This window comes from Musca autumnalis, unplaced genomic scaffold, assembly GCF_047663935.1.
Source record: "Musca autumnalis isolate F117 unplaced genomic scaffold, ASM4766393v1 scaffold_1, whole genome shotgun sequence".
Lineage (NCBI taxonomy): Eukaryota > Metazoa > Arthropoda > Insecta > Diptera > Muscidae > Musca > Musca autumnalis.
Genome location: NW_027411644.1, coordinates 318,904,230 through 318,967,513, shown reverse-complemented (window position 1 = coordinate 318,967,513; position 63,284 = coordinate 318,904,230). Strand labels below are relative to the sequence as shown.

At 37.9% G+C, this 63,284-nt stretch overlaps 3 protein-coding genes and 1 long non-coding RNA gene across 5 annotated transcripts in view; all 4 read left to right on the top strand.

Moving 5' to 3' along the window:
• The first annotated feature begins 22,175 nt into the window (after positions 1 to 22,175).
• Positions 22,176 to 23,001, top strand: LOC141390014 (uncharacterized). The gene is made up of 2 exons (XR_012409244.1): positions 22,176 to 22,248; positions 22,329 to 23,001. It is a non-coding gene; the product is annotated as an uncharacterized lncRNA (long non-coding RNA).
• A 2,716-nt stretch (positions 23,002 to 25,717) lies between these two features.
• Positions 25,718 to 28,039, top strand: LOC141393485 (choline transporter-like 2). Its single transcript, XM_073966499.1, has one exon. The coding sequence runs from the start codon at positions 25,718 to 25,720 to the stop codon at positions 28,037 to 28,039; it is 2,322 nt and encodes a 773-aa protein (XP_073822600.1).
• Positions 28,040 to 40,795: 12,756 nt separating this feature from the next.
• On the top strand, positions 40,796 to 43,451 carry LOC141390013 (choline transporter-like 2). Its single transcript, XM_073962409.1, has one exon. The coding sequence runs from the start codon at positions 40,902 to 40,904 to the stop codon at positions 43,362 to 43,364; it is 2,463 nt and encodes an 820-aa protein (XP_073818510.1). The 5' UTR covers positions 40,796 to 40,901; the 3' UTR covers positions 43,365 to 43,451.
• Positions 43,452 to 62,206: 18,755 nt separating this feature from the next.
• Positions 62,207 to 63,284, top strand: part of LOC141391506 (uncharacterized) — a 1,173-nt gene continuing 95 nt past the window's right edge. The window contains exons 1-3 of one of the 2 annotated variants that reach the window (XM_073964387.1): positions 62,207 to 62,721; positions 62,777 to 62,965; positions 63,026 to 63,284. The exon at positions 63,026 to 63,284 is cut by the window's right edge and continues 89 nt beyond it. In XM_073964387.1, the coding sequence (XP_073820488.1) occupies positions 62,307 to 62,721; positions 62,777 to 62,965; positions 63,026 to 63,284 (863 nt within the window). In that variant the 5' untranslated portion in view covers positions 62,207 to 62,306. Of the gene's footprint in view, positions 62,722 to 62,776 lie in introns of both variants that reach the window. The other variant, XM_073964386.1, reaches the window with a different exon arrangement.

The following is a 63,284-nucleotide window of genomic DNA, read 5'->3' as shown; positions in this document are numbered from 1 at the left end:
ATCATTAACCAAAAATTACTTTTGCAGTCGTTAAAAAATAAGTTGAAAAATAAGCATTTCTGGAAAAAAGAAAATATTTAATATTAATAGCCTTTATTGTATAAGGGAAGTACATTTTAAACATTTCATCCCCCGTTGTTTACCAAAGGAAATATTCTCTCAGAGAGGCTAATGCAAAACATCCACCAAACTCTCTCTCATTTATTATGAGAGAGGATTATTAAGGTAGATGTATCAGCAATCCGTTACAACAATGTCAAAAAGATTTTGCAAGAATTAATAATTTTCTTATTTTCATAGCACAACTTCATTCCGAAATTATTATTGAATGTATTGTTCAACAAATTCCACAAATATTTACATTTTTCATTCATAATTTTGGTTTGTTTTTTGTTCTTGCTTTCAAAAAACACCTTTTTTACATCTACCTTCATAATATTCCCTATAGTACACGTAGGTTTTCATAGTTCGATTACCGGTTACTCTCGAAACATACGATCAACGATTTCGATCGAATCTCGTCATGCCGCTTTTTTATCGTGTCGAAATCTTTTTCACGAGCAAATGCTCGATCGAATCGAATCACGTAATTACAGTGGCCTAATTACGTGATTCGATTCGATAACTTCGCAAGTAAAAAGTATTTGCAAGTTCTTGTAACTACTTCTCACTTCACTTTTATTGAACGATAACAATAGGCTTGTTCGATAACTTCGCAAGTAAAAAGTATTTGCAAGTTCTTGCACTTCTCATTTCTCTTTTACTGAGCAAGTTTGTTATCGAACAGCATTTTGTAAAAGTTTGTACAAATTTTTACAAACTTTTGAGTTATCGTACAGACCTAATATCGAGCAGCATTTTGTAAAAGTTTGTACAAACTTTTGGGTTATCGTACAGACCTAATCTAAGGCCATGTTTATATTATAGCCTTATGAGGATTTATTTGAAATATAAGTAAAGGAATTGACATTTGAAACCCAGTGGGTTTGTTAAATCCGGTTATATATAAACGTACTATAACCACATATACGGGTATGTTCTGAGACACACTTCACCTGTCAATTCATATTTTATGCAAATTTCTTGGGGCCAAGATTCATTAGGATATTTAAAAATAAGAATACACCCTACTCCGTCCATAAAATACTCGAAAAATAAGCGTAAATGGGGGGTGAACAAAATGTTTGTGGAGTGAAGTGAGAGGTGAAGTGTGCGACAGAACATACCCGATAATTCTTATTATAGAAAGAATAATCACGGAGTACGGCTGACTTCCGTATGGTCATTTGCTTTGTGTTGTTTAAACTTTGTCCGAATATTTCAATTGCAAACTCATACATTGTTCTTCGAAAATGCAACTAAATGTATCAGAAATAAAATAGGTCTGTTCGATAACTCAAAAGTTTGTACAAACTTTTACAAAATTCTGTTTGATAACATACTTGTGTAGTAAAAGAGGGATGAGTATTAGTTGCAAGTACTTGCGAAGTTATCGAAAACCCCTAAAGATATATATTTGTTTTTTACCAACGTTGAAAATGCGCATTTTTGAAACACGTAGCTTCGTAGTTGAAAATTGCAACGGCGCTAAGAAACATAATAGGTCTGTTCCTTTACGTGCAAGAATCTTCAAGTTCTGCCACTTTTTACTCGAAAAGCGTTCCTTTACTTCTGACACCATACTATTCAAATGTGAGCAGCTTACAACTTTTACTACTTTTTCCGGTTTTACCATTTTCAAAAGTAGAGGGGAACAGACCAAATATGTACATCGCACATTTTCATTCATTTGTAAAGCAACTGACGATAAGGAAGTCAGCCTACCTCAAGGTGGTTTATTATCTCCCTTTTTAAATATTCAGGGTGATAATGAATGTAAACTTCCCGTGAGTTTTGTCTTTATGCGGTCTCAACTTAAAGGAAAAAGGGAGAAAACTCACGGGGAGTTGATATTCATAATTCGGCTGATTATGTACCAAAGTCTGCAACCCTAATTACCTACTCCCCCAGTTACTATCCTAATATCGAGGACGAAAGAGTTAAACATGGAATTAGATATCCGAGGTCAGAGTAAAAATGCATCAGTTTTCTACCTGTAGTTTTTTTTTTGTGTGTATTCTGCATTGCAAATGCGCATCAGTGACGTTTTGGATTGCAATACTTCGCATTAATTTTGTGTCACAGCGAATGGAATAGGATTCCTAAGACATTTACAGATATTTACAAAGCAACTGAAGTCAGTCACTTTTACAATTCAACTAAATGCATCAGAAAATAAATAATAATACATATGTACCTATTTGCGTTTTACCTGCGTTAAAATGCGCAATTGTGCAGTTTTGAAATACATAGCTTAGCATTTGTTATGCCGTTATGTAACACAATGGCTGACTTCCGTATTGTCAATTGCTTCACAAATGACAAATAATCAGGTATGTGATGGAAAACGATTCGACTCGTTTTGCCATAAATCGAAATCATATACATATCTCTAATTTTGGTGAATATTTTAATGGAACAAGTCAAAAAGTATCAGTCGGCTTTGCCGACAGAAATATACCCTCAGTCTGTGCAAAGTGAAACACTTTTTTCATAAAAAACTTATGTATTTAGGGGGTTTCAAAATTTTGGTCGTATGAACCGACAAAAATGTTAATTACGATTAAAGTTCAAAAATGTTGCGGAAAAGGTACTTAAAGGAATGGACCGACATAGACCATGGGGTTGCCATAGGTGGTTTTTACACCCTTCGGGCTGTTTTCTCAAGAGGTATGGACCTGCCCCTGAAACAACTTTTACCATCGTAATTGAGGCAACTTCAACAAAAAATCAAAGTGATTCAATAGCAGGTCTTAAAGTGAACTTATCCAAAATTTTGTGTGTGAGGTACCGGATGGAGTGGACTGTATCTGGTAGATATTATGAGAATGTGTAAAGTATGGACCAAATCGGTCACTCCCATCAAGAGTTATCGTGTGCACGATCTTTCCGAACATTTGTGGGGTAGGTACCTGTGGGGTAGTCGACCGATATGGTTTATCTACGGACTTAAACTAAGTTTGGAAACAATATTACGAAGGCCAAATTTTGGCCGGAATCGGCATATCCGTTCGAGTTATTTTACGCTTCCAGCCATAAACATGGTGTCATAGGGTTTGTTTTTAAACTTTCAGGCTATTTTCTCAGGAAGTATAAACTTGCCCTGAGGAAACTTGTACTTTCGTATAGGGGACAGTGAATACAAGATGTTACAACAAAAATTCGAGAGCAGGTCCTAAACTGAACTTTTCCTAAATTTTGTGTGGGAGGTACTCGAATGAGTTTACCGATTGAGTCCATATTGGAACCTTATTTATTTCTGGTAGAAATTTCATAACGTGCAAAGTATGGACCAAATCGGTTACTTCCTTCAAGAATTATCGTACGCACAAATTTTCCCAACATTTTCGAACTTTTGTGGGGGAGGTATCGGAAGGAGTGGACCGATATAATCCATCTTTGAACTTGAACTAAGTTTGGACAAAATATTACGAAAGCCAAATTTTAGACCGAATCGGCAGATCCGTTCGAAAGTTGTCTTGAGCTCCAACCACTACACACGGTGTCATAGGGGTTTTTGTAAATTTCAGGCTATTTTCTCAGGAAGTATGGAGTTGCCCCTATTGAAACTTACAGCGTCGTATAGAGGACAGTGAATACAACTTGCGTAAACAAAAATCATGAATGAAATTTCCCCGTGAGTTTTGTTTTTCCGTCGTTGCAACTTAAGGGAGAAAGTGAAAAAATTCACGGGGAATTGCCGTTCATGATAACCTCCATAAATTTTGTGTACGGGAACGTGGGTAAAAATTGTAAAAATTTTTAGTTCTGGAACAGAGCTATTCTAATGTTAACTTCCCGGCAAGCATCGATGAATGCGATTGTCGAAATCTTATCCTAAATGATCAAGCACACGGGAAGAATTGTGCCACAATCATATGACTGGCACAGTGGGCTTGATCATTTTGGATAAAATTGCGACAACCGCATTCATTGATGCTTGACGGGTTCTTAGTTAAGTAACAATGAGTCGTAGGTCGTCTCTAATGGGTACTTTACACGATATGTTTTTTACATATGAGTTGTCACTTCTCCCGTACTAAATGTATATGAAAAGTGACAACTCATATGTAAAAAACATATCGTGTAAAGTTCCCATAATTGTGTGTTGTTGTATGTATGTGCGTTCGACTATTGGAATTTTTGCATTAAACGGCTTTAAAGGCCTGCGTACATAAGCCGCTCGGCTTTCTTGCTTAATTCATTTCTGGTGAAAATCCCAATTTACATTAGGCGAGTTTACTTGCGGCAATTGTCAGTTTGTAGGTGAGAGAGGGGGCTGAGAGGCAAAGGGTTACCATATGCCTCACCTCTCTCTCCATCAAACTGACAATTGCCGCAAGTAAACTCGCCTAATGTAAATTGGGACAAAGACCAAAGATCAAGTTCGACCTAATTGAAATGTGGTTCTGACATTTCTTTCTCTTATGTTACACGCTAAAACTTTCATACGAAACTTTCCCATTATTTTGGCGTTCATAGATCGAGTTTCATACAAAAGTAATTTTATAAAATTACCGTAATGGGAAACTCGACCTGAGAACGCCAAAATAATGGGAAAGTTTCGTATGAAAGTTTTAGCGTGTAACATAAGAGAAAGAAATGTCAGAACCACATTTTAATTAGGTCGAACTTGATCTTTGGTCTTTGTCCCAATTTACATTAGGCGAGTTTACTTGCGGCAATTGTCAGTTTGATGGAGAGAGAGGTGAGGCATATGGTAACCCTTTGCCTCTCAGCCCCCTCTCTCACCTACAAACTGACAATTGCCGCAAGTAAACTCGCCTAATGTAAATTGGGATTTTCACCAGAAATGAATTAAGCAAGAAAGCCGAGCGGCTTATGTACGCAGGCCTTTAGACTTACACTTATACGACGATACATTATCCAGATTTTTTTTACATATATTATATATTAAATCGTTTGGATTTGCTAAATCCAGCATAGTCTTAATGTACTATTACCATCATTAATGTGATCAAATTTTATCAAGAATTAATTTAATCAAAATTATCAGAAAGGAAGTCAAATATGTAAAATTACAAAATAAGATATGAGTCTTGGAAGGGACAAATTTACAGTGTTTTGTACATAGCATAGAAATTATATTTAGAAAGCGGTGCCCACTGTAGCTTGAAAACAGATGGTCTGATCGTCATATTATTAACATAAAAATCGAGCGAGGGACTTTTATTAATTTTTTGACGCATTTACGACGAAGAAATTGATCCTACAAAATATATTGTACAGCTACGTGCAACTAATTAGGGACAGCATGGCAGAAAAAAATATTTCACGTTTGTTTAGTTTTTGTTATGGAAAAACGCAAAGTGTTTACACTGTTTTTAATCGCTCTACTCATAAGCTAGCTTTAACATTCCACATTGGTAACACTGATTGTATCGTTACTTTGCAATTGTCACGTACTTCTTCATTTGGTTTAGAAAATTGATCGTGCACCAAATTAAGGACAGTCGATAATTTCGCTATATTATTTAATCAGGTTGGTTAGTTTTTTAAATATCAATATAGTTATTAACGCTTAGTTTACCGAATAAAAATATCATTGTTAATCATGGGTAGAAATAAATCTTGTGACGTCAGTACGAGGAAGATTATAGTGCAAATGCATCGTGATGGAGGGACATGCAGACAGATAGCATCTGCTCTAAAAGTGTCCAAAACCATGCCGCGTAAACAAAGAAGCAGAATAACGACAGCCCGATAAGATATGCAAATAGTCCGCGAATCAAAGAAACATCCCCATAAATCTGCAAACGAGATTCGGGTGGCAGTTTTTTGTGAACATGCAACGCAGCCATCAGTAGTTTTGGGCAATCTCGTTCGTTGAGCGGATCGATCTTTTTCATTCCGTTCACCAAAAAGATCCGGATCTTTCACTTCGTTCTTTGGCTCTTTTTCGTTCGAATATCGTTAGTTATAAGAGTTATAGACAAAAATGTTTCTTTCAATTCAATATAGAAAAACTAAAGGGGTGAATACATAAGCTGCCTTGCCTGGTTGCCTTGCTTTTCTGCTTCATTTCTGACATACTAAAAATAAAAGAATAAAGGAGGCCGAGCAAATTTCGAACTGGGTTGCCCTTTCTTTTTTATTCTTTTATAAGAAGCAAACAAGGTAAGCAGGCGAGGCAACTTATGTACGCAGGCCTTAATTTTTATTTGAATATAATTTCTATAAATAAAAAAACACTACATTCGACACGCAAGATATTTATTTTTTAATTCACCAACGCGTAATGATGTTAACAAGAAAAAAAAAAAAAAACGAAATGCTTTCATTGTAAGGGATAGATAGAGCTTCGACAACTTAAAAACAAGCGCTTTAAGAACGAGAACAGTAAAAAGAACGAGATAAGCAAAAAAGAACGAGCGGAGCCAACTGAACGAGATGATTCAGCTCAAAAATTAAACGTACGATGTAAAAGAACGACACAACTCTGCAACCATATGCATTTGTTTTTCTTCCTTCCTTGTGTGTGTGCAAAGCTAATGGTGGTGGTTTTGTTTTGTAAGCAGCAATGTCTAGAGTTGGGCAATCTCGTTCAATTGAACGACCCGGATCACAATCTCGTTCAATGGACACCGGTAATTTCTTTGACAAAACTGCGTATACTTAATTTCAAACGTTGGTTTTTATGATGTTACTCATTCGTTTTTGAACGAGGACAGTGATCCGGATCGTTCAATTGAACGAGATTGCCCAACTCTAGCAATGTCTTGGCCATTAACGATCTAAATGAACGACATAAACGAATGAGCTGGATACGGATCCGTCGTTCTTTTGACGGAGTCGTTCCTTTGAGCCGGTTCGTTCATGAACGACACATCTCTAGCCATCAGTAGACACTGTAAAACGTCGTTTAAGAGAAGCTGGACTCTTTGGACGAATTTCTCGGTAGAAACCATTACTGTCAGAACGAAACCGAAAGCTGCGTTTGGAATTTGCAAAAATGTACCGCCATTGGACATCTGAAGAATGGAAACGGGTATTATTTTCCGATGAAACGAAGATCAATAGAGTCTCCCTAGATGGAAAAAATATGTACGTCGCTCTAAGTGCACTGAGTACAATTCAAAATATACCCGTGCTACTCTTAAACACGGCGGTGGATCCATTATGCTTTGGGGTGCTATGTCATCACGTGGTGTCGGACCATTACACAATATTGAGGGTACTATGGATCAATTCCAGTATGCAAGAATCCTTAACGATACAATGTTACCATATCGACGCCTCCAAACAATAGTATGCTAAGTCTACTTAGCATGTTTTCAAGTTCTTTACATTTTTATATTTAACGTCCTTAAACTTAAATTCAAATTTTGGTAATGATCGGACAATCCGAACAGAAGTTATAAACAAATATTTACTTAGCATAGTACTGAAGGTCAAAGAAATTTCCAAACTTTTAGAGCTTGTCCTGCAAAACTCGCTTTTCAGAATTAGCAAACTATTTTTTTGTAGGTGTATTGCGAACTTATGTCATATTGTAAAATCGAAAGTGGCCCTACTTAAAATAAAAAAAATTTTATGATCTTTACTCTGAAACCAAAAAAGCTTGGGAAAACATTCCAAATAGTGTGTGTGAACAATTATGGGCCGATTCCGTACAGCGAGGCGAGTCGTGTCGCGTTGCCAAATGCAATTTTTAGATTCCGTACGGCAATATTCGCCTGACGCCGTCAAATTTTGTCGCCGTAATGTTCATTTTCCGGCGACAACAAATTAGCTGTCGCCGTTCCTTTTTATCTTGTTATCGACGATTATTTTCTATCGCTGTATGTAGTGCATTTTTTTAAATTTTGTCACAGAGACGATAGACGACGCGACATGACTCGCCTCGCTGTACGGAATCGGCCCATTAGTCAACTCGATGCCACGCAGATGTCAAGCAGTGATTGATAACAAAGGTTTTGCAACAAAATATTAGCAGTTTTCAATAAAATGTTGAGCTTTCTATAAAAAAATTATGTGTCCTTAATTACCTATGTCGAAATAACAATTTTCATTAAAAAATCCTATAATGCTTGACGTATTGTTTGGCTATAGGCTTTTCACAAATAAAAATCGATGTTATGATTTTTAATAATTTGTTTTATTTCCAATATTTCGATTGGAATCTCCAATCATCATCAGGGAACTACAACATAAATACAAATCAGCAGTTTTTTACAAATAAGAATACAAACTTAGAAACTTACTTAAAGAAAGTTGTCGTTGTCTAATCGTCAGCGAGCTTACTTCAACTAAAATTTGTTCGGTTTGTATTTGTTAACTATGTGTTTGTATATGTGAGCGCAGTTGTCCGTGTCAGTTTTGTAATTAAGTCTTATATTGCATGGAGTGTTAATTATATGTAACATCTCAAGAGTGAACCTTCTTTGGTAATTATTCTCTTGAGTAAGAATTTGAATATTGTTGAAGTCAGGGGTATGGCCCGTCAAAGTACAGTGGGCTGCCAATGCCGTCTTCTGCTCCAGAGGTCTGTTGTGGGCTTTTTGGTCAGATTTATGCGCGGATATCCTTGTCTTTAATTTAGTTTTAGTAGTGCCGACATATACCTTTTGGCATATGTCGGACTTGTCTCCCTTACAATTTATACGATATACTAAGTTAGATTTGTCCTCGTCCTTTAATCTGTTTTTCAGTTTGCTAAACACATTATTCAAAGTGTTGGTAGTTTTGAACGCTAGCTCATATTTTGTGTGGTCATATATATTGGAAGTTTTTAATCTTTCTGAAAAACCCCGTATATATGTCATTGGTTTGTAAATTTTCTCGGAAGTATCTCGTGTTATAGTTGTGTTTTGGTTTATTGCGCGCCTTATAAGGTTCTCTATAGTTAAGGAGGGAAAGTCGTTTTTCTGTAAAATATCTCTAATTCTTTTAAGGTTTTCTTTATGAAAGTCTGTATCACTAATGTCTAATACTCTTTTTATAAAATTAGATGCTGTGTTTATAATAGTTCTTCTTGGGTGTTTAGATGTAAAATTGATTAAACGCCCCGAGGCCGTAGGTTTCTGGTACCAGTCAAGTCTGAGTTGTGTTTCATTTCTAATCACAATTGCATCCAGGTAAGGTAATTTGTTGTCTTTTTCTATCTCCATCGTAAATTGTATGTGTGAGTTGAATGAGTTCAAAATGTCCAAATTTTCCATGATATCATCTCTTTTCATGATCGTAAAGATGTCATCCACATACTTAGTCAATATCTTCGGTTTTGTGTGCATTTTCATCAATGATGAGTCCAGTAGTTGTTCCATGACAATATCTGCGATGACTGGGGAGGCAGGAGAACCCATTGGCATGCCTTTATTTTGTTTGTAAAATTTGTCGTCATATATAAAATATCTTGTATCCTTAATACACAGCGTCAAAATGTCCATAAATAGCTCCTTCGGAATCGTCGTGTGTGTTTTTATTGTGTCCCACTTATCCTCTATCGTGTTTAGAGCTAGATTTACAGGTATGCTGGGAAATAGCGATACCACGTCAAATGAAATGAGCACTTCGTCAGGGTTAATTTTTATGTTCTTAATTTTCGTCTTGAAGTCTTTCGCGTCCTTTACGTTATAGATCGAATCCACTGTCAGATTTTTCAATATGTCGACCACATATTTACAAAGACCATTAGCAGGGGAGTTAATAGTGGAACAGATTGGTCTAAGAGGGTTACCATCCTTGTGAATTTTGGGTAAACCATAAAGTCTAGGAGCAGTGGAAGTTTTGTTGGTTAATTTGTATTTCTCCGCCTCATTTATAATGCCCAATTTGAATAATTTTTCCACTAGCAGATTGTTCTTGTTTTGTAGAATATTTGTTGGATCTCTTTTTAAGCGTCTGTATGTACACATATCTCCTACTATTGTTGCCATTTTCGTTTGGTATTCTTTTTTATACATAGCCACAGTCTTCCCCCCTTTGTCAGCGTTTACAATAATAATATCATCATTTTCTTTTAAAAATGATCTGCACCGGCCCACTGTGCTGAGTATCCTAAAATCCTATAATTGTATATGGGTTTAATCACATATGGTGTAATAAGTAAGAGCTGGTTTAGATTATCCTAATTATAAAAAAAATTTGGACAAAAATGTTTTAATTTCAGGTAATGGTTCAAATATGTTTGACAAGGGGCTGTCCCTAATTAGTTGCACGGAGCTGTATATGTATCTTCTTATCTATATATATATATAACAAGTAAAAAGTATCAGTCGGCTTTGCCGACAGATGTATACCCTCAGCATGTGTATATTGAAACAATTTTTCCCAAATTACGTATGTATTTAGGGTGTTTTAAAAAATTTGGGCGTTTGAACCGACAAAAATGCTGATTAGGATTAAAGATCAAAAGTTTTGTGGAGGAGATACTAAAAGGAATGGATCGACATTGACCGTTATGGAAGTGGATCTCCAGCCACAACATATGGTGTCATAGGGGGTTTTTACACTCTTCGGGCTTCAAGAAGTATGGACTTGCCCCTAAAAAACTTTAATTATCGTAATTGAGGCAGCGAATGCAAGTTGCTTTAACAAAAAAAGTTAGTCGATATTAGGTCTTAAAGTGACCTTATCCGAAATTTTGTGTGGGAGCTACCGGATGGAGCGGACAAGCATAGTCCATATTTGAACCTGATCTATATCTGGAAGATATATTAGGATGTGTAAAGTATAGACCAATTCGGCCACTCCCTTCAAGAGTTACCGTACGCACAATTTTTCCGAACATTTTTGAACTTTTGTGGGGGAGGTACCTGAAGGAGTGGACCGATATTGCTTATCTTCAAACTTAAACTATGTTTGAACAAAATTACCAAGGCCATATTTTGGATCGAATCGGCCGATCCGTCCGAGAGCTATCTTACGCTCCAACCACCTCACAGGGTGTCATAGGGTTTTTTTTTTGCAACTTTCATGCTATTTTCTCAGGAAGTATGGACTTGCCCCTGATGAAACTTGTACCGTCGTATGGAGGGCAGTGAATACAAGTTGCTAAAACAAAAATCAAAGCGATTCGAGAGATGGTCCTAAACTGAACTTTTCCGAAATTTTGTGTGGGAGGTACCCGAATGAGTGGACCTATTGAGACTATATTGGAACCTCATATTACTCTGGTAGAAAGTTTACGCTAGACAAAGTATGGACCAAATCGGTTACTCCCTTCAAGAGTTATCGCGCGCACAAACTTTCCGAACATTTTCGAACTTTTGTGGGGGAGGTACAGGAAGGAGTGGACCGATGTAGCTCATCTTCGAACTTAAACTAAGTTTGGGCAAAATATTACTATAGCCAAAATCTGAACCGAATCGGTTCATCCGTTCGAGAGTTATCGTGCGCTCCAGCCAGCAGGACAGACAGACAGACGGACGGACATTGCTCAATCGACTCCAAATTGTCTGAAACACATTTCGTCCAAACATACTTGGGGTCTAAAACCATTATTTCGATGAGGCACATTTTCATCGTATCAAAGTGTATATACCCTCCTTAGCCTAAAGGCTGAGGGTATAAAAATGGTGTAAAAAATGTATAGTAATTCATAAAATGAGAACGGCTAGGCCGATTTCTGTAAATTTTTTTGTCAGTTATTCGTATTTTCGAGGAGAAGGTCTTTACGGAAGAAAATTTTGGAAAATCTCTCTGGAAAAGTCGGAAAATTGGAAATATCGAAAATTGAGTTTTTGTATGAAATTTTATTCCTTAATCGCGAGACGAAGTTCGCCGGGTCCGCTAGTATTACATATTTGTTTTCGAACTACGGTGGGAATCGCAAACAGCTTAATGCGGCCTATACATTTACTGCCAAACTGCTGTTGCCGATGAACCCTTTGTGTACGTGTGAGATTGAGTTGTGCGTGGCATTCCTTCAATCCACATTCCCGAAATGATACATTTTCCTCCAAAGCACGGGTTTTAGTTGAAGTTTTTAAAAATTGTTAATTTGCCCACAAACAATATTTATTATTTTCAATAATTGTTTTTGACTACTTCGAAAATAAACAAAATTCATTGGATTGAAACCCTTTTATTTCCAAAACCAACATAGTTTTGATTTTTATCCTTCATAAAATATTCATAATAATTGTTTTCGAACCAAGAAAACTAATAGTTTCCTGTATTAATTTATGAAAAATGACTGATAATTGGGTTAAAAATTTCGGGTTTTTTGCAATAAATAGTTGGTAGACTTATTAAAGACAAGATAGGATGTATAAATAAAAAATTGACCCGCGTAGTCCAACAAAAAATAACGAAACCCCATAACTACATATAATTCAAGCTGTCAAATAAGTGTTTTCGAAATATAATGGATGTTGCAAAATAACCCATATTTTTGGTAAATTCTTGAAAATCATGACATTTTATGAATGTTATTCTTAAAAAGGGTTAAGTACTAACAAGTATCAACAACATTAGGCATAGAATATCCCTACTAGGAGTGTTACCATGCGGACCAAGGGAGTACCAAGTCATATTACATGTAAACAGGGTGCTATTACAGAAACAATAGAAAAATTGCAATTTCACTAAAAATTAACTTTCTTTTCGCACAAACAAACTTTCTTTAAACAGAATATTTTCACAATTCACAGTGTTTTCTAACCATATGTTTTTGTTTTGATTCCTCTAATAGCTCTGTTCCTTTACGTGCAAGAATCTTCAAGTTTTACCACTTTTTACTCGAAAAGCGTTCCTTTACTTCATACACCATACAATTCATATGGGAGCAGTTTACAACTTTTGCTACTTTTGCCGGTTTTACCACTTTCAAAAGTAAAGGAACAGGCCAAATGTTGCACAAATTTATACTGAATAATACCAAGGCATATTTATATAAGGTAGAAGTGACAATCAGTTGTATTCTTACTTCCCAAAATGTAATGCTAAGTTTACATTTACGAAATCCACTCGATTTCAACTGTCAATCCCATAGCGCAAACGTCAAATGAAATCTCATCAGAAATCCATTGGATTTCATTTGACTTTGAACCTATGGATTTGACAGTTGAAATCGATTGGATTTCGTAAATGTAAACCAAGCATAATAGGGTCTACTCATGAAATTTGAAACTTCGAAATTTGCTACCATAAAATACTGCTCTTCATCCAAAACGTGTAATAAAAATTACCTGCGAGAGTTCTGAATGTGTTATATTTACATTTTGATTCAAATTTGTTCTATTTTAGAGGATTTTCAAAATGTATTTATATTTTTCCTGAAAAAATTTTGGAACGACCCTATTATTCAATACTTATCTTTGACAATTAATGTTCAATAACAATAATGCTCTTCTTGTAAATTTGTTACTCTTATGTTTCACGCTAAAACATTCATACGAAACTTTCCCATTATTTTGGCGTTCATAGATCGAGTTCAATACAAAAGTAATTTTATGAAATTACTGTAATGGGAAAATCGACCTAAGAATAATGGGAAAGTTTGGATGAAAGTTTTAGCGTGTAACATAAGAGTTAGTTGTTGTAATTCATGCATATATGTATATATGTACCTTATATAAATTTGCCTTAAATAATACGAATTTCGACATTCACCAAATCGATCGAAATCTAAAAAAGCTAAAACAAAAACGTTCGAAATCAAATTACGGAATTGAAACCTTTCCGATCGGGATCTGTGACATGACTGTATGTCCGAATATCGACTACATCGGACTACACTTTCAGGTACCTCCTACACAAAGTTTAGAAAGAGTGCAGTTTAAGGACTCGTCTGGGATAGTTTTTAATTTTTTGACAACATGCTGTTTATGCGGCCATAGTTATGACGGTTTTCGGGGGCAAATCCATACTTCCTTAGAAAATGGTCTAAAAACTCAAAACCCTATATATTATGTACGTCAGAAGTATTGTGTTCCCTTATTTTCTTTAGATCCTAGGCTGAGGGTATATCTCTGTCGGCACAGCTGACTGATACTTTGTCACTTGTTTGCTATTGCAAATATATTGGCGTACATTTTCGTAATAACGGATCTGCACAATTATGCTGAGTGAATCATTAAAATACAGTATAAATACTTTATTATTAAATATTTGGTTTAATGTTATGGGGATAGCTTCTGGCTTTGGCATATTTTATCACTTTGTTGTGCAACACTACAGGTTACGGCGGACAATACAACCGTCAATCAAGGGGGACTATACGCTTCTTAAGATAATCGTTTTTTTTCTAAATGAAATCAGATAATTTGTTACCCCGTTAACGAACATTAAATTCATTTAAGTCTTGTTTAGGGGTTTGGACGTGATATGAATTTTTAAAATGCAGGGCATATCGCATATCTGTAAGCAGAAAGTGAACCATCCATCCATCCATCAACCATCAGCTATCCAGATTGAAAGCAAATATAAACCAAAAAGTATTTTCTTTTGTATTTTATTTTATTCTTCGGCAGAACATTTCTAAATAAAACCATAAAAATAAATTCTCTGTGAATCACAACGTAATGCAGTAGAGAAAAAAAGTAATGGATGGTATCTGCAACAACTGGATAAAGAAAGAACATTTCAAAACACAGTTTTTGGTTTTGTTTTATACAATCATATAATTTCTACCTACATTGTTGATATAAATACCGTTTCGAAAATGAATTGTTCTAAAGTAGTTAATCTGGAGTCAAGAAGTACAGAAGTTCGCAAAAAATCACAGCGATGAAGATTTTAAATGTCGTCTTTTGCTTTGTTATTCTCACATTGTGCCATAGTTTGTGTACAGCTTTTGGTTTTGGCTCTCGTTATGGATTCTATAATAGACCCAGTAATAGCGGTGCGGCAGGTGGACAACGTAAATTTCGTTCATACAATGACATAGCAAAATTTCATACTGGTAATCCGTATGTGAGTCCTCGTAATAGACCATTTCCTGCCCAGCCATTCGCTCCTATTGGTGGAGGATAACATTTGAAGGGCATCCTTATTGAAGACTGTGATATAATGTACATTAATTTTACAATTAATTAAATTATAATAAAAAATGTGATCATTACAAGAAATAAACATAACATCTACCTGCAATATAATGCTTGGTTTACATTTACGAAATCCACTCGATATCAAATGTCAATTCCATTGCTTAAACGTCAAACGAAATCCAATGGATTTCAGATGAGTTTTCATTTGACGTATACACAAAGGAATTGACAGTTGAAATCGAACACACTGAAGAGTCCTAACTTGCGTTTACACATTGCAGGATAGCTGAGTTCATGTATTGATTGTCAAAAACCCACAACTTGACTGTGTGACGTAGGAGTCCAGACAACTGCAAAAAAGGGTCGTAAAATTATGAATGAAAATCGTCGATTTATTTTTGTTTTCCGTTCAACTATTTTTTATTATTCATGTTATTTACATATTTTTAGAAAAATGTCAAACATTTGTTACTGTTAAACAATTAAATCAAGTATGACAACTCTCGGTACCATCAGCTGGGCTGATGCGCGTACCTGTATGATTTTACCATGCTGTCTGTGAAAAAATTATGGACAGCTGGGAGACAAACGATAAATGTATGTATGTGCACTAGAGTTTTTTGCCGGGTTAACCTTGTCCAAATTTACATTAGGCGAGTTTACTTGCGGCAATTGTCAGTTTGTGGGTGAGAGAGGGTGTTGAGAGGCAAAGGGTTACCATATACCTCACCTCTCTCTCCATCAAACTGACAATTGCCGCAAGTAAACTCGCCTAATGTAAATTGGGACCTTCTTTGTGTGGATTCACAGTTTATACAGTTGGCCATTCAGCCCAAACTAGTTAGCCCTGACTATTTAGTTTGCTGTCAAATACATAAAATACAAAGGAAATCAAATCACAATAATGAACAATCTATTATGTTTGTTGTCAAATGTTGTTAACAGAACTCTGAATGGCCAACTGTATAAACTGTGTGTGGATTCATTCAGTGGTAAACGGGCTTAATCCGGTTAAGTGCAAACGGGGTATAATAGATTCGACATAATGGAATATGTTATGTAGTTAAGTTATTGTAGAAATCTTTATTTTCGAACATCTATTTCATGTAGCTTGATCTAAAACATAAACAAAACTCATCACATTACGAAAGCATCACATAAAACAGACGACGGCGTCACTTTATGCATTCGTGAACGACATGTTTAACTATATTGTGAATCGTTCATTCGTTGATCGTACGGTCACTGACTGATTCTAGTTCAGTGAACTATTGAACTATATCGAGGTATACGTAATGAATATGACATTTAAAAACCCCTCGATTTCGCAAATCTGAACGTACTAAAACATACTGACCTACATCTCCATATAAAGGCTCTGCACGATTATGCTGAGAGAATTATTACAATGTATAAATACTTTATTGTAACACATTTAGTCTCATAATATCTGGATAGATTCTGACTTTGGTATATTTAATATCTTTCTTATGCAATACAACAGGTTACGGCGGACAATACGTTTCTTAAGATAATTTATTTTTATAAAATGAGATAAGTTTTTAGCCCGTTAAAGACTATTAAAATTAGTTAAGTCTTGTTAGGGGTATGAACGTGATATGAATTTGCATGAAGCGGAGCATATCTCATATCTGTAAACAAAAAGTAAACGGCCAACGGCCAGACAGTAACCATCAAGATCGAAAACGAAGACAAATCAAGTTGTGCTTTCTTTGGTAATTTTTTTTGCTATCATTGGAAGAATATTTCTAAACAAAGCCATAAAAATAAATTCTGTGTGAATCACAAAGTAATGATTTCTTCAAAAAAAAAAAACTGGGGACAATGAAAAATATTATTCTAAAACACAGCTTTTGTTTGATACAATCATCAAATCATTTATACTTACATTGTCGATACACATAAATACCATTTCGAAAAATGAATTGTTCTAGTAGTAAATCTGAAGTCACTAAGTACAGTAGTTCGTAAAAATTCACAGCGATGAAGATTTTTAATGGCGCCTTTTGCTTTGTTATCCTTACGTTGTGCCAAGAATTGTGTGCAGCATTCGGGTTAGGCGCTCTTTATGGAATCTATAATAGACCCAGTAATGGCGATGCTGGAAATGGACAACGCAAATTCCGTTCATACAATCAAATTGCGAAATATCATTCTGGTAATCCATATGTAAATCCTCGCAAAAGGCCTTTTCCTGCCCAACCATTTGCTCCTATTGGTGGTGGATAACATTTGAATAGTGTCCTTATTGACTGTGATAAAATGTCAATTTTTTTAATATTAAGAATAATAAAAATTATCATAACAAGTACCTCTACTACTGTCGCCTTTTTAAAAAGAAAATATCAATACATACATAGGAAAAAGGGTTGTTCTCAGGTGTTAAAGTTTTTACTCCGTTGGTAATGAGCAGATGGGTGACGTAGGGGATGGATGATAACAAGGAACGGTCCTTACCGGTTTTAACATGGCAAAGCCCAGGATTTATCTTGGTCCCTTTTTCATCTGAAGTGGACACTGACCTCCCCGTGGTGTCACCTGGGGAACTGCCTTTAACACCCGTTAAAGGTAGTGACCTAACATGTGCCGCGTGTTCACCCATAATAACGTTAAAAATTTAGATTTGGGCGTCGGGTTAGTAACCCTCTCCTAGAAAAAACTACTATGAAAAACGAAAGAAAAGAAAAACGAACCCCTCTAAAGTTGACGAACCCCGCAAACGTTTTAAGGACCATGATCTGCGAATCTGCACCTGGAATGTTCGCACTCTTTATAGAGAAGGTGCAGTCTTCGCATTGGCAGACGTACTTGAAAAGTACAAGACCGATATTACTGCCATACAGGAAATACGATGGATTGGAAAAGGCGTCACAACAACACCTAAAGGTGACGCACTGCATTATAGCTGCCATGACGTAAAGCATGAGTTTGGTTGCGGATTCGTAGTTAGTCGGAGGCTAAAACATCTGGTAATCAGCTTCACCTCAGTGAATGAAAGACTTGCTGCAATTCGAATAAAAGCTAAATTCTTCAACATCAGCTTTATTTGCGCTCATGCTCCCACTGAAGAAAAGGACGAACAGACCAAAGATATATTTTACGAGCGCTTAGAAGAAACATATGACCGTTGCCCTGCCCATGACATTAAAATCATTGTAGGCGATTTTAACGCCAAAATTGGAAAGGAGAATATCTTTGGCCCAACAGTCGGGAAATTCAGTCTCCACAGTGAAACATCTGACAATGGTATGAGGCTGATTGACTTTACAGCTGCAAAAAACATGGTAGTTAGCAGTACCATATTTAATCATCTCGATATTCATAAGGGCACCTGGCTGTCTCCAGATCAAAGAACAAGTAATCAAATTGATCATGTTGTGATAGATGGAAGACATTCATCGAGCGTGTTGGATGTACGATCGTTCCAAGGCGCAAACATTGATTCGGACCCGTCTAAACGTTGCAAATAAAGCACGAACAGACACAACGCGGAAGTTGGACATCGATAGGCTGCAAACACAACAGATAGCCAAAGCATATTCCACTCAACTAGCCCAATTGCTTAACGCGAGCACTCTTTGTCCCGATAACATAACAACACAATGGCAAAATATTGCCCACTCCATGCAAACAGTTGCAAAATCCATACTTGGATTCCAGAGACCTCCACAAAGGAATTCATGGTATGACCAGGAGTGTCGTGCTGCTACCGAAGAGAAAAATGCGGCATATAGAGCTACTTTACAATCAGTAGCAACGCGTAGAGCACGAGAGAGATATCGGGAGAAAAGGAGAGAAGTGAAACGTCTTTTCCGCAAGAAAAAGAGAGAAATGGAAAAGCGGGAGTGTGAAAAAATCGAGATGTACAGGAGCCAGAATGAAGTCCGAAAATTCTACCAAAGAGTGAAACATCAAACAGATGGCTTTGGTACAGGCACATCCTACTGTAGAGACCAGCAAGGTAATTTGGTAACTGATACAGATAGTGTACTCAGGATATGGAAAGAACATTTTTCAAATCTGTTGGTATCCAATAGCAGCGAAGACGACGAAGATACCACAGTCCCAATCCCAGAAGATGGTATTGAATGTATACCGCCCAGCCAAGATGAGGTGAAGACAGCAATAAATCGGCTGAAGAATAATAAGGCAGCAGGGGCCGATGGCTTACCAGCCGAGCTGTTCAAAACCGGAGGTGACACCCTGATAAGGTGTATTCATCAGCTAGTTAGCACCATCTGGCAGGAAGAACGAGTACCCGACGATTGGAACCTGAGTATCCTGTGCCCCGTCCACAAGAAGGGAGATAAGACTGTATGCTCTAACTATAGGGGCATAAGTCTACTCCCTATTGCCTACAAGATCGTGTCAGGGATATTGTGCGAACGTCTAAAGCCTATGGTCAACGAGATAATTGGACCATACCAATGCGGCTTTAGACCTGGCAAGTCCACCATTGACCAGATATTTACCCTGCGGCAAATCCTGGAGAAGACCCAAGAGATGCAGATCGACACCTACCACCTTTTTGTCGATTATAAGGCAGCCTTCGACAGCCCGCTGCGTTCAAAGGTATTCCAAGCCGTGTCTGAATTTGGTATTCCCGCAAAGCTCATCCGGCTTTGTAAAATGACTTTAACTGACACGAGGTCCTCAGTTAAAATAGGAAAGAACCTCTCCGAAGAGTTTCGTACCAAAAGAGGTTTCAGACAAGGAGACAGCCTTTCGTGTGACCTATTCAAAATTTTGCTGGAAAAGGTAATACGAGATGCAAATGTCAAAAGAAATGGCACAATTTACACCAATAGCCACATGTTACTTGCCTATGCTGATGGCATAGACATCATGGCACGATCAGTGAAGGAAGTAACTGATACCTTTAGGAAGGTCGAAGCAGAATCTGCGAAAGTGGGTCTGGCGGTAAACGACGAAAATACCAAATTGATGGTGTCGACGCGCAAAGCGTCCAAAGATCACGGACCAACTGTGGAAGTTGGTACCTACAATTTTGAGGTAGTTAAATACTTCGTCTACCTCGGCACTGCCATAAACACAACAAACAACATCAGTTGTGAAATAAGAAGAATTGTATTGGCCAACAGATGCTACTATGGTTTAAGTAAGCAATTTAAAAACAAAGCCACATCTCGTCAATCAAAAATAACACAATGCAAAACGCTGATACTACCCGTGCCAATGTATGGCTCCGAAGCATGGGTACTTGCGCAAGCAGATAAGGCAGTGCTTGGTGTGTTTGAGAGGAAATTTCTTCGAAAGATCTACGGGCCGATGTGCGTTGTCGGGAATATTGACGTCGTATGAACCACGAGCTACACGCAGAGAAAAAATATTTTTCGGTTTTGTTGGAACAAAAATATCTATTTTGGTTCCAAAAATGTGTTTGTTTTGTATAAACATTGTAATCCAAATCCAAAAATACCATCTTTTGTTCCGAACATAGAAAACAAAAACAACTTTCGAATTTCCGCAATATTGTAAAAATCGTTAACAATACCGATTGTAGGAACAATCATAATCTAAATTTTTTACAAAACATATTGTCAACCCTGAAAACCAGATACTAAATTTTTTGATTTGAGTGTATATACTTCTCATATACACTTTCCACACAACTTTGATATAAATATCCCGTATAATATTACGAGCATTGATGAACGCAATACATGGTTTGCTACTTTAGCTGACAACAAAGACAAACAAAAAGCCACAAGCAAGCCACCACAACATAAGGAATAATTAAACACCATAACAAACATGAAAAGGAAAGAAGAATGAAATAAAGAAGAAGAATGAAACAAAACAGAAACAAATAAAAACAAGAGTTGGTATACATACACACAAAAACAAAGATAAAGGCAGCATGTCATACAAACACCACCACAACTCACCAAAATTGTTTTTTCAACACGGCATCGAATAGCGAGAGAAGAGAAAAAACTTTCGAAGAAAAGAGAAAAATATTGTTCAGTTGACACAAACTATTTTTGGATTCACAATACTACATAAGGAATCCAACAATATGTTAACAATACATATTTTGCTCTTGGAATATTGTTGGATCAAACATATTTTTTTCTCTGCGTGTATATAAGCTATACAAAGACATGAATATAGTTAAACGTATCGAGATGCAACGATTGCGTTGGCTAGGCCATATCATAAGAATGGGCAATGATGAACCCGCTAAAAAGGCGTATGTATACATACCTCATGGCGGTGCACGCAGAATCGGCAGGCCTAAGCTTCGATGGAGCATACAAGTGGATGAAGAAAGGAAAAGCGCGGTATTCCAAAAAGTCAAGCGAAAAACGGAGAGGAATGGAGATCTATGGAACAAATGTTCTGTAATAGGCCAATTAAGTAAGTTCAAAAACATCATCATAGTTGCCTGTGAGTGTGTAGCAACCGATGTTCTAAAGTGAACGAAAATTCGCAATGTTTTGTCATTGAGTGGCATTGCCGGTATGCTGGCGTTTTGCGCGGCTATGGCTCGACGGATGAGGGGTGGTTCTTGCCACTTGCAGACAGTTCGGTTGAACAACAAAAAAAAATTAATCATACCGGTCTTGACAAAAAGGTAAATAAAAAGGGAAAGCCTGAAATATGCTTATAAATAGCAAAAAAAAAAAACTAGCCTAAATCAAAACTTAACAGCTGAACTCACCTATCTTATCTTAGCCTATCGAAACAGCTCTCCTGGCGGCTGACCAACCAGGAGATAGCCCACACTCCGAGATCACCTCTCGCCATGACACTTCGTTGCTTCCGTGTCCCAGGTTTGACCCTTTACTTACCGTTTTATTCCATTCCCACCACCTTTTTAATAGGGCTTTAAGCCGAAGACATTGTCACCATTTTCAATTCAAAGTAGTACATGTTTATTGATCTCTATATTTTGATGTACAGGAAATCAATCAAAAGGGATATACGAGTAAATGGCAAAAAAACACGTCAAAGGAAATCATACATATTCATTCTCGTAATTGAAATATAAATTTACTATTCGAATATAATTAATGGAATGGAAAAAAAATGATTTATGATGATTTATGATGCAATTCTAATCTCTTTTCTCTTTCAGGCTGCAATATTATACGCCAGGAATATTGAAGGCAGCAGCGAGTATCATCTGCAGGCTCATCCCAATGTGAAGGTAAGTATGTCAAAGTTCAAAGTTTTAGCCTTATAATTATATTCCGGATTAGATATTAACGATGTTTACCTTTTTTTCAGGAAAGGACAAACAAAAGGACGAAAGGCCGCCATACATTAGAGCGACCAAAACTAGAAAGCAGCAGAAACCTAACCCTGGATTGAGCTCAGTTCAGAGTACCTGCACACCAAAACGAGGTGAGTAATATGAAACCTTTGTTTACCCCTTCTAACACTTATTTCTTCTTTTTTTATGCAAACCACGGAATTTAACTATGTTGCTGTCGTCCGTCGGTCTGTCCGGAGTATGGAAGTAAAAGGTCTATTGGGGATGATACCAGGGCCTGCCGGACGGCAAAGCTTAACTGCGCCTCCCTCGTTGGACTGGATGGGTGATGGTGTGGCTCCAATTCGCTGGATTTCTCGATCCGGATTTGTTTCTTTTTTTACTTTGTTTAGCTTTAAGTTTTAGAATTATTTGGTTTTAAGTCTTTTCTTTAGTTTTAGGTTTAGTTTTAGGCTTAGATTTAAGTCCTCTTATTTTAGCTTTTAAGTGTTTTTACTTTTGTTTGAATTCATTTTTAAGTTTCTTTTATCTTTTAGCCTTAAGCTTGGTTTATTTTGTTTAAATTCATTCTAAGGCTTTTAATGTTATTTAAATGCTGTATTTTGTGTGTTGTTTTTCCTTCAGAAAAAATTACTGCATGTTTTGATATTCAGTTTTAAATAAAGTTCTTCGTCACAAAAAAAAAAACGAAACTGTCTTATTATTTTTCTTGGTAGTTGGTTGGAGCCACACATCCAATCTTCTTCAAAGGTAAATCCAAAAAGGGCAAATCTTCCGGCCTTTTTTTAGCAGGAAAGATCATCCTGTCAAATCATTTTCTCCTTTCCCTCTTTGTTTTTCTTTTATTTCCCCCTTTACGTCAGAATTGTCAACTGTTATACAAACAGCTGTTTTTGTCAAATGATGAATGTTATCATTCATACATTCTTCTTCTTATTTCACAAACATTAACCTTTAAGAGGCGCACCCCACAAGTGATTGTTGTTGGAATTTATTACAAACTACCTTGCGCGTGCCATTCGCTGTTTTTTGTTTGTTTTATTTATTGTTGAAGATTCAATCTCATTTGATTTCTTAAGCTGGAGTATTCCCCCAATGGCTTAACTTCAATTATTACCCTCTATTTTATTTTTTAAAATTTTATTAATTCGCGAATATATACAAATATATTGACAAAAATTGGTCTTGCGCTTTGTACAGATTTCCTCCAAAGGACGAAGGATCTGCAATTTTGACTTTAAATTACAGGCGTAATTTAAGGTCTAGAGGTTTGTTGTTGGCGGTAAAGACAACAACTAAAACAACACAGCAAATACAATAAAACGAACACAAGACGTATATGCTTTATACTCACTGTGAGGTTATTAGCACAATAAAATAAAATATTTAAAATATTCACTATTACTGCCAAGGTCGACAGATTTTAGTTTTATTGTTTGGGGTTGGTTTTGTTTGGGGTTGAAAAATTGATCAAGACGATCTTGCACTTCACGACACTGGTTCGTAAGTAAGTAAAAAAGGGGTAAGTAGAGATCGCAAAATAATGATTAATGATGGCGGCTTATTTATCGATATCGATAATCTGGCCATCGACGGTTTCAATCTGCATAGGGGTCAGCACACTGGTGGAGCTTGAGGCCGCCCCTGCAAGACTCTTAGGTCGAGCCTCGACATGCACCCCCCCCTTGCACGGGTGCAACCTTGATAGTGTTAGCCAGCTCTTGCATCTGCTCGGTTGTCTCACGCAGAATGCGCTTGGTTTCTTCAGCTTCGGCATCCTTTTCCACGGGCTCTTTCTTAGGTTGTCGTCGTGGTTGTTGCGCCGTTGGTTTCGAGTTGGCAGGATTTTTGCGCTTGTTGTCGGGTCGGCTTTTCGCTGGGATGCTGCCTGGCTGCCTCTCAACTCTTTGTCTGGGGTCGATGCTGACACGCTGCTTGTTGTTGTTGCCCCGCTGCTGTTTATTATTGTTGCTGCCCCGTTGCTGCTGAGTGTTATTGTTTGGGCGATTAGACAACTGTTGATTGTTGTTGTTACCCCGTTGATTGTTGCTGTTTGACCGGTTGTTGCTGTTCGATGGTCGATTTAACGTTGGTCGGTTGTTGTTGGAAGGGCCACGATTGCCAGATGATTTCTTGCCTTGCGGATATTGTGGCTTTGGCTGTTTTTGACGATACTGGGCTGGCCTTTTCCCCTTGTTGTCTGGGTGCAGCATGGTGTGGTGCATCTCCCTACAAACTCTGCAGTTCCCAGAGGCATTACAAAATTTCACAAAGTGGCCACGAGATAGACAGTTAATACAGTACTTATGTACCCTCACAGCGTACTCCCTGTCCTTAACAGTCATCTTCCTAAACATCAGGCAAGACCTCAGATGATGGTATTTGAAACATACCAGGCAGTGTTTACCAGGTCCGTTCATTTTCTGGAAATAAAAAGTAGAGAGCAAAGCAAACACATGTTCGACCATACGATATATGGCCCGTTAATATGAGTGAGTTATTTTTCCAGAAAACACATAAAACGACACATTGGACTGACTACTGTTTTCCGTTTACGGGAAGAACACACAATTTCGAAATTGGCCTTGTTATTATGCCATCGCCAGTCCTGAAGTCTGCCACATTATGTCATATATGTCATTATGACGCGCCCCATTTTCCAGTCGTTTGCTGGTAAATTGTCGTCTTTAACGAGCACAAAGTCGTTTTTTTCTAAATCCCGTTCGGCATATTGCCATTTATATCTTTTGTGCATCTCGTGTAAATATTCCGCCTTCCACCTTCTGCTGAATTCGTGGTGCAAGACCTTGAGTTTCTCCCAACGATTTATGTCTGATATGTTATCCAAGGGAATCTCCGGTGCGAATATTAACGAACACCCTCTAGGAAAATGGGCAGGAGTCAAAGCTTCTAACTCCTCGGGATCTTCGGACAATGGAGACAGAGGGCGAGAATTTAATACGCTTTCTTTTCTTACTAAAATTGTACTCAATTCCTCGAAGTTATACTTTTGCTGTCCACTTATTTTTTTGAAATGAGTTTTAAAACTCTTTACCCCCGCCTCCCATAGGTCGCCCATATGTGGAGCACCTGGGGGAATGTCGAATGTCGATCACTGTACATATATGTACATAAGATTCAAAAGGTCAAAAAACCTTTAAAAAAAAGTAACTTGAATTCATCATCATGGAATCAATAATAGCCATCGCAAAAACCACAAACACACCTAAAAATATTATCCTTCTTCGCAATAGGCAATTAATGGCTAAAAGAATTGTTTTCTTGTAATGTCAATATCATTTAAAAAATCAGTTCGAATTTGGAAAGCAGAAAAGATTGAACGGTTATCGCATCCATAAGTGTTTTTTTGTTATTTTGAAAATTGAAAAAATAATGAATTATCATGTCCAGGACAAGTTTTTCTAGTAATGCGGAAGAAATGATGGAAGAAACGATGGAACCGGTGCGTCGTGGTCAACGCATGTCCGCGAGAAATTCCCAAATGATCGATGAACTTACGCCACTACAGCTACAACGGTCCATGAATAATGATCCACCTCCAATGCATGAAATAGATCATACAAAACATAGTTTTACCGATGTCCCTTGTCTCATCATATTTGTGTGCTGCATTGTGTTCTGGTTTTATATTGCCCACTTTGCCTTCACCCAAGGCGATTTGAATAAGGTCATACTAATAGGAACCGATTCGTATGATCGTACATGTGGTATGGATTCGGGCGTGACTCAAAAACCCTATTTGTATTTTTTCGATTTCTATAAATGTTCAGATCCAAAAATACCTATAGTGGGATGTCAAGCGAAACGGGTATGTGTGGAACAATGTCCTCAAGAGTCATTTATGTGGGATGCTCAAGTGGAGGACAGGGAATTGGAGCATGTGCGGAATTTACTGATATGTGACGAAGAAGTGGACAAAAATCTATTGCAAACGCCCAATCAAATCTCAACGGCTATTGAGGATGGATCCTGCAGTGGTCTATATGTGAAAAGTAACGCCGTCCACAATTATTGTCTGCCGTTTTCCAAGGAAGATTTATGTGACATGGCACGGAAATTTTTGAAAAGTCACAGCATCGATGAATATAACAATCGCATAGCTGAAATGTGTCGTAAAGACAATGACACCGAGAAATTCTTTCTAGAGTATTTAGACGCAAAGGATAGTCAGGTGGGTTTAACGAAGATGATTGCAGTCCTTATTAGCGGCGGTAATGACACAGTGAAAAGTGAACGTTTAGTCGAGGACATTATGAATGATTTGAAATCATCCTGGAAGGTGATCCTAATGTCGCTTATCATTCAGGTGCTATTGGCAGTGACTTTCATTGCCCTCCTACAATGGTTGGCCAAGCCGTTGGTGTGGTTTTCTATTTTGGGTGTCTTGGTCGTTTTAATGGCTGTATTGGTGTATGGTATTCAGCGGTATAAATACTATAGTCAGCATCCCACGCTACCGCAACAAAATGGGGATTTGATGGAATTTCAAATTTTGGTGGAAAACAAGGACTTTTGGTTGTGGGTAAACGTACTAACTGGAGCCGTCCTCACTATTATAGTCCTTATTGTTGTGGTGCTGCGCAAACGAATTGGTGTTGCTGTATCATTGATTAAGGAGGCCAGTAAGGCAATAACATCGATTAAAAGCACCATATTCTTCCCCATCTTTCCGGGAATTCTGTACATTTTGGTTTCCATTTTGTGTGGTATTGTTGCACTGTATCTCAATACAATCGGCACGAACTCTTTTCGTATATTCGCGGACCCCCAAATTAAAGTTTTCCAGGAAAATTGTGAATGCGAAGGACCAGCAATTGGCTATAAGATGAATCAGGAATGCGATCCACACATTTTTGAAACCAATTGTCACATTGTCAACACAAATAAAAACTGCATGGAGACAGTTTGCCGTTTTGGGGAGATTGTTAAGACCCCAAGAGCACAGTGGTTCTTCTACTTTTGTGTGTTCACCTATTTATGGGTGATATTATTCATATCTGCCTATGGTGACATGGTCTTGGCCTGTGCCTTTTCCATGTGGTACTGGACCTTTGACAAAAAGAAGTTACCCACAATTCCTCTCCTAAAAGCCGTGGGCAATGTGACTCTATATCATTTGGGAACAATTGCATTTGGTTCTTTGATTTTGGCCATTGTTTGCCCGATCCGCCGCTTCACAGAGATGATTGAGAAACATTTGAAAACGTTCAAAAACAAACATCTAGAAACAAACAACCGACTAATCCAAGCACTTTTGTGCTGTGTGAATGGCGTTATCTGCCTACTGGAGAATGTTCTTCGTTTTCTCAATCGCAATTCGTACATAACGTGTGCCATTCACAGCGCTAGTTTCTTTGCCAGTTCTCAGAAGGCATTCGCCCTCGTAACACAGAACAAGGTATCTGGCTTTCTACTGCTTCTTTCAAAACTTCTACTGACCTCCAGCACGTGCTTTGCCACCTATTGGTTTTTGACGGCTTATCCTACTGCGTTCGTTTTTAAATATCCCTTGGTGCCGATCATTTTTGTAGCATTGTCGGGCTATATAATGAGTGAAGTTGTATTCAATACGTATGGCGTGGCTGTGGATACCTTGTTCTTTTGTTTTTTGGTAGATAGCAATGAAAATGATGGCTCTGCCGAGAAGCCATATTATATGTCGAAGAATTTGCACAAAATGTTGAATCCAATCAGTAGGTCATGAAGAAAGCAAAGCGCAGATCAGAGTTGTTAGTTATTAGAAAATAATATGAATACATATTGTTATTGTAAACATAAATATATATAATACGCATACACATACTGGAATTAATTGTTAATAATTATCAAATAAACAAGTAAAAAAAAAAAGTATTTGATATACACCCTCCTTAGCCTTTCCGAATTGAAACTTTAATCTATAGACAGATTACATGCCGGCTACACAACAAGAATTCTGTTCACCAAAAATTTTGTATTTAGGCTATTTCTAGAATTTTGTGGGCCTTTTTGGGCGCACTTACTTGCCGAAAAGATATGTATTTGGATTAAAGTGTTGTGTTGTAAAGTGAATATTTCCCAAAAATTTCAACATTTGCACAAAATTGAAGAAATACTCCTTGGGTTTTCATAAAACTCTTATAAAAACTCATATACATAGACTAACGAATTTATTAACAATTCTTCCGCGGTTAAGCAACTCAAACCCGAAAACTCAAAAAAGTTCGATGACGATTTTTGGGGAAAATGGCAATATTTTCTTGAATATTTTTATCTGAGAATGTAATTCCCATCAAAAACTAACGCCATGTAGTCTTTTGCTAGAACAAAATATTTATATTGCGTTTCTTAGGTACCACACTCAATTCGAAGATACTCGGTGAGAGCATTCCCTGGTCTATAAATTCATTAGTCTATGTCATATATTAAAAAATGTCAATTTGTGTGGGAAACGGTATGGAAAAACGCACATTTGTACCAATGTAATTTTAAAAAAGTGTTAAACGCACTGAACTGGTCGGGGAAAAAGTATACATGGGCTGAAAAAGGACACTCTCGGGTATCATTCTGTGAAAAGCTGTTCCCTAAAAGTTCTAGTCCACCAAATTTGGAATTTCACTAAAACTTAGTACCTTAGGACAAATAAAATATTTCACTTTGTGTAAACGCCACGGTTATTTATTAAAACGACTCTTAAAGGCAACGATCCTAACAAAAAACAATGAACAAAATATCTGTTATAGTTTCTGTAAAATAACGGTTTCTTTCCTGTAGACCTCATATAGCGGTACCACCCGATTTCAGGTATTTTTACGTTTTTATCTAGATTTTTGACTGTAACATGGCTCTAGGAGTTCTCAATGGACCAGGAACTTCCCCATCAAAAATTGTGGACATAGGTTCAGGTTTTTGTATAGACCCCATATAACTGTACTACCCGATTTCAGGTAATTTTAAGTCTATATCTACATTTCCTGCTCAAAAGGACTGTAATTTGGCATTTGGGGTTTCCAGCAGTTGGAAATCTTCTGCACCACAAATTGTCGACGTTGATCCAGGTTTTGGTGTAGTCTCCATATAACGGTACCACCCGATTTCAGTTATTTTGAAGTTCTTACCTACATTTTCGGCTAAGACAGAAATTATTTCATAGTTTTTAGTACATTTATAAATAAAACACTAACTTATTTTTTTTATTTTTTGTTATTGATATGACTATTGGCTATAATATGAATGTAATATTGAAAATTGAATTCTGGAATGGAAGGGGGACAAATGAGTCGTCTTTGAAAATAAAAAAGGTTCAATTTGAAATTCACAAATGCAAATTTGCAATCTTGGATGTATAAATAGGGGCTGCAAAATTGTGTAGCAACAACAACATCTAATATGCCTGAGGATGTTTGCCTAACCAGCTAACGAAACGATCTTTGTTTGCATAGCGGTTGATGTGTGTGTAGGACTTCGCTAGACCTTAGGTCATAGAGCTCGATTAATTAAACTAATTAAAATCTCACAAATAATGGCCTTCGCCACTAAAAAGGTATAAACATAAAAATAAAAAAGTATTTGTCGGTACAGGACCGCGTCTTCATAAAGCCCTCATAGAACGGTACCTCCCGAGTTTCGGCATTTCGAGTGTTATGGTCACAAACCCATTGAAATGGCTGAAATTTGGTATTTAGTCTTCGTTGGGGGTATTAAACTTTCCCCTCTAAATTTGTCGGTATAGGTCACGCCTTCATATAGCCCCGATTCTCGGTATTTTTAAGGTTGTGGCCTCATTATTCATTCGTAGTAGCTGACATTTGATATTTAGCCTTAATACAGCCCCCACCACCCGATTTTCCGTATTTTAAAGGTTGTGGCCTCAATATTCCTCCGCAATTGCTGAAATTTGGTATTTCGCCCTCATTTGAGGTATAAAACTTTCCAAATGTAATTTGGTACCGCTATATATAAAATGGACCCATATTGGTTTTGGTTTCGTATTCATGTATTGCCATCCAAATCTGAAAAGTGTGCAAAGTTTCAGTTCGATTGTGTTAAAAATTAGTTAATAGATTTGACACCAAAGCAAGTTAAATAAAACACTGTAAACATATGTGAACTTTTGTGAGAGAGTGGACCAACCGCAATATATTATGACATCCGAAGTTTGGACCAAATTGGTTGAAGAAGCCGAAAGAAAACATTTTTGCTAAAATGGTACTTTTTTAACGGAGAGTATTAAAGATATCGCAAGTACGTCTAAACCTATAGTCATAATCTTCACACTGCGCCAAGTACTAGAGAACCCCCACGAAAAACTGATCGAGACATACCACCTGTTCGTCGACTATAAAGCCGCCTTCGACAGCCCAATTAGATCAGGGTGTTCCAAGCTGTGAGTTTGACTTCCCTACAAAACTAATATTATATACAGAATGACATTGGCTGATACAAGTTAGTACTTACATAGTTGGCCCTCTGCAGAACATTTGTCCTATAAGCCGAACTAAGAAAAGAGTTCCATTCCTCTTTATTTGTTGCTGTATTTCTCCAACCAATTTGGTATAACGCACTTTTCGATTTCGTCTTCACCTTGTTTACTACATCGAAGCCTTGTTCCAGTTCTGCATGTACCGTCTTTTTAGAGGGTTCAGGTCACTCACTCTTATGACATGGCCTATCCAACGCAATCGTTGTATCCCGATCAAAGCTATGAACACTCGCTTGAATTCCACTCGCGAGTGAAACTCTTCTTGAAATTGAGAAAGTTGAGTGGAGCAATCAAAAACACCAAGCACTGCCTTATCTGATGGCGCAAGAACTCAGGCTTCGGAACCGTACATTCTATGCACGTGCAGTGTTTTATAAAGAGTTTTTGTTTTGACGAGATGTGGCTTTGTTTTAAAACTGTTTACGGAAGCCAAAAGATGCTGTTTGGTCAGTACTATTCTTCTTCTTATTTTATAACTGATGTTGTTTGTTGTGTTTATGGCGGTGCCAAGGTAGATGAAGTCTTTAACCATCTCAATACTAAACAAGTAAGAAAAGTCTATAGTCGGACGGAGCCGACCATGGGATACCCTATACCACTATCCCTGGACAATCGCTCTCCACGGAACTTCTTTTCAATTATTGTGAAAATTTAATTATCAAATATCAGAGATGTTATGTATAATACTTATGACCAAAACCAAAAAGTTATCTAGTATGACAAAGACATTTTTGTAGCAGGAAAGGAAAATTTAGTTCACAAAAACGTTGGTTTGTACGCTTCTTCTACATCATAAACTCAAACTTTGTTTAAAATTTTGCGGGTTATTATTTTCACTTACAGAGCCGCTACAAAATTGGTTAAAATTTTGTTTTTGGTCTATTTCATCCCCTGAACATTTCACGATCATCACCAAAAACTAATCATTTCTATTCTGGCCCTAACCCAACCTCCTTAAAAACATCGTTACAATCGGTCCATAATTGCGGCCTTAAGCTTGCTTACAATTTTTAATGGACGGACACACATCGCTAAATTGCTTTATCTCGTCGAGATAAAAATTTTGGCACACCAAATAAGAGGTCTAGGATGAATATTTCGTGGTTACATAAACTTTTGGAGAGACAACATTTAGCATGGGATAAAAAAGTGGTTCTCTACACAGAACCCATTATATATTAGGCAGTAGGCCCGTTATCTAGCAAACACTTTATTGCAATTTACATCAGAGGAAAGGTCTGTAGTTTTTTCCATATGTAGGCTACTTTGCGAAATATGTCCTCAAGGAATTAAAATATCGACCAAAAATAAACTTTTTATATTTTTGATACAAAAGTAATGGTCCATTTCACCCGCTAAAGAATATTAGATCATCATTCAAAATTGTAGGCATCTTTTTCGACCTATACTCTTACCCGGTGCAAAATTTCGTGAGTATTGATGTATAATTGCGGCTTCTAGCGAGGTTATTATTACACTACAAACAAAAAACGGAATATATTAGGCTGTAACTCTGTTATCTGATCATGCACACCAACATAATTGGCATCAATTGAAAGGTCAAGTGTTCCACTTTCAAGTATATCTCACTTGTTCGGAATGTCACTTCCAGGAATTAAGATATAAGCTGTATATTAAAAATGTTCACAATTTTCACACAAAAGTTTTGGTCCATTTAACCCTCTAAATATTATCCGATCGCCATCTCAAATTGGAAGCTTCTGCTCTGTGATATACTCGGACTATTATTAAGACCTACAGAGCCGCTAGAAAATTGGATAAATATTATGTTTTTGGTCCATTTCACCCGCTAAATATTTCACGATCATCACCAATAAGAATAGGGATCTATTATGATCTGAACCCGACCTCCATACAAAATTTCGTGACGATCGGTCCATAATTGCGGCCTGGAGCGTGTTTACAATTTATAATGGACAGACGGACGGGCGGACACACATCTCAAAATCGCTTTATCTCGTCGAGATATGAACAACAAGGTGGTGGTCTGAGTCTATGTTTGCTATTCGGAACGATCGTACATCCAACACGCTCGATGAAAGTCTTCCATCTATCACAACGTGATCAATTTGTTTTGTTGCTAGGTGTCCTTATTCATGTCGAGATGCTGCTGCGAAGTCTATCATCAGCCTCTTTCCATTATAAGATTCTTCTCCTTTCCCATTTTGACATTAAAATCGCCCAGTACAATTTTAATGTCATTAGCAGGAAAACGACCAAATGTTTGGAAAATGCTGTATTGAATTATGACAAACAAAATTCTTTATTAAAGCTAACGAATACATGAAATATGTAACTTCAATAAATTTATCATCAAAACAATTAAAAAAGTATTAGTCGGCTTTGCCGACAGAGATATACCCTCAGCCTATGTGAATTTAAACATTTATATACGGACAGATTTAGGGTCTTTTTAGAATTTTGTGGCTCTTTTTGGACATTGGAGCTTGCCGACTAAAATATGGATTAGGATTAAAGTTCAAAAGTGCTGCTTAAGAGTTACTTAAAGTAATGGACCAACTTGGTCCATTATTGAAGTGCATCTTATTTTGGGAGTCATATCTATTCGATAGATATCGCGCGCACTAGTCATTTCAGTTGGTCATCGTATAACTTTTGGACCAGTATGCCAGGAAGCATGGACTTGTCCACGGAAAACATAATATATTCTAAAAAACAATAGCTTTCCAATCCAAATAATAAATTCACTAATTGAAGATGTCAAACGTAAAACAAATAAAGAAAACAACGTAAGTTCTAATACTACATACAATAATATATCCAACACTACAAATAATATCACTCCAAATCAGCATCCGGCAAAAAGGGGCACACGTGCCCTTGATGAGAATAACAACAGAACAACCACCACTCAGTCTTCGTTCAGAAGTCAATGAAGAAGGTTCTGTTGTCGGTTGTTTAAATGACTTTTTATTTTAGCAATGCACTAACGCACACGCTGTTTGTGGAGAGAGCGAGAGAGAGTCGTATGCGTGAGGCCGCAAACAATGCGCTTGTATTGGTGCCGATACCTGCTCCAAATACTACATCTATTACTACGAAGGATGAAAAAGTAAAACATTTTTACGGTATACGTTACATACCAGGCCTCTTCGATAATAAACAGCTTAAAAAAATAATTAGCAACAACAACATAAACTTTGCATATAAACCCAACATAATCTTGAACACAATATTTACGAACACCAAAACACCAATTGACAAACAACAACAACATAATGTTGTCTACCAAATTCAATGCAAAGGAGACAACAACGAAAATTGTAACAAGATATACATCGGTAACAAGATATACATCGGCACTACGAAGAGATCATTAAATATTAGAATGGGAGAACATAAAATGGATATAGAGAAACAAAAAGCAACAACAGCATTAGCACAGCACGCACTGAACACCGGCCACTCACCTGACTTTGACAACGTCAAAATATTGGACAAGGAAACAAAAGAGAACAAGTAAAAAAGTATCCATAATCCAGGGCGATTTTAATGCTAAAGTTGGGCAAGAAGTAACAAACGGAATCACAGGAAAATTTGGCTTAGGACAACGGAATGAAAGAGGAGAACGACTGATACAATTCTGTCAGGAACACAATTTTAAGGTTGCGAATACTATGTTTCGCCTCCATCCAAGACGACTTTACACCTGGAAATCGCCACAGGATAATAACAGAAACATTGTTAGAAACCAAATTGATTACATTTTAATAAATAAGCGATATTCCTCCTGCATAAATAAATGTTCTACGTACCCAGGAGCTGATGTACCCTCGGACCATAACCTTCTGCTGTGCAAATTACAGATAAAGCTAACTACTATCCGAAAGAAAAAACCAAAGAAAAGAGTTAACATTCAAAAATTAAACGATCCCTCCACTAAACAAATCATGAAAAATCACCTTAATGTAGAACTACACAATATTGATGGAGAAGACATCGAGAATTTATGGAATAATGTAAAAAACTCCATGAATACCATAACCAGCAATATCCTTGGAACCACAACATCTAAAAGAGAAGACACGTGGATGACGGACGAAATACGCGCGCTTCGCATAGAAAGGAGCAAGCACAAAAATTCTAACTATGAAAGATATTGGGAAATAAATCAAGAAATAAAAATTGCAACTCGGGCCGCAAAAAATGCGCAACTCAATAAACAGTGCCAGGAAATTGAAAGACTCCAAATCCTACATGACGATTTCAATCTCCACAAAAAGTTAAAAGAGGCATCTGGAATTTATTCAAAAAGATCATCTACATTTATTTTTGCTGAGAATAATACAGCCATATACGAAACTGCAGAAAAGAAAAAACACTGGGAAAACTATATTAGAAATCTCTTTACCGACACTACAAGAACAGAAACTAATAACACAGATAGAGAAACCAATTTTAGAGGAAGACGCATTACCAAAAGTGAACTAGATATGGCCATAAATTCAATGAAAAACAATAAGGCTACCGGGCCGGATGAAGTCCCATCTGAATTATTTAAATTACTAGATGAAAGAAACACACAACTATTGTTGAAATTATACAACCAAATTTATGAAACAGGACAATACCCTCAAGATTGGCTGAAATCTACGTTTATAACGATTCCCAAGAAAAATAATGCGAAGACTTGCGGAGACTATAGATTAATAAGTCTTATGAGCCATGCTTTAAAAATATTCTTAAAGATAATACATAGACGCATATACCCAATATGCGAATCACATATGGGAAAAACTCAATTTGGTTTCAGGGAAGGCATGGGTACTCGAGAGGCCCTACTTAGTTTGAATGTACTAATACAAAACTGCCGAGATGTGCAAAAGGATGTTTACATATGCTTTATCGACTACGAGAAGGCATTTGACACGGTCAACCATGACAAGTTGATGGAAATTTTGATATCAATTGGATTAGATGAAAGTGACCTTAAATGCATTAGAAACCTGTACTGGCAACAGAGAGCCAACATTCATATAGATGGTGAACTTACAAACGATGTTCCTATTTCAAAAGGCGTAAGACAGGGTTGTATACTATCCCCTCTTCTATTTAATGTATATTCCCAAAAAATATTTGAGGAGTCAATATGTGGGAAAAATATCGGAATTAGAATAAATAATACATTCATAAACAATATACGTTATGCCGACGACACCACATTACTTGCAAGCAGCCTCGCAGGATTACAAAAGCTAGTAGATGCTCTAGAACATTCTAGTACGTCATATGCCTTAAAGATTAATATAATGAAGACGAAGTATATGATTATAAGTAGAAGAAATATCGAATCCAACATTCCCTTATGCATTAATGGAACTCAAATAGAAAGAGTCTCCAAATTCAAATACCTCGGAGTGCAAATTAATGACCACTGGGACATATCAAAGGAAATAAAATGCCGAATTGAAATGGCAAGAAACTCTTTTTTTAAATATAGAAAAATACTAACGAGCCATGACATAACCATGGAAACTAAAAAACGATTTGTTAAATGCTACATTTGGTCCGTTTTATTATACTCGGCAGAAACATGGACGCTAAAAGCAGCAGACGAAAGAAGACTGCACTCGTTTGAGGTTTGGATATACCGACGGATCTTAAAGATATCCTGGACAGATCACATCTCAAATAATGAAGTACTGAGACGAATGAACACCGAAAGTCAAATGATCAGATTGATAAAAACGAGAAAAACTGCTTATTTGGGACACCTTATGAGAAATAGCAAATATAATCTCCTCCAAGCAATCATAAGAACCAAAATAGAAGGACGTCGACCAAGAGGGAGACGAGAAATAACATGGATCAAAAACATTCTGGAATGGACAGGACACCAAGATGAAATAAGCCTTTTAAGCGCCGCCAGAAACAGAGAACTAGCTATTAACATTGTATGATCGCTTATATCCGAATACGGATTTGCAAATAAAGAAGAAGAAGAAAAAAGTATCAGTCGGCTTTGCCGACAGAGATATACCCTCAGCCTGTGTATATTGAAACAATTTTTTTTCCCAAAATACGTATGTATTTAGGGGGTTTTAGAAATTTTTGGTGGTTTCAACAGACAAAAATGTTGATTAGGATTAAAGATCAAAAGTTTTGCGGAGGAGATACTAAAAGGAATGGATCGACATTGACCGTTATGGATGTGGATCTTCAGCCACAACATATGGTGCCATATGGGAGGTACCGGATGGAGTGGACAAATATAGTCCATATTTGAACCTGATCTATATCTGGTAGATATATTAGGATGTGTAAAGTATAGTTCAATTCGGCCACTCCCTTCAAGAGTTACCGTACGAACAATTTTTCCGAACATTTTTGAACTTTTGTGGGGAAGGTACCTGAAGGAGTGGACCGATATGGCTTATCTTCAAACTTAAACTATGTTTGGACAAAATATTACTAAGGCCATATTTTGGACCGAATCGGCAGATCCGTTCGAGAGTTATCTTGCGCTCCAATCACCTCACACGGTGTCATAGGGTTTTTTTTGAAACTTTCATGCTATTTTCTCAGGAAGTATGGACTTGCCCTGATGAAACTTGTACTTGTATTGTATGAAGGGCAGTGAATACAAGTTGCTAAAACAAAAATCAAAGCGATTCGAGAGATGGCCCTAAACTGAACTTTTCCGAAATTTTGTGTGGGAGGTACCCGAAGGAGTGGACCTATTGAGACCATATTGGAACCTCATATTACTCTGGTAGAAAGTTTACGCTATACAAAGTATGGACCAAATCGGTCACTCCCTTCAAGAGTTATCGTGCGCACGAACTTTCCGAACATTTTCACATCGGAAGGAGTGGACCGATGTAGCTCATCTTCGAACTTAAACTAAGTTTGGGCAAAATATTACGAAAGCCAAAATTTGAACCGAATCGGTTAATCCGTTCGAGAGTTATCGTGCGCTCCAGCCAGCAGGACAGACAGACAGACGGACGGACATGGCTAGATCGACTCCAAATTGTCTGAAACACATTTCGTCCAAACATACTTGGGGTCTAAAACCATTATTTCGATGAGGCACATTTTCATCGTATCAAAGTGTATATACCCTCCTTAGCCTAAAGGCTGAGGGTATAAAAAGAGAATATTAATTGAAAGCTTGAGGATACAACAAAATATTGACAGAACCATGAACTTGAAAGAAGATACGGACAACATAAGCGCGAGTTACGGAATAGCAATAATGTAATTTAGATGTGATACTAGTTTATAAGTCGTGTTAATTATCTTATATGTTTTAATTAGTATAAAATTAATGTAACGCGTCTTAAAATTATTATTGTAAGTGCAACTATATACAATTTCTTTGTGTTTTTGTTAAAAAATGTAATTTGTAATTTTATTATTTTAAATAGACGAATTCCCTTGAAAAAGTCGCCAAACAAGCGACGAAACGTCGGGATGAAAAAGCAATAAATTACTGTTTTATTTGCTCAAAAATACCTGAGGCCTAATAGCTAAACATGAACAAAATTATAATATAGTAGCTTTAACCACAACGAACAGCATCGGTATACATTTTCAAATGATCTTCGAACAGACCCTAAAATGTACTTAGACACAAATGTTCGACTTTTTTGGGGGAGGTACCCTAAGGAGAGGACCGGTATGTGTAATTAAAGAAGTTAAACTTAATTTGGACAAAATAGGATATCCAAAGCTTGGACCAAATTGGTTGCCCCGTTCAAGAGATACCATGCATACCATTTTAGTAACATTTTTTAAATATTCGGTACTCCCTGACTTTGTAAGCCGGTATTGTCCAACTAAGTTTGGACAAAATATGACGAAGGCCAAATTTTGTTCCAAATCGGTTCATCAGTTCAAGAATAATCGTGCTCTCCAGGCACTACATGTGGTGCCATAGGAATTTTTACATCTTTCGGTCTGTTTTCTCCAGAAGTATGGACTTGCCCCTGCAAACAAATTTTACTGTCGTAATTGAGGCAGAGAATGCAAGTTGCTTCAACAAAAATCAAAGCGATTCGAGAGCAGGTCTTAACCTAAATCGTACCGAGAAAATTTTTTTATTTATTTTTTTAAAAACAAAGCACTTTTTTCGTGTAATTAGGACCACTGATGTCATAAGTCAACTCAAAAAATTTTTTCGATTTTTCGTTTTCCCGGAAAGTGGTGTTCGAAATTTCGAACACTGGCGCTTAAGTTATATTTATAGAAGTAAAATAAAATTGATTTATATGCCGTTTTAATGATTTATTTCACCATTTTTGTATGAAAAAATGGTTGAAGATTGGTATTGAGACTTCTTTGGACCTACAAAACTTTTCCCCGAAATGTGTCAGCACTGGTCCACGTTTTAGATTGCCCACCATAGAACAGTACCGCCCGACTTTCGAGAAATTTCAAGGATTTAGCTGCATTATCCTACATAAATGACTGTAAATTAATACATACATATTTAGTCTTTTTTGAGGCTAGTTAACTTTCCTCCAGAGATTTGTCAGCGTAGGTCTACGTTTTATATAGCCTCCGTTGAATGGTACCTAACGATTTTAGGGTATTTCAGGATTTTAGCCGCACTATCCTTTAGAAATGGCTGAAATTTAGTATTTAACTTTTCCCCGCAATTTGTTAGTAAATTTCCACGTTTTGATATACCCATCGATATGTTGGTTAAGTGCCAGCGTTGGAAATTTCGAACAGTCAACTTTGCACATCTGTAAAGTCGCGCTTGCGCATGTAAATCATGTCTCTAAATTTTGTGAAACGGCTACATATATTGGCAATAATTCCCCATGATTACTTTTTTAATTTCATTTTTTTATAATTTTTTAATATTAATTTCAAAATCCAAAAATCCAAAAATATAGGTTTCAAAAATCTACCCTTAACATCGAGGGAACAATTTTTTTTATTTCCTGACAGATTACACTTATACATATGCCAAAACTTGTTTAAAATTTAACCTTTTTCATCCATAAATATTTTTTTGAAAAAAAGTGATTTTACTGTTCGAATGATCGAACACCAAGTACGAAATGGATTACACTTATACGAAATTGGGTGTGGGAGGTACCCAAAGGAGTGGACAAATCTAGTCCATATTCGAACCTAATCTATATCTGCTAGGGTTATCGTGCGCACAATTTTTTTGAACATTTTTGAACTTTTGTGGGGGATGTACCTGAAGGAGAGGATCGATATGGCTTAGCTTCGAACTTAAATAAGGTTTGGACAAAATATTACGAAGGCCAACTTTTTGACCGAATCGGCAAATTCGTTCGAAAGTTATCCTGCGCTCCAACCACTACACATGGTCGGGTATGTTCTGAGACACACTTCATTCGCCTCTCACTATGAAAACGCGACAAAATCGCGACAAAATCTGAGCGACATTTTTGCAGATCATTTCGAAGTTGAAAAACTTCATCTTGTGGTACTTTTATAACGGCTCTTAAAAAAAAGGAGGAAAATGACATTAAAGGAAGCGAGTTACAAGGTCGAAGTGCTCTACGAAAATAATCCTTATTCGATTTGACTGCAGACATGTCACCTCAAAAATAAGCTAAAGCAACAGTGAACAAAGATGTAACGATAATTCCTGATGATCTCTAGCAAAAACATAACGCGGAAGTTCGACTCACGGCGGATCTGTGCTTTGAGGTTCTTAATATAATCACCAAGGGCTTTCATCTCCAAAAGGAATTATCTCTGCCCCAAAATTTGTGTTCACAGTGCTATTGTAATTTTTTATTATCCTAAGTATTTCAAATAAAAAATTAATAAACACCATTATACAGTGTGGAAAATATTAAAAATGTGAGATGAATTCATCATCTTGTTGGGGTTTTTAGACATTGGCCAGGGATTAATAATAACCCATCGCCAAAACCACAAACATCATTAAAAATATTCTCTTTCTGCGCACTTGACAATGAATGCTAAGGCCATCATTGTTCGTTCTCTTGTAATGTCAATATCATTTCGAAAATCAGTTTGAATTTGAATAGGAGAAAAGATTGAACGGTTAACGCGCATCCATAAGTAGTTTTGTGTTGTTTCAAAATCGTTAAGAAATCCAGAAATAATGGATTATCCGAAGAGACATCGTATGTCCAGGGGAAATTCACAAATTATGGACGAAATGATGGACCCGGGGCGTGGTCAACGCATGTCTATGAGACATTCCCAAATTATGGAGGAAATGATGGACCCGGGGCGTGGTCAACGCATGTCCATGAGAAATCCCCAAACGATTGATGAACTCAAACCACTACAGCGGCAAGTATCTAGGAAAAGTATTCCACCCCCAATACCGGAGATAGATCACACAAAACACAGTTGCACCGATGTCCATTGTCTCATCATATTTGTGTGCTGCATTGTCTTTTGGTTTTATATTGCCCACTTTGCCTTTACCCAAGGCGATTTGAATAAGGTCCTAATACCCACCGATTCGCATAATCGTAAATGTGGTGTCGATTCGGGCGTGACGCATAAACCCTATTTGTACTTCTTCGACTTTGATAAATGTTTGGATCCAGAAGCAGCATTGAATGGATGTAAAACTAAACAGGTGTGTGTGGAACAATGTCCTCAAGAGTCATTTATTTGGGATGACCAGGTAGATGACAGGGAATTAGAACGTGTACAGAAATTACTGATTTGTGATGATGGAGTCAACAAAAATCTATTGAAAACACGAAATCAAATCAGTACGGCTGTTAGCAGTGGACAGTGCAGCGGTATGTATATAAAAAGTAAGAAGCCCACCTTCAATCATTGTATACCAGTTTCCAATGGAGATTTATGCAACATCATACCATCCTTTTTGACAAGTCGCAAACGCCGAGATTTGTCCGATGACATCATCGACAGATTCGATAAATTTAAAAAACACACAGCTGAATTTTGCCGTAAAGATAATGCAACTGAGGAGCTACTGCAAAAGTATAAATCAAAGTACAGTCAAATGGATTTAAAGAAAATTATTGCAGCCATTATTATGAAATTTAGCGGCAATACCGACACATTGAATAATGAACAATTGGCCGAGGATATTAAAAAGGATTTGAAATCTTCCTGGAAGGTTATCCTAATGTCGATTGGCATTCATGTGGTATTGGCTGTGGTTTTCATTGCTCTTCTGCGCTGGTTGGCCAAGCCATTGGTGTGGTTCTCCATTTTGGGCGTCTTGGTTGGTCTAATTGCTGCATTGGTGTATGGTGTTAATCAGCATAATTACTATAGTCAGTATCCCAGGCCACCGCAACACGATGTGAATTTGGTGGCAAGGTTACAAAACATTGTGCATTCCGCAGACTTTTGGATGTGGGTAAACGTACTAACTGGAGCCGTCCTCACTATTGTAGTCCTTATTGTTGTGGTGCTGCGCAAACGAATTGGTGTTGCTGTATCATTGATTAAGGAGGCCAGTAAGGCAATAACATCGATTAAAAGCACCATATTCTTCCCCATCTTTCCGGGAATTCTGTACATTTTGGTTTCCATTTTGTGTGGTATTGTTGCACTGTATCTCAATACAATCGGCACGAATTCTTTTCGTCTTTTCGCGGTTAAAGATTTACAGGAAAATTGTGAATGCGAAGGACCAGCAATTGGCTACAAGATGAATCAGGAATGCGATCCACACATTTTTGAAACCAATTGTCACATTGCCAACACAACTAACAGATGCGTGGAGACACTTTGCAGTTTTGCAGAGATTGTGAAGACCCCAAAGGCACAGTGGTTCTTCTACTTTTGTGTGTTCACCTATTTTTGGGTGATATGTTTCATATCGGCCTATGGCGAAATGGTCTTGGCCTGTGCCTTTTCCATGTGGTACTGGACCTTTGATAAAAAGAAGTTACCCACAACTCCTCTCCTAACAGCCGTGGGCAATGTGACTCTATATCATTTGGGAACAATTGCATTTGGTTCTTTGATTTTGGCCATTTGTCGCATGATCCGCTACCTTTTGGAGATGATTGAGAAACGTTTGAACATGTACAACAACAAGCTAACCCAGGCGCTTATGTGCTGTATGAAAGGCTGTTTCTGTCTACTGGAGAATTTTCTGCGTTTTCTCAATCGCAATGCCTACATAACGTGTGCCATTCACAGTACCAGTTTTTGTGCCAGTTCCCAAAAAGCATTCACCCTCATAACACAAAACATGCTACGAATGTTTGCCATCGACAAGGTATCTGATTTTCTGTTTTTCCTTTCGAAACTTCTACTAACCGCCAGTACGTGTTGCGCCACCTATATGGTTTTGACGGCATATCCGAAGGTGTTTGTTATTAATTATCCATTGGTGCCGATCATCTTAGTGGCATGTCTGGGCTATATAATGAGCGAAGTTATATTCAATACGTATGGCATGGCTGTGGATACATTGTTCTTTTGCTTCCTGGAAGATAATGATGAAAATGATGGCTCTGTCGAGAAGCCCTATTATATGTCGAAGAATTTGCGCAAACTGTTGAATAAGAAGTCGGCCATGAAGAAGGCAAAGCAGATCAGAGGTGATTTTATTAGAAAATAATATGAACATTGTTATTGTAAACATATATATGATATGTATACTCATACTGAAATGTATTGTTAAGAACTAACACATAAAAAACATAAAGGACATTTTTAAGTATCTAGCAGTGAATTATTTCTGGGTATTAATATATGGGCAATACTGAGTGAAATCAGACACTTTTGGTAAAATTTGTTTTTGATTTTCTTTATTTTGTGCAGTGTTGATACTACTCCTCAGCAAAACAGTTCAGTATATTTTCAGACTTGTTTTTGACTAACGGTTCCAGAGATATCCCGCCTTGAAAAAAGTCGAATTCTGTAAAAACTATGTGGAAAGAAGCCCTCATAATTCCTCTAATATTTGTCCAAATAATAAAAAATAGAAAACAATTGCACAGTGGGCTTGTAAGCAATTTTCGCGATTTAATATTTAGAATCAATTTTTATTTATCAGACAAAGTGTCGGGAGCAAATCGCAACCCTCAAAGGATTACGTCTTTGGGCATTTCAGGTGACAAAATACTGATATATAAAATCACTTATCCGAAGCAAGTAGCTATTAACCTATTATCGAATTAAAAAAAGTCTCAACAATTTTAAGTTCTCTTTGTTAAATGTTGCATATTTCTCTATAATTTTGTAAAATTCTCAATAAAATATACTTTGAATCTTGAATCAATTTTATCAATGATTGTACTTTTCGATTTTCTCGATTTTTTTTTGTATTAAACTACAATTAATTACAAAAACAATGGAGTAGTAGTAGTTCTTGAAACTCTTTTACTTTTTCAATCATCTTCATTTTTAATATTTTTTTAAACTATAATTTAACTACATATTTATTTTAATTTTTAAAATTAAATTTTATGCAATAATGTAGTATAGTAGCCGCATAAGGCCATTAGGCTTGGCTTCATAATGAAATAAATAAATAAAAATTTCATTACTATTTCTTTTCTAATTTTTTAAAATTTGTCAATAACAAGTAAAAAAGTGTCAGTTGGCATTGCCGACAGATATACATATACCCTCAGCCAATGTGAAGTGAAACTTTCGCATACGGATCGAATGTATTTAAGGCCTCTTCAGAATTCGATGGCCCTTTTTGGACATTTGAACTTGCCGACAAAAATGTGGATTAGGAATTAACTGCACTAAGACACAAATGTTGAACTTTTGTGGGGGAGGTACCCTTAGGGAGGACCGATATGGGCCATTTTAGAAGTTAAACTAAATTCTAATAAAATATTAGGAGATCCAAAGTTTGGACCAAATTGTTTGCCCCATCAAGTGATATTATCCTAGCATTTTAGTGAAAATGTTTTATATATTGGGGAGAAGGACCGGAATTTGTGGACTGTTATTGCCCCATGAAACTAAGCTTGGATATAATATGACGAAGACCAAATGTTGGACCAAATAGGTTGAACAGTTCGAGAGTTATCGTGCTCTCCGACCGCCACATATGGTGACACAGAAAGGTTCCATAGACCGAACTAAGAAAAGATCTCCAATTCTCGCTGTTTCGTGCTTCGCTTTTTGGAATACCGCGCCTTGTCATCTCATCATCCACTTGTTTGTGCCATCTATTCTTTGGCCTGCTAATTCTGCGTGCACCGCCATGTGGCTCGAATTAATACGCCTTTTTAGCGGGTTCATCATCGCTCATTCTTATTATATGGCCTAGCCAACGCAATCGCTGCATCTCGATACGTTTAACTATATTGATGTCGTTGTATAGCAGATACAACTCGTGGTTCATAAGACGTCGATATTGACCGTCAACGCAGATCGGTCCGTAGATCTTTCGAAGAATTTTTCTCTCAAACACGCCAAGCACTGCCTTATCTGCTTGCGGAAGTACACAGGCTTCGGAACCATACATCAGCACGGGTAGTATCAGTGTTTTGTAAAGCGTTATTTTTGTTTGACGAGTTGTGGCTTTGTTTTTAAAGTGCTTACTTAAGCCAAAGTAGCATCTGTTAGCCAATACAATTCTTCTTTTTATTTCACAACTGATGTCGTTTGTTGTGTTTACGGCGGTGCCGAGGTATACGAAGTATTTTACTACCTCAAAATTATAGGAACCAACTTCAACAGTTGGTCGGATCTCAATGGACGCATTGCGCGTCGACACCATCAGCTTGGTCTTCTCGCCGTTTACCGCCAGACCCACTTTAGCAGATTCTCCTTCGACCTTCATAAAGGTATCTGTTACTTCTTTTACTGATCGACCCATGATGTCTATATCATCAGCATAAGCAAGTAACATGTGGCTATTGGTGTAGATTGTGCCACTTCTTTTGACGTTTGCGTCTCGTATAACCTTTTCTAGCGGGATGTTGAAAAGGTCACACGAAAGGCTGTCTCCTTGCCTGAAACCTCTTTTGGTACAAAACTCTTCGGAGATGTTCTTTCCTATTTTAATTGAAGATCTTGTGTCAGTTAGAGTCATTTTACAAAGCCGAATGAGCTTTGCGGGGATACCAAATTCAGACATTGCTTGGAATACCTTTGAACGTAGCGGGCTGTCGAAGGCTGCTTTATAATCGACAAAAATTTGGTAGGTGTTGATCTGCATCTCTTGGGTCTTCTCCAGGATTTGGCGCAGGGTAAATATCTGGTCAATGGTGGACTTGCCAGGTCTAAAGCCGCATTGGTATGGTCCAATTATTTCGTTGACCATGGGCTTTAGTCGTTCGCACAATATCCCTGACACTATCTTGTATGCGATAGGGAGAAGACTTATGCCCCTATAGTTGGAGCATAAAGTCTTATCTCCTTTCATATGGACGGGACACAGGATGCTCAGGTTCCAATCGTCGGGTACGCGTTCTTCCTGCCGGATAGAGCTAACTAGCTGATGCATACACCTTATCAGCGTGTTGCCTCCGGTTTTAAACAGCTCGGCTGCTAGGTTGGGCAAAATATTACGAAAGCCAAATTTTGGACCGAATCGAATTTTGGTCGGTTCGAGATTTATCGTGCGCACCAGCCAGCCAGACAGACAGACAGATGGACGGACATTGCTAAATCAACTCCAAATTGTCTGAAACGGATTTCGTCCAAACATACTCGGTCCACAAAGAATCAGGAGACAGGTCAGCCCAGCTAGGGCAGCTAAACAATTGCAGCGTGTCGTGTGGTCCGTGGCATCAATTCGGGCCCAATACGAATTGAGGCTGCTGCATCGCCCGGTTCTTAACTGGTTTAAATCAACTCATTTTTGCCTTGGCAGCTGACGTTCTTCAGCTGCGATGTATGAGGTGGTCCCAAAGTACCTCATTCACACCGTACTCTCTACTGCCTGCGTGACTGCATCAGTGTGCACGCTATCCAAGTTTGACTGATAGACTCGTTGGTCTAAAGGTCCTCGTCTATACCTTTGGACCTCTCTCTCTTGGTTGTGAAAATCTCTCCTGACGTGCCAGGGTGGGGGAAGCCCTTGCATTAAGTCGTGACAGGGATGCTCACTGCGATAACACTCAAGCAGGTACTACATCCTGTTGTGTTGATGCACCGGTAAAACCTTCGCCTCTAGAATCTTTGCTACTGGCGACAGGAGGGAAATCGCCCTCTACGATTTAACACTGCTGGCATGCTTTTAATCAACTTTACAGGTTTCTGGTATAATATTGGTGACTAACGATAGATTTAGGACACTTGTTAAATACTCAACTCCGGATTCATCCAGTTGCTTAAGCATTACCACTGATATTCCGGCCGACGGCAGTGAAGATTTCTCAGAAAGTTTTCTCAAGGATTTGAGGGAGTGGGTAGCTCGCTGAATTGGTGATTGGTAAATTCTCTGAACCCTTGCCAATTAGCTTTCCCATGGATCCGAAAAGTACGGCGTTGAGAGGTTATGAAGTCGGGTGGTCTATTTACGGAGATGAGGATATAAAGGTGATCTGAGCCAAGGGAAAAGACGAAGACATGTCCACAATGGTGGTATCTGACGAGCTGCGTCAATCTAAAAGCTAACCAATATCGGGCATATAACATACAACAAAATGTTGCAAACATATATTTGTTTGCTACCGGATCCAAACATATTTCTAACATACATTTTTCTGCGTGTATACATTTAGCAGCTCTACCTTAGCAGTACCACACTTAACTACTACATTCCATGTATGTATTTCTAGAGTCAAGCGAAATAGGTCTGTAGTGGACAGACTAGTGTATTACGAAGACAAGTCTTCCTCCCCCGCGTCTTGTGCGATCCTTTCGCAGAACGTTATCTCGTCTTCCGACGACGACGAAGTTGGACACACACTGGCAGATGTTTTGACTCATCAAGCAGCAAAATACCTATCACAGTAATCCTCGGTGCGACTAAGGCCAGAGCACCCTCGGCAGTGCACCCATTCCCTATATCCATTTCATCTCACTGTTGTTGACATGTGGTGAATGAGGATCTGGCAAACGGAACAGATCCCTACCTGCCCGGGGTTCATCTCTATCCCGGTTCGGGATAGATCGGAGCAGGCGTTCCGGGATAAAATTACCGCTCCCATGTTGAAAAAAAAATACACGAACACAAAGACATAATTGTTGAGGTGATGGACCCTGGTGGAAGATTCCTACCACGCAATACGGTGAATAGAACCGACGATCGTGGGATTGAACTGGCTTAGTTGTTGCACTTGCACTAATGCAGTTAACCGCATTATCTCGACTAAGATTTTCTTCCGATTCATAAAGTCCACTAGTGCACCGATGTGATGTTTAGTGCTGCATCTATTGTTGGGGAGAGGGTGTATTATGTTACTCCTTTATACAGCATCAGCCCTATGAAAGTTTGGTAATAATTTTGCGCCAAAATGAATTTGCCTTCGAACTAAGGTAGCGGTTAGAGCGCAATTTTGACTAAAGTCGAAGAAAAGTTTTCTGATCAGTCAAGGTGATGCACAGTCTGATTTGTACTCCGCTTTTTTCTATAGTTGAGTAATCTAGTTTCTAGTTCACTGTACTAGTTTTAAAACGTATAAGTAACGTCATAAAATATAACATGTGATATAACGTATACACAGTTTGTTCATACAAATGATGTGGGTCATTGGAAGGAACTGCGTAGTGAACTAGATAGTTCCATATATTTCATTTGGCACAACTCTAATTTTTTCCACATATTACCAGAGCAACGATCCTACTATGAACATTGATTTCACGTAGATTGGTCATAGACTAATGAATTTATAGACGACGGAATGCTCTCACCGAGTATGTTCGAATTGAGTGTGGTAACCAAGAACTCAATATAAAATGACAAAAAAATACAGGTTAATAAATATTTTGCTCTGACAAAATACTACATGGGTTAGTTTTTGATGGGAACTATATCCTCAGATAAAAATATCCAAGAAAATATTGACATTTTCACCCAAAAATCGTCTTCGAACTCTTTTGAGTTTTCGAGTTTAAGTTACTTAACCGCGGAAAAATTGAGTAATCCGCGGTTCATAAATTTATTAGTCAATGGTTTGGTGGCAACTTCTAGTAGCTGTCTTTTGTGATTACAACTTGGCGAGGACCAGGGCCCTATTCGACGAAACAACTTAGCAACTTTTCATTTTGCACTTAGCAATATTTTTGAAAATTTTCACATTTTTGTGTTCCACAGAACCGTTATTTTTGGTAAGAGATATGTTAATTGAGTGTCTATGTTCTTAAAAATTATTTGCTCTCTTTTTAATTTCTGTTCCACCAACGTTTTTTTTTTCTGCTAATTTTTGATAAGTGCAAAGTGAAAAGCGATTAGTTGTTTCGTGGAATATGGCCCAGCTCTTATATTGTGCCACTTCGTATTTTATTCGAAAGCACAAACGTCATTACCACATAAACATAATTATGTTGGCCAGTGTAACTTTTGCTATGCTCTGTTTTCATTGCTGGACAAGAAATTAAAGAGGAAATAGCCTCAGGAGTGAATGTATTTTCATTGTTGATTCATGCCACCTCCGAATGGAGATCACTTGATGAACATCATCTTCTTGATGAGCAAGCACAATATGCGGACGGCTTGCTTATCATTCACATTTAGTTTCTCCGCAAGTATGTTTTTCTTGAGATTCACACATTTAACGCTTGTACATTCTATGATGCTAAAGATACTCACTTGTTCTTTATGAAATATGCAGTTCTAAATAAGATGTCAGACGTTTAAGAAGTCTCGGTTGTTCTGTGGCGTAAATCTTTTGCTTTATTGTGTTTCTTTCTTGTTATGTGGTGAAAAGTCCAAGAAAAATACATATTGATTGATAAGAATAAAACTGAAAACGAATATTGAATGCCATGAAGGCTAAATATTGGAAATTAATAATTTCAATACTTATTTTAGTACAACTGCCCAATTGTGTGCGGGCAACATTCAAATGGTCAGCTGTGAATCCAAGTGAAGTGAAAATAAATATACCCCGGGGTGTTGGCAAACTTCTAGGCACGTTCCTTAATGGAAACAAAAGGAGTGACAACAATAATGGGGATTTATTTAAACATCAACTTGGCCCCATATCTTTGAACATTGGCATTCAACCTCCGACATATCAACAATATACACCGGACAACTATCAATATGTTCCGCCACCACCGGGCATGCGACATCACCACCAACAAATGGGCGGTTATTATCCCTATGCTCAGCCGCCAAATAATCAATATCTTCCACCGCAAGGTTATTATGGAATGGCGGGGTATTATCGTCCTGCCCAACCGGTATTACCACCACCACATACTATACAAGGACCATATGAAAATCCCTATATGAGACCATCATATCCTGATGTGCCAATTATACCCTTGGTACCCATAACAGAAACACCTGCAATTCCTAATCGGCCTATATACCCTAAGACACCTGATTTACTGCCACCCAAATCACAGCGTATGCGAAAGAAAGGCGTAATAATAACTCCAGATTCACCGTTATATGTGCATATACAAGCTGATCTACCTTCAATGGATATTGATCCAAGGCGTTAAGCAGAGAAGCAGGATTTGTGTGTACTTTTTGGTTTAGCTTTAAATTTGTCAATTCGAAAGAGAAATTAATAAAATTTAATTTAAATAATAGTTTGCTCAATCGCCAGTTTTTTCTTAATCGTTTTATTAAGATATGCGGCTGATTGGGACACAGAATCCGATCATAGTGTTGGGGCTGCCAACAAACCGTCTAGACCGGGTAGCCTTCCCACTATAGCTATCGACTGACGGTTGTATATGCGACATTACCAGGGAATACTTGATTTAAAATCAGAAGTAGTGAGCTGCTTGAAAAATTCAACAAATGAGTGATTTCTGTCCCCTCACAAGTGAGGCTTTCCGTACCTAAGAATACATCTGAGAAAATCCCCACACCAGCCATAAACTGCGAAAAGATAAATTATTTGAAAATAAGTGAAAAAGAATCAGTCGGCTTTGTCGACAGCTAAATACACGCTACCACCTGCGCCAACCAACTTTTCATCATTGTAAAGGTCAGATTTCTACTTTCCTGGGAGGTCCTCAACTAGAGCTGTGGTATTCGCCATTACAATTCAAATTCAAATTCGCGTACAAATTTAGAAACAAAAATCAAATGCCTGCCAGAAAGTCTGTATACCAAAAAGTTATTTTGGAAGGTCTCTCTCGTTCATTTTGAAAATAGAAAAATTTGAAAATTGTGAGAAAAAATAGAAAACATGAATTAAACTAATATTATTTAATACAAAATAGATATCTGGAAGAAGGACAAATATTTTTTCAGTTCATATCAATTAACTTTACTTATCTTTTGGCTGAAACTTTCTTTAAAATCAGTAAACAAAAACTATGAAAATATTAATCATGTTGCTATGAATTGTGACCATGTCGGGAACGAACGACGTTATTCAAATGCTGGTATGAACATGGCATAAGTATACTTATTATAATAATTATTATTATTATAATAATTAAATTTTTTTGTTTGAATATTCTTTTTAAGAGAAACTTCGGAATTACTTCTTTATGCCATGTTAGTGTTTTGAAATTATGTGATGAAGATAAAGGTCTTGAGGCTTTAAACTCATTCTGTATTCAAAAAGATTACAAGTTCTGTTTTGTGCGGATAAGAAGTACATGAAATGAAATGTCCATTGGACAAAATGCACGACATATCAAGGGGTTTCCGTGGAGTATATCTCGAAAACCAATTAGAACATTGTTTTACAGCCTTAATCAAAATTTTGTATTCTAAGTTTTGTATCAAAAAGTTGATATTAAATAGAAGAAATAATGTATACAAATTTTGTGTATCATAAAGTGATAAAATCTGCTATAAATAGCATATCCATCTGAATTTATTTCCTATCAGTAACAAATTTGTAGCTAAAAACATCCGAAATCCATCCATTGTAGCTAAAAACATCCAACTCTCGAACAGATCAACAGATTTGGTCCAAAGTTTGGATCTCGCAATATTTTGTCCAAACTTTAAGTCATATCGGTCCACTCCTTTGTGCACTTCCCCCACAAGACTTCAAAATGTTTCCCTAAAATTATACGCAGAATAACTCACGAAATTCCAAATTGATTTTTTCCAGATATACATTAGGTTCTTATTCTTTTTCTTTATTTGCCTATTCGTCATACGAATGTTAGCAACCATTACAATTACAAAGAAACAGTGGATTTTAAATAAAAAAATTGAAATAAATTCATAGATTTTTCACAATATCGGCAAATATTTCTCTGCTTCTGGCAGCGATAAGTACACGCAGAGAAAAAAATATGTTTGATCCAACAATATTCCAAGAGCAAAATATGTATTGTTAACATATTGTTGGATTCCTCATGTAGTATTGTAAATCCAAAAATAGTTTGTGCCAACTGAACAATATTTCTCTCTTTTCTTCGAAAATTTGTTTCTCTTCTCTCGCTATTCGATGCCGTGTTGAAAAAACAATTTTGGTGAGTTGTGGTGTGTTTGTATGACAAGCTGCCTTTACCTTTGTTTTTGTGTGTATGTACTTGTGAGACTCTTGTTTTTATTTGTTTCTGTTTTGTTTCATTCTTCTTTCCTTTTCATGTTTGTTATGGTGTTTAATTATTCCTTATGTTGTGGTGGGTTCTTGTGGCTTTTTGTTTGTCTTTGTTGTCAGCCAATGCAGCAAACCATGTATTGTGTTCATCAATGATTGCAATATTATACGCAACATTTATATCCAAGTTATGCGAAAAGTGTATATGAGAAGTATATGCACTCAAATCAAAAATTTCTGGGCTGGTTTTCTGTATTGACAATACTTTTTGTAAACAAAATTAGATTATGATAGTTTCTACAATCGGTATTGTTAACGATTTTAACAATATTGCGGAAATTCGAAAGTTGTTTTTGTTTTCTATGTTTGGAACAAAAGATGGTATTTTTGGATTTGGATTACAATGTTTGAACAAAACAAATACATTTTTGGAACCAAAACATATATTTTTGTTCCAACAAAAGCGGAAAATATTTTTTCTCTGCGTGTAGATACAATCACAATCGCAACAGATAGCCACAGCACATTCCATTCAACTGGCCCAACTGCTTAATCAAATTACTCCTCGTCCCGATAACATATCAGCACAATGGCAAACTATTGTCCACCTCATGCAAACAGCTGCAAAATCTATACTTGGATACCAGAGACCTCCACCGAAAGGAAAATTGCGACAATATGCTTGCTTTACAATCAGTACCAACGAGTAGCGGCGCGGGAGGTATCGGGAGAAAAGGAGAGAGAAGAAACTACTTTTTCGGTATCGGGAGAAAAGGAGAGAGAAGAAACGACTTTTCCGCAAGGAAAAGAAAGAAAAGGAAAATCAGGAGTGTGAAAAAATCTAGATGTACAGGAGCCAGAATGAATTCCGAAAATTCTATCAATGAGTGAAATATCAAACTTATGGCTTTGGTATTGACACATACATCCTCGCATACCATGATGAAATTATAAGGTGGCGTAAAACGGCCAGCTGATTGGTTTCAATCTGTCAAATATTTTGTTATTGTGAATAAATTGTATGAAAACGTAAACAAACATTTTGACATATTGACGAATTTTCGGCCAAAATAGAGTTGTTGTTGTGCTACTTACGTGACCTGTTAAATAGATCTTGTCCCATACACACATAGAAATATATGTTAGATCCAAACAAATATTTGTTTGGTACTGGTTGTAAACAAATATTCAAACAATTATATGTTTACAACATTTGGTAACATCTCAATTTTATTTGTTTGGATACCAACATATTTTTTATGTTAGAACATATTTTTTATGGGTTGAGAGAGGATTTATGTCAAAGAAAGTAACAACAGGGATCTCGCGGCTGCGGAATGCTGTTTTATAGTAAAGAGCTGGTGTATGGTGTAATAGGAGACGAAATAACGTAGCAAACGAAGAGGAAAACAAAAAATGGTATTAATTACGTTGTTCTTTTTTCTTCAGTTCTCTAAACACAATCGTTGAGTAAAGACGGTAAAGTGAGTAAGTAAATTAGTATTTTGTCTTTTCTTAAAGAAATAGTGCTTTTTAGTAAGTTAAATGCCCAATACATTTTATAATTGGAAATTTTATAATTGAATCAAAAAGGTGAATTGAAATATTTTATTGGACAAGGAAGAAATCGCATTTAATATTTTTAACTACATCAATATATTTTCCATATACATATGTATATTCGAAATATGGATGTACCTTTAGGTAATAATTTGATTCCAGATGCCGATTTCCCGCTGATGGTTTAAACTTTGAGGAAAGTGTGTTTTATTTCACAACTAAGGAGAAGCGTTCAACGATGTTTCAATATATATTTTTTCTTTTTAAAAGTGTGACTTTTTATCAATTTTTTCATTCAGTTTTTCTTTTATTAAAGTCTGTTATGTATTTGTTTGGAATTTGTATGTACCTATGTGTCTGTTGTTGCTTTTGTGTTGGGTATTTCTATGCCTTTCAATAAACCACCACCATTTATAAATGTGTGTATATGTTAGAGATGGCCAGAACGCGCTTAATGGGAGCAAGTAGCATACACTACATACACGTGAGCAAACATCTCCCACAGATGTGGGTGCCTTGGCATCTGTGGTCGACGGTACTGCTACAAGCACGCAACCGAAAGGTAAAAAAGATGAGGAGAAAGGGAAGCGAAGGGGGAGTTTAATCTGGACCCAGCCATCCGAGGATGGGAGCGACCCTGACTCCGAATCAGACAGCAGTTGCAAAATCAACACCACCGTTGTGGAGAAGCCCGTTAACGAGGAGGTCCACAAGATGGTAGAAGAGGTAAGCGAAAGCATATCTAAACTTACAACGGAGAAAAAAGTTCGGTGGACTGGAGCCCAGAGACGTAGGTACCAGAGGATCCAGGCACAGCTAAACAAAAAACAGCGGGCCGCACCAAAAGAGATCAACAATCCCTCCACTTCCTCGGAAGCGGCGAAGAGGATTAGATCTCCAGAGGAAGAAAATACCGCTAAACCAAGTAAGAAGAAAATGAGCTTCCCACCATCAAATGCCCCAAGCAATTCCTCTCAAAACCCACGCGAAGGAGACTGCCCAAAGAACCCTTCGACGGAGGGCGAAAAGGAGTGCTCGGGCACGAAGAAGGTGAGCGCGACCGCGGAATCCTCTGGAAGTACCAAGGGCTCTGATAAGAAGCCCAGGGCCTTCCAGAAGAGGAAGATGGGCGCAGAGACTGGCTCGGAGCCGCCATCTTCTTACGCCAAGGTGGCCAGGAAGAACTACAGGGACGAGAGGTGCTATGCAGTGATCGATACCAGTAGAGGGTCCGGCAGATTACCTAAAGAGCACCAGCAGGCCATCGAAAATATGGTCAGCGATAAAATACTGGAACACATTCTAAAGAGTGGGCCAATAAAAATAGTCAGCAGCGAGCTCAAAGGGGACCTTTTAGTATACCACTTGGGACCGCACGCGAACCCGGCCGCTCTCGAGGAAGTCATCAACAGTGTGACAACTCCTTGGGAAGGCGGAAAATTGAAGCTGGTGAGGAAGGACGAGATACCTCATCTGACTAAAGCGACGGTTTACGTCAAAGGGTATGGCTGCAAGTTCGAGACAGAACGCATGCTCGAGGTCTTTGGCAAGCAAAATGAGACCTTGGAAGTGAAGAGGTGGGAAGTCTTCCACAGGGAGGAGAAAGAGGATGGCACTCTCCTTGTGGTTGGAATTGACGACCTCTCACTATCCAGTCTTACAAAGACAAAGGGTAAGGCGTACTACATCTGTAATGCAGTCACCTTTAAAGTTGGAAGGGCACGAGTCGGGGAAGAAGAAGAGGATGCCCACCAAACCAGCAAGGAGGACAAACCACCGAGCAATTCCGAAGAGGGGGTCGAAGCCATCAGCGACTCCCAAGAAGCACGATTACTGGATGACTCATGATTGAGGTCATCCAGATAAACCTCCATCGGAGCGAAACGGCAACTCAAGCCCTGATGGATAAAATAAACAAAGGTAAAATACACATCGGTTTAATCCAGGAACCTTGGACCGTAAAGAACAAGGTTTCCGGACTAAACCACATTAATTACCAACTCTTTTACGCTAATACAGGAAACCGACCGAGGACCTGTATTATATGCCATAAAAACTTATGCTTTCTTTTCTCCCCAGAGTTGTCAACCTCGGACGCCAGTGTTGAAGCAAGGGAATGGTAATATATACCTCGCATCAATCTACCTGCCGTTCGACTCGCCGACATTACCACCTTCGTCGGAGCTACAGCAACTGGTGAGGAAAATCAAGCAAACAGGTAACGAAGTACTAGTAGGTAGCGATGCTAACTCTCACCACATTTCGTGGGGTAGTACTAATACTAACAAGAGGGGTCAAGCCCTTCTAGAATTTTTGAATACTAACGACCTGATAACCCTTAACATAGGAAATACACCAACCTTTGTTAACAGAGTTAGGGAGGAAGTATTAGATGTAACAATATGTTCAGAAAATCTAATAAACGAGGTACATGAGTGGAGAGTTTCAAAGGAACACTCCTTCTCTGACCATAGGTATATTAGGTTTAAAATATCAAGGCCACCGCCGAATCCGATAACTTTCCGAAATAAATCCAAAACTAATTGGGCTAAATTCGGAAAACAAGTTAAAAATAGACTAGGGCAAGAAGTTGAGGTTTGCCTAAGCAAAGAAGATATTGATAGGAATGTCAATAAACTAACAGAGGCTCTAGTAAGGTCTTTCGAAGAAAGTTGTCCACTTCGAGAGAGGAAATCTGCCTACGAAAAACCCTGGATGACAGGGGAAATTCGTAACAAAGGCAAAGAGGTCCGAAGACTTTACAATAGGGCAAAACGTAAAAAAGCAGCTGTATTCTGGGACAACTACCAAACAAAACTAAAAGAATACAACAAAATGACAAGAAACGCCAAACGGAACTCCTGGAAGCTTTTTTGTGAACAGGTAGATAGCGTGAATGACGTCTCTAAAATTAAAAAGTTTCTATCTAAAACTCACTCACAACCCGAGCTTCTGGTTGATGAGACGGGTAAAAAGATGGAAACAGCCGAGGAAACTCTAAGCCTTCTGATGAGAACGCACTTCCCGTCGAGTACTACGGCACATACGGTGTCACCGATGGAGATAGCTTATGCATCAGAAGAAGCACCAAAAATCAACAACTTGATGATTAAAGAAGCAATAATGAGCTTCTCACCATACAAAGCAGCGGGACCAGACCAGATTTTCCCAGCCTTACTTCAAAGGGAAGTGGACTATATTTCGTCCAATCTGGGCGAGATTTTCAATGCTTGCTTAAACTTTGCGTATACTCCATTGGCCTGGCAAGAGGCAAGGGTAGTATTCATTCCCAAGCCCGGCAAGTCAAGTTATGCAATACCAAAATCTTATCGTCCGATAAGTTTAACTTCATTCTTACTCAAAACAATGGAACGGACGGTCGACACCATGATAAAGAGTAACATCCCTAACGATATGCTCAAGTACAAACAACATGCATACGTAAAAGGTAGATCAGTGGAAACCGCATTACATGAGGTAGTACACCACATAGAGAGAACCTTCGAGATGAAATTGTATACTCTCGTAGTTTGCATCGACATCGAAGGAGCGTTCAACAACGTCAGCACCGAAACGCTAATCCACTCCTTAGACGAGTTTCAGGTAAACCGGGCCTTGAGGCACTGGATAGACCACATGCTAAGGAATAGATGGATAAGCTGCGCGCTACAAGACGTAACAAAAAGAGACAAAGTTGGTCAGGGGACGCCACAGGGAGGAATACTATCACCTCTCCTATGGGTTACCACCATAAATAGTCTACTAAGGAACTTAACCGACGAAGGATTTGAACCCATCTGCTATGCAGACGACGTTATAATACTTCTTAGGGGAAAGAATCCAAATATACTCTGTAGAAGGGCCGAAACGGCTCTAAAAATAGCATACAACTGGGCTAGACCGAGAGGTCTAAATGTCAACCCGGAAAAAACAGAATTATGTCTATTCACTAGGAAAACGAAAATAGGAGCTTACGAAGAACCCGTTTTCCTAGATAAGATGATAAACATTTCTCCAACAATTAAGTACCTGGGAGTAATTCTAGACAGGAAACTTAAATGGAGAGACCATATTCAGGAAAGGGCTAATAAAGCCCACAGATGTTGGTCAACCTGCAGAAGAGCTATAGGCTCAAAATGGGGTTTCAATCCTAGGATGACACACTGGTTATACAGAAGCGTAATTAGACCGATTCTAACTTACGCTTCTGTGGTATGGTGGACAGCTACGGACAAGAAATGCAACGTAAAAGTACTGCAAAAAGTCCAAAGAACGTGCTGCTTAAGTATTAGCGGGGCAATGAGGACTACACCAACTAGGGCTTTAGAGACAATTTTATTTGTCCACCCAATAGAAATTCAGGTAAGGTATGAGGCAGCCATCGCAGCTATAAGACTTAAGTCGATGAGCGAGTGGATCGTAAGAGACCACCAAACATACCACCAAAACATATTACAGGTTACAACGGGTGAGTCAATAGATCATATTGTATCAGACCGTATACCTGAAACAATTGAATCCGCCTTGTGTGAAATTTTAATACCAGACAGGGACATGTGGATCGATGGAACCCTAGAACGGATGCCAACTGGAAGCTGTGGGTTCACAGATGGGGCCGTTCTAGGGGGGAGAACGGGTCTGGGTCTATATATCGAAGACCAGGAAACTAGAATCTCCCTTCGACTGCCGGATCATAATACGATCCTACAGGCCGAAATCCGAGCGATCACAGAGTGTCTGAACTGGTTTAAAGCTAATACAAGGCCAATCACTGTAAACATCCTAACGGACAGTAAAGCAGCAATTAAAGCAATAACAAGCAAGACGGTGAAATCAAAAACTGTCCTGCAGTGTAAAAAATCAATCAACGACTACTCCCACCATGGTTCTGTTAACATTATATGGGTACCAGGACATAAAGGGATTAGGGGTAACGAGATAGCCAACTCCTTGGCAAGGCAAGCCAGAGAGCAAGCTACGATAAGCCTAGATAATGCTAAGCCTTTAAAAGCGACGCGTCTAGAGTTAAAAGCATGGGCAGAAAACGCCCATACATCCCTCTGGAACACTGAAGAGAAAGGGAAAAATACAAAAATCCTCTGGGGAAACCCAGACCAGGATAAAACAAAGGAACTCCTGCAAATGAGTAAAAAAGACATTAGTAGACTGACAGGCATCTTTACAGGACACCTAGGGCTACAAGCACACCTGCACAAAATCGGTTGTGCAGAAAGCAGCGAATGCAGAGCATGCGGAGAGGACGACGAAACGTTGGAACACTATCTCTGTCATTGCCCAGCCTTCGCGACGCTAAGAAACCAATTTCTAGGAAATAACACTATACCAGAACTCCACCAAATTAGGGCAAGCGAGTTCAAAAACTTAAGAGATTATGTCAATGGCACAGAATTTCTTAACTGATAAATTTATTTTTTTTTCAATAAATTAAGCAATAAAAAATTTATTCCCCTTAGGCTTCCGAAATTAGAGCGCACAACAGGCCTATACTGGCTTAAGTGTATGCCCCATACGGGCATGTGGCGATTCTTATATTCGCCCCTCTTTTCAACCTAACCTAACCTAACCTAGCATACACTTCAATGTGTTTTACATTGAAATTTACGTTCTCTTGTCTTCAGTAAGCGCCCACTGGCGCTTGTGTTTGTTTTTTTTTGTGGCTTTTGGGTTTGTAAACAAACAAAACAAACATTGTTCCACAACATCCCATACGGGACAAGGGAGACTTCTCTCATATCAATGAGTGCACCCCGATTCATATTAGCTCAATGATATGGGACCTACTGTTTATCGCCGAGTCCGAACGGCGTGCCTTAAGACACCACTTTTAGAGAAGTTTTTCAAGGCTGATATACTGAGGGGTATTTCGCCACCGTTGAAAAATGTTTGATGTTGCCTGGCCGGGGAATCGAACCACTGACCTTCTGCGCGCAAGGCGGGTGTGCATACCATTGCACCACGGTGGCACCCTTTTGGGTTTGTATTTATATTATATCTAAACAACTATTTGTTTGCACCCATACACAGATTTGTTTGCAGGACCCAAACATATGTTATGTTTGGGACTGGTTGCAAACAAATATATGTTTGCTGCAAAACATGTTTGGGACATATGTTAGAGAGGCCAGAAAGGTAATTTGGTAACTGATACAGATAATGTGCACGGAATATGGAAAGATGACTTTCCAAACTCTTGGTATCCAGTATAGTAGCGAAGACAACGAAGATACCACAGATCCAATCTCAGAAGATGGCATTGAATGTATACTGCCAGGCCAATATGAGGTAAAGACAGTAATAAACCGGCTAAAGAATAATAAGGCAGCAAGAGCCGATGGCCTAGCAGTCGAGCTGTACAAAACCGGAGGCGACACGCTGATAAGGTGTATGCATCAGCTAGTTACCACCATCTGGCTGGAAGAACGGGTACCCGGCAATTGGAACCTGAGCATCCTGTGCCCCGTCCACAAGATAGGAGATAAGACTCTATGGTCTAACTATAGGAGCAAAAATCTTCTCTTTCAGGCATATTGTGCGAACGATTAAAGCCTATAGTGAACGAAATAATTGGGTCATGGCAATGCGGCTTTATAAAGAAGCCTTCGACTGCCCCCTACGCTCAAAGGTATTCCATGCAATGTCTGAGTTTGGTATCCTCGCAACGCTCATTCGACTTTATAAGATGACTTTAAGTGATACCCTGTCCTCAGTTAAAATAAGACAGAACCTCTCCGAAGAGTTTAGTACCAAAAGTGGTTTCAGACAAGAAGACGGCCTTTCGTGAGACCTGTTCAACATCCTGCTTAAAAAGGTTATATGAGATGCAGATGTTAAAAGAAATGACACAATTTACACCAATAGCCACATATTACTTGCTTATGCCGACGATATAGACGTCATGGAACGATCAGTAAGAGAAGTAACAGATACCTTTAATAAAGTTGAAGGAGAATCTGCAAGAGTGGGTCTGGTGGTGAACGGAGACAAGACCAAATTTATGGTGTCTACGCGCAATGCGAACCAACTGAGGAAGTTGGTTCCTATAATTTTGAGATAGATAAAGACTTCGTCTACCTCGGCACCACCACAAACACAACAAATAACATCAGTTAGGAAATACGAAGAAGAATTGTATTAGCCAACAGATGATACGTTGGCTTAAACTGGGTTTAGACTATGTATTTTTATGGAATTATTTGACATATATTGTATGAACATGACAACTTAAACCCACTGGATTTGCTAAACCAAGCATAGTCTAAACGGGACATTAGGTTACCACTTTAAAAACAAAGCACATCTCAAAAAAAAAAAAAACACTTTATTAAATACCAATACTACCTGTGCTAATTTATGGTTCCGAAGCATGGGTACTTGCGAAAGCAGTGCTTGGTGTGGTTGAGAGAAAAAAATCCTGCGAAATATCTGCGGGTCAATCTACGTTGACGGCGAATATAGATGTTGTATGAACAAAGAGCTGTATCAAAAATACCATGACATCGGTATAGTTAAAAGTATTGAGATACAACGTTTACGTTGACTAGGCCATGTCATAAGAATGAGCGATGATGAACTCGCTAAAATTACGTGTGACGCAGAACTGGAAGGTTAAGGCTTCGAAGAGGCGAACAAGTAAAATACGAAATCAGAAAACTAGATAACCCAGATTGGGGAAATAAAGCAGCAAACAGAGAGGAATGAGGATCCTTTCTTAGTTCGGCTTATGGAACAAATGATCTGTAAAGGGTCAGCTAAGTAAGTAACTTAGAATACCTTCGAAAACTCTTTTATAGGTAGAAGACCTTCTACCGGTCTTATGTATGTAATTCGAAATCTTACTGCTAGGAATTGACCATTAATTTAAATTCTTATTATTCACATTTCATTGTTTTTTTTTTCCAATGGCAACGGCACAGTAATGAACTGATTAAGCGTTTAACCGCAGAGTTTCTAAAAATTGTCAACAATTGAAATAGCTCGGTAGTGAAAAAAAACAAACCTCAGGTCAGTCATTGTCATCATCTTTCTCCCTTCCTCTTAGAGTTCGTCTTCTTAATTACATCTTGATTTAGATTATTAAATTATTCGTGATTTTTTTTTAATATTTATTCATTTTAACGGGTGTTGATGTTGTTGTTATTAAAAAGTGAAATTTCTAAATTATTCTTCCTAGTCACTTTTTATAGAACTCTGGATTCTTAGAAAGATAATTTACAAAAAATGAGCGTATTTGATAACCCCAAGTCATTGTTATTGTGCGGTCTACAATCAGCTAAAAATATGTTCTATTATTTTGTAACTTGTTAAAGATTTGGCGTTGGTCATGAAATTAGTTATAATATCCGAGGCATAGGGTGAGGCTGTGTAAAAGTTTAGAAATGTTCCAAGAGCGAGTCAGGTTTTTAATATCATTGGGTCTCATTGTAAGCCTGTTAACGGGCAAGGCAAATGCAGACTATACAAGTGAGGAAACCGATGAGAAATCAAAATCTATCCATAGTGCCGTAACCTCCATATTGGATACCACCGATATCAGCAAACATCATCGTAAACATACCTATGATGCTCCACCCTGTTCAAGTGGTGGGGGTTGTGCAGTTAATGTGCCCGGACTTATACTTCCCGCATCAACTCCCTGTTCAAGTCCCAGTGGCTGTCCTCCCCTAACAAAAACTTCAACTTATGGCAATGGCATTGTTTATCCATCACCCAGTCCAAATGTAGTTCATGGTTCCATTGGTGTACCTCAACCGCCACCACCACCATCTGCTGCTGGTTATCAACATTATACTGGTAATTACACTTAATTTAAAATTGCACAGTAAGTCATAACAATTTTAAATTACAGGTCACGGCACTCCAATTGCTTCTCTGCCACCACCACCTCCACCAGGAGTTCCAGCTTATGGCGGTTATGTTTATGGTCATTATCCACCTCAACCCACTGGACAGGGAGCTGTTCCACCTCGCCCACAAGCAGGTTATGGTTACGGCTATGGTGTTCCCACTGGACCTGCTCCGCCTTCACCACAAGCAGGTTATGGTTATGGCTATGCTGGTCCCACTGGGCCTGCTGCTCCACCTCCACAACCAGCAGGTTATGGTTATGGCTATGCTGGTCGCACTGGACCTGCTGCACCTCATGCCGCAAATGGTGCTTATGGTTATCATCCGTATCCCGCTGGTCAGGCTGGACATTATGATCATGAAGGAGGTCGTGGTCATAGTATTCACAATCATTCCTTGAAAACGAAATCTGAATATACAGAGGTGGGCACACATACTGGACCACTACAACAGGCGAATGGTGGTTACGGCTATGGTAGCGGCTATGGTGGCTACAATGGAATGTTTAA

What these genes read in the sequence shown, in the direction of transcription:
- LOC141393485 (XM_073966499.1), top strand. Translation starts at nt 25,718, where the DNA reads ATGTCCAGGACAAGTTTTTCTAGTAATGCGGAAGAAATGATGGAAGAA.
- LOC141390013 (XM_073962409.1), top strand. Translation starts at nt 40,902, where the DNA reads ATGGATTATCCGAAGAGACATCGTATGTCCAGGGGAAATTCACAAATT.